At 41.4% G+C, this 72,089-nt stretch overlaps 1 protein-coding gene and 2 non-coding genes across 6 annotated transcripts; all 3 read left to right on the forward strand.

Annotated features, from left to right (window-relative positions):
- The first annotated feature begins 12,263 nt into the window (after nucleotides 1-12,263).
- On the forward strand, nucleotides 12,264-12,370 carry LOC131247446 (small nucleolar RNA R71). The gene has a single exon (XR_009171743.1). It is a non-coding gene; the product is annotated as a small nucleolar RNA R71 (small nucleolar RNA).
- Nucleotides 12,371-21,218: 8,848 nt separating this feature from the next.
- LOC131246260 (uncharacterized) lies at nucleotides 21,219-41,886 on the forward strand. 4 transcript variants are annotated; one of them, XM_058246192.1, is made up of 2 exons: nucleotides 21,219-21,561; nucleotides 40,064-41,886. In XM_058246192.1, exons 1-2 carry the CDS (start codon nucleotides 21,387-21,389, stop codon nucleotides 41,068-41,070), a joined length of 1,182 nt encoding a protein of 393 aa, XP_058102175.1. In that variant the 5' UTR covers nucleotides 21,219-21,386; the 3' UTR covers nucleotides 41,071-41,886. The 4 variants fall into 4 exon arrangements, with proteins under 4 accessions (XP_058102175.1, XP_058102178.1, XP_058102177.1 ...); XM_058246195.1 differs by having other exon boundaries at nucleotides 21,422-21,561; nucleotides 40,080-41,886; XM_058246194.1 differs by lacking the exon at nucleotides 21,219-21,561 and adding an exon at nucleotides 22,311-22,332.
- Nucleotides 41,887-57,878: 15,992 nt separating this feature from the next.
- Nucleotides 57,879-57,985, forward strand: LOC131247486 (small nucleolar RNA R71). Its single transcript, XR_009171777.1, has one exon. It is a non-coding gene; the product is annotated as a small nucleolar RNA R71 (small nucleolar RNA).
- Nucleotides 57,986-72,089: the final 14,104 nt, after the last annotated feature.

Below are 72,089 nucleotides of genomic sequence, written 5' to 3' on the forward strand. Positions count from 1 at the left end.
TATGTAATTCTCTAGAAACCTAAATTTATCGAAGTGTTTGTCCATTCTTTTCTTCTATTATATATCAACAAGCTATATTTTGAAGCTGACAATTGTTTTAACAAATGTATAGATACCTGATGAATTGACCATCTAGATTTTGTGGGCCACACAGGTATGATGCATGAGTGTTTTTTTTTTTTTTTTTATGTTTTGTTTTATCAGAGTTCCTGTTAAAATGTCATGGGTAGCTATGCTCCCCAAAATGCTTGAGTGACATTCATGTCATACATGAAAAGGATGGGGATCTCAACTCACTAAAATATGAGTTGTGGTAACGCTACTTGGAACGAATCTAGCTGTTTTTATAGTGAGAGAGGTTATGAATCACAACAACTTTGTTTTTTCCAAAGAAATTAGGAACTCTGTCATTGTACATGCAGCAACCCTCTGCCCTTGTACATGATACGAACGAATGTATGATTTGGAGCACGTAACAAACCGAAAGTAAATGTCAGTAGCATTTACAAAACACTGAATCAGTTTCAGATTTCAGATTTCAGATTTAGTGGAGAGACTCTTATAGATGTGAATCGCAGCAACTTTGTTATTTCCTGACAAATCAGAAACTCTTCCATTGTATATGCAGCAACACATATAGGATTCATACCGATAAAACAGTTTCTGTTGCTATAGATGTTTACATTCAGTTTCAGATTGGAAACAGATTTAGATATAGTTTGCACAGGTATGTATGTTTAGTTTCAGATAAGCCTAAAATTCAGATTTGAGATCCAGCTTGCACTAGTATATATGTATAGTCCTAGTTTCTATAGACTTTTTCAAGTGGTATGGCTGTTTAGTTTCATGTTTTAGTTTCATTTTCAAACATAGATTAGCTGACAATCTTGACAAACACAAATTGGCTGACAATCTTTCCTAGTTTCAAGGTCGTCCATTTAATAAGAACTTTTTCTGATCATTCTCCAATCCTGCTCAGCATTCAAGATGAATCCACCAACTTCCCCCGTCAGTTCAAATTTCAAAGAATGTGGACAGCCCACGAGGACTTCATAAGGTCATAGAAGATAGTTGGAGGTATGATATAGTTGCTACTCCTATGTACAAATTTTATATAAAGTTGAAAGTTCTGAAGACAAGACTGAAAACGTGGAACAAGGAGATTTTTGGTGACATTTTCAAAAACGTCCAAGTGGCTGAGAATGAAGTAATCAGGGCTGAGCAATCTCTCCTTAACTCACAAGTAGAAGCTGACTCATCTTCCTCAATCTAGCTCAAGCGAAGCTGAAGAGAGCCCTCCTCTAAGAGGAAATTTTCTAGAAGCAGAAATCCAGAAACACTTGGCTGGTAGAAGGAAATATAAACACTAAATTTTTTCATAACTCTGTCCTAGACAGACGCAGGAGATTATCCATAACTAAATTGGAGAAATCTACAGGCGAAACAATTGAGAAGACAGAAGATATAAGAGTAAAAGCTACTAAGTACTTTCAGGACCTCTTCTCCTCAGAGGGAAACAACTCCATTGGCCACATTCTTGACTGCATCCCGATGCTGGTGAGTAATCAGATGAACACAGGGCTGTCGAGAGCCCCGACCATGGATGAAGTGAAAGAAGCAGCAACCTCCATTCCGCCCGATAGTGCTCCAGGCCCCGATGGCTTTGGAGGTGCGTTCTTTACTTCATGTTGGGAAGTGATTGTGGAGGATCTCCTAGAGGCTGCCAAATACTTTTTTCAGGGAGGTCCGATTCCCAAAGCTTTCCAATGCACCTAGGTATGCCTCATCCCGAAGAAGAAGAACCCGGAGTACGTTACTAACTTCAGGCCGATCAGTTTATGCAACTGCATTATGAAGATCTTCTCCAAGATCATGGCATCTAGGCTGGCCCATTATCTTCCTTTCCTCATCTTCCAAGAGCAAGGAGCATTTGTTAAAGGCCGATCAATTTCTGAAAACATTTCCATAGCTAGAGAGATGGCCCATGAGATCGATAGGAAGGTTTACGGGGGCAACCTGATAATCAAACTTGATATGGAAAAAGCATACAATTGATTGGAATGGAATTTTATCACTCAAGTGCTTCTCAAATTTGGTTTCAGTCCCCATTCTGTTAATCAAATGCAGCGCTGCTGGAAGGACGTCTGGTTTTCTATTCTCATTAATGGCAGAAGTTTTAGTTTTTTTAAAGCCACTCGAGGCTTAAGACAGGGTGACCCACTTTCTCATCCATCTTCATTCTAGCAACAGAAGCTTTTAGTAGGGGAGTCACATCTCTTTTCTCGTCAGGAAGCTGCCAACCTTACAAGCTCCCCCAAAACTGTCCTACTATTACACACCTATTTTTTTGCTAATGATGCTATTCTATATCTTAATGGCAGGTTGTCCAATGTGCGAATTCTCCTCAGGTTTATTTAGGATTATGAAAGGACTTCAGGTCAAAAGGTCAATGCAGCCAAAACTTCCTTCATAGCTCCGAAGAAAACATTAAGATCCAAAGCCCAACGGTTGAGCAACCTCACAGGATTCAACCAAGCCTTCTTCCCATCATAGTACTTGGGAGTTCCCCTTACCAAAGGGAAAATCTAAACCCTGCAATTGCAGCAACTTGTCCAGAAAATCACAGGCAAAATTGATGGTTGGAAAGCTAAACTCCTCAACCCAGCTGCGAAATTGGTGCTTATCAAACACGTATTATCTAACATTCTCATCCACCACTTATCTGTGATCAATATCCCCAAAGTTGTTAGTAAATCACTAGAAAGAGCTTTCGCTAATTTTTTTTGAGGTAGCTTGGATATTGGCAACAAGAAGCACTGGGTCAGGTGGTCGAGCATTTGTACTCCCTTGCAAGAAGGAGGCCTAGGAATTAGAAGTTTGGAAGATGTGATGAGAGCTTTTAGGATCAAGATGGGATGGAACTTACTCAAGGGCACGTCCCTATGGGCCAAATTTTTCTCAGCCAAACACCTATGGAAGCTATTCACAACACATGGTAGGGTAGGCACGGTCTCTTCTCCGTGTTGGAAGGAACTCATCCGAGCATTTCCATTCACTCTCATCCACTCAAGATGGCTGCTCGGAGCAGGAGAAATCAGTTTCTGGTACCACAACTGGTCGGGGAGCGGGATTCTCGTCGGAGCCACGGTGAGACCTATCCTGAACCACTTGCAGAGAGCAACTGTCAGCAATTTCAACCCCATTTCAGGTAGATGGAGTCTTGCTAACATTCAACACATAATTCAGCTGGCTACTATGCAGACCATCCTCGCTTCTCAGGTTGCATTGTTTAACCATCCTGATAAGTTGATTTGGGATCTATCATCATCAGGAGCTTTTACTCTCAAGTCAGCATGGAACAGCATCAGACGGCATCAATTGAAGGTTCCTTGGGCTGCATGGATCTGGAATAAACATCTCCCTCCAAAAATGGGAATCTTTGCATGGAAAACTATCCATAGAGCTATCTTAGTTGATTCAGACGTTCGAAGACTCAGAATTCCTTTAGCTTCAAGATGCGAGTGCTGTAGATTTCCTACATCCCCCAATCAGTTATCGCCGAGATCGAGAGCCATCGGACAGCGTCATTCCCGGCCTATGCCCTCAGTTCAGCTCCACGCAGGGAACGCAACTGTTGACCCCCTGTTTCATGTTCACACCCCAAGTGCAGGGTTGTGATGTCGTAATAAACTCGGTAAGACCGAGGTCGAATCCATAGGGACTGATACCTGTACATTATCTGAAACCAAGTAGTACTAGAAATAGACTAAGATGTGATCTAAACCAAGTAGAATTTAAGAAATAATTATGGAACAATTATCTAAAACTTTAAGGAATTCAGAGGAAGGAAACTAGGGATTCAGAGGATCCACTTGTAGAGATCAGGGAGATCGTATGCCTGCATCAAGGATTATGGAATTCAAACTGAACTTACTTGATCTGGTTTTCAAGAGATGAGAGGTATATGAATTAGAATGGATTCCATCACCAAACCATGCCCAGGAGACAAAGTAAACAACAGAATTAAACTAATTACCAACCAACAATGTATGAAGATCAGGAAGGGTACTGTCATCCTACCATGCCCATGGAACAATGATGAACAACAGGGCTTCCTGACTTCATAAACATAAAAAAAAAGAGGAAAAGGAAATATTCAAAGCTATTGCAAACCCATTGTAATTTCAGTCACAACAGACCATTAAAGACTGAAAAGAATATTCCTTTAATAATCAACTTAAAACCAAGTTCAGTTCAGAAATTTTAACTTAAACGCATGAAACAGTATCTCCCATCTCGCTACAGGCTTCACCTCTTAGCCCTAGCTAAGAGGTTTAGCCACACATGATTGGCCTAAACCCAAAACAAATAGAAAGAAAAAGAAAATGAAAAAGAGAAGAAGAGAAGAAGACAACTTATTGGCTTTCGCTTTCTCCCTCTCTCATGGTCCAGCAGCCGTTCTTCAGCGCTCCCGTTCACGTCCCTACCAAAAGAACTCCGTCTTCACGTTTCTTCCTTTCTTCCTTCAATCCTCCAAAACGAGCACCTCCACACGTTCAAGCCGTAGCTGCCCCCTCTTCCTTTCCGTTTCATGTTGGCCAAGCTCCCTTTTAAAGACCAAAAGCCCCCCCCCCCCCGGGAATTGCTGTTGAGTCCTTAAAGTACTAGGCTGCAGAAGCTGGAGAAGATCAGTCGTGAGGTTCCGCACTTCATGCAGAAGGTTTACGCAGCAGGGAAGAAAAAACAATGCATCTGATCTGCATTGGGCCCAGTTTTTGTAAAAAGAAATCGTCCCTATGGACAGTTTTTAGGTAGCTTTCAGATGAACGATCTGGATTACTGGTCCAAAGCTTATCAGAATCACACAATCAGCCAACAGCGGCAGTTTTTTTCTCGGCCGCGCGCAGGCTACAAACAGGACTCTTGCACTGATGCTTGGTGGAGCACCTGATTGGCATCAGAGAAGAAATCCAACTCGTCCATTGGCTTAGTCACGAAAAATAGGTCGGACCTGACCATTTTTTGGATCAGCTTATTCGTGGCCATGAACGATTCCATTCCACCGTCCGTCTGCCGTTTGGACGATTGGAAATCGTTCTTCTCTGCCATCTGAAATTCTGTCACTTAGGCACTGTTTATAGGGAGCATGGGCGTCTGATGAACGATCTAGATTCGACTGATGAACCCTGATGGTGGCCCACAACGATTAACCGTCAGTCCTGCTGCGAAACAGAGTCGCCGCTGTCGCTGCTGCGAAATCACGTTCACACCTTTCTTGAAGTCAAGTGGAAAATCCACTCCGTCCATTGTTTTCAGGACGAGAAACCGTCTGAGATTGCTCGGTTTTCGATCCAAACTGTGCTGTCTCATGAGATTGTAGCCCAGCCGTCCATCCTGTGTTTAAACAGCGATCTACGCATATGTTTATGCATGGGATCAGACGGACAGCTAGGGGTTGGTCTTGGCCGTATCCTAAGACCGGTGAACGGTTCGGATCATCGACCCCTATGATGAGTGGGCCGTATTACTGAAAAATGGATGAGCAGCGTCCGTCCACTGTTATATTACGAGAAGGAGACAAGTCAGCCGGTCTTTGACCAGGCTGACCGTCCGGTGATCATCCAGCGCACCTAAGCACTGTGCACGCTCAAGTGCAGGTGCGGTCCACTATGATGTTCTCAAGAAATCCGTACCGTCCATCCTTTCCCCCATCTAATTTAAGATGTTGAGTCTGAAATTGAAACGTATCCGGAGCTCAGGTGGGCCCCAAATCAAGGGTTTATGGGCTGATCTGTCCCTTGGGACACTTGCACAGGGATTGAACGGATGAAATTCGACGTGTACGGTTAATTTATGGTCCTTAGGCGATGTATGAATTTTTGAGCTGAACGGATGGTGGGAACCCTATGTTCTTGTACTTTGGACACTTTTTAGGCCACTTGAGTCTTTAATTTCTCGATTTTCGCGGATCCCTGGCGTGTAATTCCGTTGATCTTGGTCCCCTGGAGTCCGTCGCTTGCCTTGGTGACTTCAGAGCGTTAAGTCCATGCTTTAAGCACCCTTTTCGGTCCAGGCTCGTACATACACTCTGCATTACAAACACGATTAATCAGGCCATTAAGTGGTATCATGCTTGTAAATCTATGCAACAACTGGGTCTGATATGCAATATTTGACCCTCAACACAACCCCCAACCAGCATTTTGCTAATCCCGAGCAAAGTATGCGAAAAATAAGTTGAGAATTACAAAACAATTTCTATAAAATCGAATGATTTTGAAAAACAATACAGATTCTATGATTAATGAATGTTGAGCATTACTATCTCCTGAACTCGAACACACGATAATTTCATAGTCGAGTTCAAATATTAATCCATTAATTTGAACGATTTTTAAATATTGAGTTCCATGAGTGTATAGTGTAATCTCGGCTTAACATTATTAAAATTCACTTCTCTAATTTAGGATATCATTGGTAACCACAAGAGAATTCATGATAACCAACACCTAGACCAAGACTTGATTTATTCTTCCAGCTTTTAATGATTTTCACACTATGTCGACTTGTTTAAAAGTACAACCAAGGAGGAGAATCGAATCTACACCTATAGGGAGCAAACCTATGGTAAAGACCGGTTGCCAAAAAGTTTATGAATGTTAACCTTGGGGAATCAAACTTTCACCTATAGGGAGCAAACCTATGGTGAAAACCATTCGCCCAATCTTTTCAATTTCTCAAGTTGGTTCCTTTCAAGCTTAGTGATCACCAAATTAATCCTTCAATATCGAATGAAAACCTTAATGTGTAAGCAAGATGTGACATGTAAAATTATGATTCACTCAATGTTTAAAACTTCTAATCATGGATTAATAGTTCTAACTTAACTGTGAGATCTAACAAATAGTTGAATCCAAGAGTCATCAATTCCAACATCACTTATCTTGTAATTCTAAATCCAAGATGGTCGTTAAAATTGCTTCGAATTCATACGAAACTCTAGAAAAATTTAAAAATTTTCACAATTTCTGCTCAAGACCTAAGAAGATACTGATTAGGAAACCTAATCTCCCACCCCCAACCTAAAATCTACATTGTCCTCAATGTAGAAGATTTAAGCATGTAATGTACATGGGACAAAATGAGTAAATGAGAAGTTATGGGAAGATAGTACCTGGATGATGCATAGAGAGACACTTTCCAAAGATATCTACGTAAGAGCGGGTAAGCACAAGAGAGAAACCAACAGAAGTAGAATAAAATAACAAAAATAAAATCTTACCTATACCACTTTCGTAGGTGCTCTCGATTGCATTTAGCGTATGCAACAAGCCTTTAAACCCCTAGGTTGCCCCTAGTGGACGAGTTGTAGTCTCGTGAGGGTTTACAGTAATGTTACCCACAAACATTGAACTAACTAATGATAAAAATGAAATGAAATGAAGAACCGGGTTGCCTCCCAGGAGCGCTAAGTTTACCGTCTTCAGCCAAACAAATAAAGCAACTACCCTAGTCCTAAGAAAACAGGAAACCTACCTATACCTCCATCAGACTAGGAGATCAATCTTGGTAAATAGGATCAGTCAGAGGCATGGACATGTCCTCTGAATCAAATTTCTCGACAAATGGTTTCAATCGATGTCCATTGACTTTAAACTTCTTGCCATTGTCGGGATCTCTTATCTCAACGGCCCCATGCGGAAAAACAGTGACAACAATGTAAGGGCCGGTCCAACGAGATCGAAGCTTACCCGGAAAGAGATGTAATCGAGAATTGTACAAAAGGACCTTTTGACCAGGCGTGAATGATTTTCGCAAAATGTGTTAGTCATGAAATGCTTTCATCTTGTCCTTGTAAATTCTCGAATTATCGTACGCATCATTTCGGATTTCTTCAAGTTCATTCAATTGAAGTTTAAGTAGCGAGCCAGCGTTGTCCAGATTGAAATTAAGATTTTTGATCGCCCAGTACGCTCTATGTTCCAGCTCCACAGGCAAGTAACAAGATTTCCCATAGACAAGTCTAAAGGGAGACATTCCAATAGGGGTTTTAAAGGCAGTACGGTATGCCCATAAGGCATCGGTCAATCGGATTAACCAATCCTTACGGTCAGGATTAACCGTTTTCTCCAAAATATGTTTAATTTTCCTATTAGAAATCTCAGCTTACCCACTTGTCTGTGAGTGGTACGGGGTGCTCACCTTATGAGAGATACCGTATTCCTTCATTAAGCTCTCAAATGGTTTATTACAAAAGTGTGAGCCCCCATCACTAATGATGGCTCGAGGCATTCCGAATCGAGAAAGGATGTTTTCTTTTAGGAATTTAATGACCGTGCGATGGTCATTCTTTCGACACGGAATCGCTTCGACCCATTTAGTAACATAATCCACGGCGAGCAAAATGTACAGATTTCCAAACGATTGGGTGAATGGTCCCATGAAATCGATGCCCCAGCAATCAAATGCTTCAATGATAAGGATGGGATTCAAAGGCATCATATTTCGTCGAGACAATGCTCCCAATTTCTGACAACACTCGCAAGCTTTGCAAAACTCATGAGTGTCCCTAAACATAGTGGGCCAGTAAAAGCCACACTGCAGAATTTTGGCCGTAGTCTTTTTAGCAGAAAAGTGACTACCACAGGCCTGTGAGTGACAGAAGGAGATGACACTCTGATGCTCATCGTTTGGTACACATCTCCTTAGGATTTGGTCTGGGCAATATTTAAATAAGTAAGGATCAGTTGCGCACCCCAGTGAAGAATTTCTTCTTATCTTGCGCAGTCTACTGTGTCGGTATGGCACCTGTAGCAAGATAATTAGCAATATCAGCAAACCAAGGTGAATGGAAGACTCTGAACAGTTGTTCATCAGGGAACATGTCATTGATATGAGTCGTCTCAAGGGACTCAGAGGTATTAAGGCGAGAAAGGTGATCGGCCACTACGTTCTCTACTCCCTTTTTATCTTTAATTTTCAAATCAAATTCTTGGAGTAGAAGGATCCATCGTATCAAACGGGGCTTAGAATCATTCTTCGAAAGAAGATACTTAAGTGCCGCATGATCTGTGTAGATAATGATCTTGGATCCGATCAAGTAGGACCTAAATTTGTCCAAGGCGAACACTACAGCTAAGAGTTCCTTTTCCGTAGTCGAGTAGTTCACCTGGGCAGAATTTAAAGTTCTACTTGCGTAATGAATGACATAGGGCCTCTTATCTTTTCTCTGGCCCAGGACTGCCCCAAGAGCATAATCAGAAGCGTCGCACATAAGTTCAAAAGGAAGGCTCCAGTCGGGTAGCTGCATGATAAGTGCAGTGGTTAACATGCCCTTAAGTTTGGTGAAAGCTTCCTGGCATTGCTCAGTCCACTCGTACAGAGCATCCTTTTGAAGAAGAGTGCATAAAGGACGAGAGAGGAGACTAAAGTCCTTTATGAATCGCCGGTAAAATCCTGCGTGTCCTAAGAAGGATCGCACGTCTCTGATGTTCTTGGGTGGAGGTAGGTTAGAGATAAGATCGATTTTTGCCTTATCTACCTCGATTCCCTTGGACGAGATGATATGCCCAAGGACAATTCCCTTCTGAACCATGAAATGGCACTTCTCTCAATTAAGTACCAAGTTCTTTTCTTCACATCTTTTCAGCACACATTTAAGACTTTCCAAGCATTTGCTGAAAGATGGATCATAAACAGAGAAGTCGTCTATGAAGACCTCTAGATATTGCCCCACCATGTCAGAAAAAATACTAAGCATACATCGCTGAAAAGTGGCAGGGGCATTACATAGTCCGAATGGCATCCTTCGATAGGCAAAGGTGCCGTAGGGACATGTAAATGTGGTCTTTTCTTGGTCTTCAGGGGCTATCTCTATCTGGTTGTAGCCCGAATACCCGTCAAGGAAACTGTAATAGGAATGACCAGCTAACCTTTCCAGGATCTGATCAATGAATGGTAAAGGAAAGTGGTCTTTCCTCGTGACGGTATTCAACTTCCTGTAGTCAATGCACATTCTCCAACCAGTAGTGACTCTAGTTGGCACGAGTTCATTATTAGCATTGGCTACGATGGTGATTCCGAACTTCTTAGGGACCACTTGAGTTGGACTCACCCATTGACTATCAGATATAGGGTATATAATACCCACGTCCAATAGTTTGAGAACCTCGGCTTTAACCACTTCCTTCATGTTTGGATTTAGTCTACGTTGTGGTTGCCGAGCGGTTTTTGCATTATCCTCAAGATATATGCGGTGAGTACAAATCGAGGGATCGATTCCCTTGAGGTCCGCTATCGTCCATCTCAGGGCTCCTTTATGCTCAATGAGAGTAGATATGAGCATACTCTCCTGTTCTTTCTCCAGGTGGGCAGAGATCACCACCGGGTATGTCTCATCTTGACCTAAATCGGCATATTTCAAATCAAAGGGCAAAGGTTTTAGGTCAAGCTTCGGCGGCTTGAGATTAGACGGTAGAGGCACTACATCGGTTTGTGGCAATTCTTCAAATTGTGGCCTCCACCGGTTAACTTCAAGTACCGGTGCAGTATCAAGTAAGGCACACGTCTCCCTAATCATGTCATCATCAAAATCATGGGAGTGGGCCAGGCACATCTCCAGATGGTCGGAGGATAAGGTCAGCGGTGTCGAATCTTTCACGAAAGAGTCAATCATGTTAATGTCGTGGAAATCGTCATCATCCTCTGAGTTGCTGCCGTTATTGAAAAAAATGTTTGACTCCAATGTCAAGTTTTCAAAAGACATAGTCATGACACCATTCCTGCAATTGATAATTGCATTTGAAGTGGCAAGGAATGGGCGACCAAGAATGACAGGAATCTGAGTGCTCATGTTATTGATGGGTTCGGTGTCCAGGATGATAAAATCTACAGGGTAGTAAAATCTATCAACTTGGACCAACACATCCTCAATTATCCCTCTTGGTACACGAACAGAGCGATCAGCAAGTTATAGTATGGTTAGGGTGGGTTTTAATTCACCCAAACCTAACTGTTTGTATACCGAGTAGGGAATCAGATTTACGCTCGCTCCTAAGTCAAGAAGTGCGTGATCAATTTGATGGTTCCCGATTACACATGATATGGTTGGGCTACCGGGATCCTTGAATTTCTGTAGCACGTCTTGCTTCAGGATGGCACTCACTTTCTCAGTCAAGAAGATTTTCTTTTGAATAATTTTCCGTCTTTTGGTCGTGCATAAGTCTTTCAAAAATTTGGCATATGAAGGAATCTGTTTCACGACATCAAGTAGAGGAATGTTGACTTTCACTTGTTTCAACACCTTTAGGATATCCTGAGAGTTAGAAAGAGGTTTTGGTGAAACCAACCGTTGGGGGAATGGAGCAACTGGCTTCTCTAGAAGTTCCGGTTCTAATTTTTGTGGGGCATCACTAGATCCATCATTGTTGTCCTCTTCTGGTTCTTGAGGCTTTTCGGGCCTAACCGGAAGAGTTTTATCAATGATCTTTCCACTCCTATGAGTGGTGATGGATTTAGCGTGGCCTATCTGATTTGAAGAGCTGGGATCATTAATCTCGTATTGCGGTTTAGGATTGGGGAGAGGTTGTGCAGGAAGCATCCCCTTTTCTATAACCGTCATACGAGAATCTATCTTTTGCATAAAATCTGTAATTCCCCGCATTGCCTGAGCCAGCTCTTGTATGAAATTTTGGACCGGTTCCTCTTGAGGTTTCACTTGATTTGGATTTTGATTGAAGAAACCTGGAAGAGTAGCCGTTTGTCCATTCCTCCAACTAAAGTTTGGATGATTTTTCCAACCAGGATTGTATGTATTGGAGTTAGGTCCAGTAAAAGGTCTTTGATAGTTGTTTACGGCATTAGCTTGTTCATTCAATACTCCTCGAAAGGCGGGTATTGTAAGACAATTTTCAGTTGTATGAATGTTACAATCACAGATGCCACAAACAATTTCATTAACCTTATCCTTCTTTCCTTCCATGGCCTCAACTTTCCTTATGAGCGTAGTCACTTTACACTTGAGATCATCCTCTTCTTTCAAGAGATATAATCCACCTTTCTCCTTTAATTGAGTCGGCCTAGACGTGGTGTTCGCCATTGGGTAATAGTCCCATGATTGTGTTTTTTCAGCAAGACTATCGAGGTAATCCCATACCTCATCAACATCTTTATTAATGAACTCTCCATTACACATTGTCTCGACCATTTGGCGCATGGAAGATGTCAGTCCATCATAGAAAAAATTTGTAATGCGCCACGTTTCAAATCCGTGTTGTGGGCATGAACTGACCAAATCTTTGAACCTTTCCCAACATTGGAAGAATGTTTCATCTTCCTTTTGGGCAAAGTTCATGATTGCTTTTCTGAGGGTAATCGTTTTATGATGTGGGAAGAATTTTTTTATGAATTCCCTCTGCATGTCGTTCCATGTGCCAATGGATCTAGGACGCAGTGAATGTAACCACATCTTAGCTTTCTCTTTTAAGGAAAAAGGAAAGAGTTTCAGCCTGACTGTATCCTCAGATACATTAGGAAAACATAATGTAGCCATAATCTCATCGAACTCTTTCAAATGTAAATATGGACTCTCTGATTCAAGTCCATGAAATTTGGGAAGGAGTTGGATAACTCCTGGCTTGATGTCCATTTGTCCTGTGTTTTCAGGGAAAATCATGCATGAGGGCATACTCACTCCCGCCGGTTGTAGATAATCTCGTAAAGTACGAGACGGGGGTGCCTGTTGCACCTCATTTTCATCTTGGGTATCCTCCACCCTAGGTGGAAGTAGAGGAGGTTGGTCTTCAGCCATAACTTCAGTTAACTCAGGGGATTTTGAGCGGTGTCTAGTCCTGCGATGGATAGTCAACCCCTCAACCAATCCTCCTTCAGTCAATAGACGTCGAGTGTTGTCACGGGCCCACTTGGGCATGAAAACACTCGCAGTCCTCAATTAAAAACCTAATCCTAAGAAAGGAAAAGAGAATCTAGAAAGAAAGAGAGAGTTGGAAAGAAATTACCAAATTGGAGTCCTAAGTTAAAACTTGCAAAATAAAACAAAATAAGTTAGATTTTAAAAAAGAGAAGAATGATCCTTTAAAAGAAAAATAGCAGTAAATTAATTTCTAAAAGAAGGAATTCCTAAAAGAAAGTGAAAATTTCTAAAATAAATTAGGAAAGACCTAAACTAGAAAGTAAATTATTAAAAGAGAACTGAAAAATAGAAAGTAGGAAAGGAGCTTACCGAATTAGAAATTTATATCTTAAAGGCCTACAAAATAGGAAGGTTAGTTTCAAAACAAAAATTCTAAAAATAAATTAGGAAACAAATTAGATTCTAAGAGAGTTAGAATTAGAAAGTTACTAGAGAACAAGAATAAAAGGTTAATCTCAAAAAAGAGAAATAACTAACCTAGTTTCTAAAAACAAAAGAGGAAAGTTTCTAAAAATAAACTATTTCCTACAAATAGGGAAATACTAGAGTTAGAAAATTTCTAAGATTTAAACCTTAATTCTAAAAACAGAAAAAGTAGAGAAATTAGGACGGAATTACCAATTTAAGAACTTATGTCAGGATCCTACAAAACAGGAAAACAGGTTAAGTTCTAAAAATAGAATAAAATAAAAAAACTTTTATCCTAAAGTAAGTAAAATCTTAATCCTAAACCTAATTCTAAAACTAATTAATTTCAGAAAAACGTAGCCGTCAATCCCCGGCAATGGTGCCAAAAACTTGTTCACACCCCAAGTGCAGGGTTGTGATGTAGTAATAAACTCGGTAAGACCGAGGTCGAATCCACAGGGACTGATACCTGTATGCTATCTGAAACCAAGTAGTACTAGAAATAGACTAAGATGTGATCTAAACCAAGTAGAATTTAAGAAATAATTATGGAACAATTATCTAAAACTTTAAGGAATTCAGAAGAAGGAAACTAGGGATTCAGAGGATCCACTTGTAGAGATCAGGGAGATCGTATGCCTGCATCAAGGATTATGGAATTCAAACTGAACTTACTTGATCTAGTTTTCAAGAGATGAGAGGTATATGAATTAGAATGGATTCCATCACCAAACCATGCCCAGGAGACAAAGTAAACAACAGAATTAAATTAATTACCAACCAACAATATATGAAGATCAGGAAGGGTACTGTCATCTTACCATGCCCATGGAATAATGATGAACAACAGGGCTTCCTGACTTCATAAACATAAAAAAAGAGGAAAAGAAAATATTCAAAGCCATTGCAAACCCATTGTAATTTCAGTCACAACAGACCATTAAAGACTGAAAAGAATATTCCTTTAACAATCAACTTAAAACCAAGTTCAGTTCAGAAATTTTAACTTAAACGCATGAAACAATATCTCCCATCTCGCTACAGGCTTCACCTCTTAGCCCTAGCTAAGAGGTTTAGCCACACATGATTGGCCTAAACCCAAAACAAAAAGAAAGAAAAAGAAAATGAAAAAGAGAAGAAGAGAAGAAGACAACTTATTGGCTTTCGCTTTCTCCCTCTCTCATGGTCCAGCAGCCGTTCTTCAGCGCTCCCGTTCACGTCCTTGCCAAAAGAACTCCGTCTTCACGTTTCTTCCTTCAATCCTCCAAAACGAGCACCTCCACACGTTCAAGCCGTAGCTGCCTCCTCTTCCTTTCCGTTTCACGTTGGCCAAGCTCCCTTTTAAAGACCAAAAGCCCCCCCCCCTCCCCCGGAACTGCTGTTGAGTCCTTAAAGTACTAGGCTGCGGAAGTTGGAGAAGATCGGTCATGAGGTTCCGCACTCCATGCAGAAGGTTTACGCAGCAGGGAAGAAAAAACAATGCATCTGATCTGCATTGGGCCCAGTTTTTGTAAAAAGAAATCGTCCCTATGGACAGTTTTTAGGTAGCTTTCAGATGAACGGTCTGGATTACTGGTCCGAAGCTTATCAGAATCACACAATCAGCTAACAGCAACCGTTTTTTTCTTGGCCGCGCGCAGGCTACAAACAGGATTCTTGCGCTGATGCTTGGTGGAGCACCTGATCAGCATCAGAGAAGAAATCCAACTCGTCCATTGGCTTAGTCACAAAAAATAGGTCGGACCTGACCATTTTTTGGATCAGCTTATTCGTGGCCATGAACGATTCCATTCCATCGTCCGTCTGCCGTTTGCATGATTGGAAATCGTTCTCCTCTGCCATCTAAAATTCTGTCACCTAGGCACTGTTTATAGGGAGCATGGGCGTCTGATGAACGGTCTAGATCCGACTGATGAACCCTGATGGTGGCCCACAACGATCAACCGTCAGTCCTGCTGCGAAACAGAGTCGCCACTGTCGTTGCTGCGAAATCACGTTCGCACCTTTCTTGAAGTCAAGTGGAAAATCCACTCCGTCCATTGTTTTCAGGACGAGAAACCGTCTGAGATTGCTCGGTTTCCGATCCAAACTGTGTTGTCTCATGAGATTGTAGCCCAGCCATCCATCCTGCGTTTAAACAGCGATCTACGCATATGTTTATGCATGGGATCAGACGAACAGCTAGGGGTTGGTCTTGGCCGTATCCTAAGATCGGTGAACGGTTCGGATCATCGACCCCTATGATGAGTGGGCCGTATTAATGAAAAACGGATGAGCAGCATCCGTCCGCTGTTATATTACGAGAAGGAGACGGATCAGTCGGTCTTTGACCGGGCTGACCGTCCGATGATCATCCAGCGCACCTAAGCACTGTGCATGCTCAAGTGCAGGTGCGGTCCACTATGATGTTCTCAAGAAATCCGTACCGTCCATCCTTTCCCCCATCTAATTTAAGATGTTGAGTCCGAAATTGAAACGTATCCGGAGCTCAGGTGGGCCCCAAATCAAGGGTTTATGGGCTGATCTGTCCGTTGGGACACTTGCACAGGGATTGAACGGATGAAATTCGATGTGTACGGTTAATTTATGGTCCTCAGGTGATGTATGAATTTTTGAGCTGAACGGATGGTGGGAACCCTGTGTTCTTGCACTCTGGACACTTTTCAGGCCACTTGAGTCTTTAATTTCTCGATTTTCGCGGATCCCTGGCGTGTAATTCCGTTGATCTTGGTCCCCTGGAGTCCGTCGCTTGCCTTGGTGACTTCAGAGCGTTAAGTCCATGCTTTAAGCACCCTTTTCGGTCCAGGCTCGTACATACACTCTGCATTACAAACACGATTAATCAGGCCATTAAGCGGTATCATGCTTGTAAATCTATGCAACAACTGGGTCTGATATGCAATATTTGACCCTCAACATTTCACACACATCAGCCGCATCTTCCAGATCTAGATCCCCCGTAGGGCGCGGTGGAGAGTATTAATCACCCGTTTTGCCATGGTAAGATTGCCAGGTTGGTCTAGGGCCTTTTTAGTAGGATGTTCGACATTCCCTACATCCCTAACCAGTCCATCCTCCAGCGAATCAGTCTTTGGACTTCTTCAGCCAGCAACAAATCCTGTTTTCCTATCCTGATTGGCTTCCTTCCCTGCATCATCATGTGGGAATTGTGGAATAGTAGAAAAGCTGCCAGATTTGGGGGCCATAACATGTCTGCTAGCCTCATTATTTCCAAAGTCTCTTGATGGTTGAGAGAGATCGGCTCCACCATTACAAGCTTGGACAGGTATTCTATGACCGAAATCTCAACCCTCCAGGCCCTGAAGATCAACAACCCCAAGTCTACTCAGGCATCCAAACCTCTCATTGTTAGATGGACTAAGCCCCCAAACGATTGATTGAAACTTAATGTCGATGGTTCGTCGAGAGGCAATCTGGGAGAAAGTGGTGGGGGTGGAGTATGTCGAGATCATGCAGACAAGTTTATTTTCACTTTCCACAGATACTACGGGGTTGCCTCCAACACGTTTGCGGAAGCTCAGGCCATGCTCGATGGTCTAAATATTTGTTCTTCCCTAGGGCTTTCTAACATTGTTGTTGAATCAGACTCTAAAGTTGTTGTGGAAGCAGCGAAAGGCCCTGATAGCTTCCAACCCTTGAAAAATGTGGTACATTCTGGGAGACATTCAGCATAAAAAGTGGAGCCTTAACCTTTCATTCAGTCACATATTCCGTAAAGTGAACTCGGTAGTAGACACTCTAGCTAGATTGGCTAGTGAAGGATGCCCAGACACATTGTTCAGAAGTTGATCCCTCCTCCCGAGGCTAGTTAGAGGAGCTCTTGTATTGGACAATGCAGGCCTGGTGTCACGCCCCAAGCGCGGGGACGGACAACTTTCGTGATGCCTTGAATCTGGCACTCAACTTCCATACACTAAGTCCTGAGTTCGATGCACCACAAAGAAGATTTTTGACTAATTTTTTTATTTTTTTATTGTATATACATATAATAATATCTAAGCATGAAGATCCATGATCAAAATTCCAAGCAACACTCTCCATTATAAATCCTGATGGTTATAAGTATAATGCTTTCCAAGGATACACGACGTCAACATTGCCAAATCGAAAAATAGATACAATGCATCGAGAAAACTAAGTCTTCCAAGCTACTCCTGCCCTGAAAAAAATGAGAAATAGGAAGCTTAGGTAAAAACCCTAGTGAGTACACACATGTGTGCCGTGTGTCGTACATGCAAGTAAGATAGATATGCCACGAAGAAATCATGTATGGTGAAAGGCATATAGTACGTAAGGTATGATGTCAAAGTCAATGCCAATGCAATACATATGCATCATAGTAAATCTCCGAGTCAATGCTACCAGTATCACCAAGTCATATTTTCATTTCTCCTATACCACAACCATGACCGTATTACATGCATTCATAATCACATCATCTTCATCGTATTGTCATGCCATAATCATACAATATTAGAAATACTGGTAAGATCATGAATCATACAATATCATAGTAAGCGGAAATACTGACAAGTCCATGAGTCATACAATATCAGAGTACGCAATACAGATCAGTTATTTAAACGAGGAGTCATAAAGAGCCTAATATCAGATATCGATGATGAATGTAATATAAAATTCCTGATGAGTTCACGAATACCGTCAGCCGTATCTAAATACAGAAACACAGTAACCCAAAATATCATATGCCATGGATGTAATGCAATATGCGGTGTGAATGGAATGACCATGCTGGAGTGAATTCGGGATGATAGTACGTAGTATCGCAGGCTATGAGGTCCATCACAAGAGACTTCTATCCAAACCAGTCCCATACCTAAATTTGGATAGTCAGACTCAATGTGGTAAACTCCTGATCTCAGGTTAATCGTGCGCCCGAACCGAAATACTGGCTGTTGCGAAAGTACACGTAACAAATAATTACGCATCACCAGTCCGAGTGGATAGTGAGTGAATGAATGATTGAGTATGCAACTCCTGCTCAATAAGTCCACATATCAGTACGGTTCATCTCTGAGATCATCACCGGGGTTTAGTACACTTCAAATGGCACTGCCCCTCTCCCAGCAGCACAGTCCAAGTGAGCGTAAGAAACTTCACTATCCGCCTGGCCAATAGTATACCAATACCTATCCGGCACGTCGATAGCGGACCTATTCACGAGCTGGTCAAACTCAGCCTAGCTATGCCCCCTACCCTCGGGCGGGTAAGGTCACACCCCCTACCAACCGACCATGATATAGTGGGAGATGCAGCCTCCTGGTATTCAGCACTCGGGCGCTTATGTATCTACTCGGTCTTGACATTGGGGCGTCTTCTGGTCTAAGAGGGTTTAGAAATTTTCACCTAGGGCTATCTATGGCAGCCCGATGCTAGAACAAATTTTCGGTGTCCCGTCTGGCCATCCACGATATGCCTGTGGAGGCTATGGCCCTAATGTCACTAGGGCACACAATGCAAGATATATAAGTCATACAATCCAGTCATGCATCAATCCTGCGCATACTGTGCGCTCATGTGTGATAACCACTGCCTATCAGGAAGTCTCATAACAACCTGCCCAATGACATATGCAGTAGTCAACCACATCTCAAAACATGCAGATGATGCGTATGAGCATGTATCATGATGTTATGCAGTCACATACTCATAATCGGTGTCAATAACTGTCATCGACAATCGACCTCGACAATGTGAACATTTAACCAACATTACCCCCAAGGAATGACCCATATAGAGCCTAACATATAATGGACTTATGGCCTCACATAATGCCAATTATACAACACCAGGGGCCTCACTCAAGAGCTTAATACACATTACGATGGGTCTTTCACATGAGCTTAATATATATCACAATGAGCCTCATCATATGGGCCGGAAATATATCACAATGGGCCACTTATACGGGCATAATATACATCACCATGGGCCATGACCCATGAGCCCCAAATACATTACAATGGGTTACGACATATGGGCCGGAATTACATTACAATGGGCCTCGCTAATGGGCCATAAATACATAATAGGTGGGCCCTGCACATAGGCCTAATATACATTAAGTGGGCCGCATCAATGGGCCGCACACAAATGGGCCTCATACTCATCAAGTGGGCTACATTAATGGGTTACACTAATGGGCCTCATACTCATCAAGTGGGTTACATCAATGGGCCACACTAATGGGCCAACCGCTTTCCTAAACTTTCACATAGTTAGGCGACCAGTACCACATTTCACATAGTTTAACAGTCACCTAAGCACCACATAATCATATGGTTGAGTGGTCACACAATGTCACTCTATTTGTGTGAGCACCAATGCGTAACTCTGCACACATGCTGTGGGTACAAAATCTGAACGATCCACATGATATGGCACTCCTTGAAACTTTATGATCCCAATTTTCAACATGATACAAAACTTTAGTGTGCCATAGAAAAGAGAAATGCAAATTAAAGGAGGAAACTATTTCCTTGTTCCATAGCCCACCAGAGTATCGGGCTGAAAGTTGGGCTTGTGAGGTTTCAAGGGGTGCCACATCATGTGGACCATTCACTTTCAGTCCCTAAGAATGTGTAAATGTGTGCACGGTACTCACACGAGAAGGTGCGCAGGTGACTCCAAACTCTGAACAGTCCACGTGAAGCATAACCTCATAAACCCTCACAGGCCAAATTTTTTACTTTGATCCAAAACTTTGGTGGGCCATGAAAAATGAAAACAGTTTCCTCCCTTAATTTGCATTTCTCTTTGCTATAGCTCACTAGAATTTTAGATCAAGATGGAAATTTTTACACGAGGGTTTCGATGGAATTCCGTATCACATGGACCGTTCGGATTTGACACCCATGACATGTGTGCAAAGGTGCAAACGTGCGTAAATGCACGGGTGAGCATGACTCTCTCTCTCTCTCTATATATAGACACACACGCAACACAATTATAGATGTTTATGTGAATTTTGGTTTGATATCACTGCATTACTGCCGTAGAAATGTAAATGCGCGAGTGAGCATGACTCTCTCGCTCTCTCTCTATATATATAGACACACACGCAACACATTTATAGATGTTTATGTGAATTTTGGTTTGATATCACTGTATTACTGCCGTAGAAATGTAACATGGGTCACATCGCTTGTTTTATGTCCAGCCGTGATGAGGCGATATATTCAAAATATCGCAGATATTTGTCACACCTAGATAGATGAATGAAGGGAAAATATATTGGTAGTTTGGTTAGGTACCACTGAGGGGTTTCACTAACGAGGGAGAAACGAAATAACTAGCATAAAATTCAAGCCGTCCATCATGTATACCACACCTTTTGATTACTTATATCCCTAAATTCAAAATATTCAAAATTCAAGTGGGCCATTCAAAAATTCATTCTAAAATCTTTAAATTCATGTGGTATGGGCTCACCTCCATTTTGGAATAGTGTTTTTTTGGGTAATTCTTTCATGCTGATCGGGTACATTGGATGGCATATGAACACCACGCTCTACACATAAACTAAGGATTCTCATTCCATCTCAACTATTTTCTGTGCCGTTGCCTCCCAGAAATTTGCATGATCGTGATTTTTAGGTTTAACAGTTAAAATGGGACATCGTACCTGATGGACGGGGTAGATCTCATGAAAGATCTATTCATGTAGCTCAAGATTGAATATACCCCATAGCCCGGATCTTGACAGACGGGAGCGGACTAGTGCGGTCCCGGTCTCTCCCGAGACGGTGCGGCCCTCATCGTGAGGCCCACCGTGATGTATTTATTTAATATCCACACCGTCCATCCGTTTTACAGATTATTTTCTGGACTCATGCCTAAAATGATATAGAAAAATGGATGTACGGCGTGGATATAGCATACATCAATGTGGCTCCCACTTTCAGGGCCGCACCATCTTGGGTGAGGTATCCGCTTCCGTGACCAAACACTCTTCCCCATTTCAGCATCTGAGGGGAAAGAAATCCAAATCAGACAGAAAAATAAAATGAGAATCATTTTATCTTCTTCATCTTCCCATTGTTTTTGTCCAACTTCCAAAACTGCCCATGCTTTTCTTCTTATTCCTCTTAAGACCCATTCGCATTTCTCTGGATTTCATGCACCCAAACGCACCCGAAGGGTTAAAGCGCAATTCAGTCACCGTACAGAGCTTCCTCCAGGTAAAAAAAGAAAAAAAGAAAAAAAGGAAATTCAATTTCTATTTTCATGGGTTTGAAATGGGTTTTCTCTCTTTTTGTTAGTTTTTGTCATTTTTCATAGATTTGAAATTGGTATTCAGGAATATATAAAGAGAAGTAGAATACATATATGGATGCATGTGTATGTGTATATTGGCATATGTTTATGTATGTATGTATGGGTTTTGAAAGATAGTAGCTCACACAGTCTTTCAAAAACAAAATGTGTGCTTCTGTATACATTACATACATGCACACATTTCCTTTATGCTTATGTAGCTGTTTGGTTGAATTCAGAATGTCTTATTTTATTTTTATAGAGGTTTTTTTTTTTTTTTTTAAATTTTTTAAATTTTTATTTTTAAGATGCAATTTCTAGCTGCTTTAGACAACTTGGTTGGATTAAGACAGTGTTTTCTTTTAATTGTTTAGCTCTTGGTTTGGTTGCGCTGGTGCATGTTTTGTTGGCACTCGACCGTACACATGGCTGTATGGTTGGTAAATTCGGACCACCCAATTGTTTGGCCCCACTATGGATGGCCCATGGTATATAAACCACTCTGATTGAATAATATAAGCTCTGATTAATAGACTTTTACCTTTTGAATCTGGACCGTTAACAGTTTTTTTTTTTCTACATGGTCCATTTGATGACCAGAAACTGAGAGGTAGAATGGCCATCTTGGATGGTCTAAAACCATCTCTTGTACAAACACATGTACTGTGGAGTGGCAAAGTACTAGTCAATTGATGGTGGAGTGACATGTACTATGATTTCAAATGCTTATTATGTTTATTGCAAAGTTGCAATCTGCTTTGAACTGAGTCTTGCAACTCCTTTAGTCCACTTTTGGTTTGCCTTGAATTCTTAACTGTGAAAAGCTTACCTCTGTTGTGGTTTGTGATTAATCCTTGTGTTGGTTTTTGATCCAAGTGTTTTTCACTTGCTTGGGCCTTTTCAGAAGACTTTTCCATGACTAGTACAGTTCAAGTTTTGTAAATTATCTTGCTAGAGGTGATGTTTAATTAAAAACATTCAAGACTGATTGGATGGTTGAAGCTTTAATGTAACGCATTTCACATTTAGATATCAGGATATGCATAGGCAAATGTATAATGGGAGCATAAAGGGTCCTTTTTGTAAGTCCTTGTAAGTAAAGATGTCTTTTTAGAAAACTTCAAGGATCAAAGAATGACAAGAAATGGAAATGATGATATTTTGAAATCATATATACCAAGAATTAGTGGGTCATTGGTCAACTTTTGACAAGGATATCTGGAGCTAGGAACAGCTGATGCTTTCTTTTAAAATCTATGCCTAGGTTGAGAATTTGTATTTTGAGTCCTGCAGCTTTAGCTCTAGCCCCATGATATACTAATCTTTTTAAAGAATCTTCCAAGGTCTTTTTTGATCTAGTGTTGAAGATATGGGTGATCTAGTGTTGAAGATATGGGTGCCAAAATTGCTTCTTTGTTTCCAACTCCAAGGACTTGCCATCCTAATTCCCAATCATAATGTTCTCTCTATCAATCGTTGGAGACCTTTTGTATATAACTTTCTTCATGGAGCATGTTGCCGGGTCCATCCAATTTGTGGCAGCATGCAACTGCAGCATGTAACAGCCTTTACAACACACCATGACTATATCATGCAACTCCAATATCATTTGAGTGAGTTTTGCCAATTTGCAGTAAGCTCATATGGTTGTGAGGGTATTCAAGGTCATTTTGGTTATTTTCTGTTGCGTTAGGGTTCCAACCTATGGCTTAGTGGTAGATAGAGTGTGTTTCAACATTGAGGTCATAGGTTCGAGCCCATGATACCCTTCAAAAAAAATTAGGTCTTTCTCTAGTTGTGAAAAGTCTATATTAAGGCCTTCTTGCTCGGAATAGTCCACCATGATATTTTGGAATAACAAAAAGGCTTTTGGAGTTTTTTCCTAAGTTATAACATGTTTTGCTTACCATTGGGCATGTGTTGCCTACGTTAGAACTTAGAAGAAAGCGGGGTTGATTGATAAGTAGTTTCAATTACTGGACTATTGGGAATCCTTCCCACATTTCTAGTTTCTTTGTTTTTGTTTGTTCTACAACATTTTGTATCTAGATTTGAAGGAAAGTGTGACCTAGATTGGTATAAAAGCAAGTTAGGCTCTTGGGGTATGATTTCTCTTCTCCTCTTTTGTTCTCCTTTCTTGTTGTCTTTTTTTTTTTCCTTGGCCGCTATGTAAACTTGTAAAATCCTAGCTGCCACCCTTCCCTATAAATCTCAACCATCCATTTATAAAACCTTTAGATCCAAGCTCTTACTTTGAATCTATCCAATATTTCTCAACTGCAGATTGCCTCAATCCTAGAGCTACACCAATAGACCCCAAAACAGCCCCTACATCCTAGCTGACCAAACTCAACTTTTAGACCTAGAGCCCTAAATCAGATTTAGCGGTCCATCCTCTCAAACCTCAACTGCATGATCATTAGGCCTTTGATCTTCAAGCCCAAAATCTAACCCTAACTCTAAACTTTAGATCTTGCCATAATTTTGGCCGTTTAAACCCGGAACTCTTAGTTGCTGTTTGGATTCAAGCTCAAGTTTTGTCGCGACAGGCCATCCATGGACATGTTGTTGGGACTAGTTGTTTGTGGACATACCCATTCCTTGTTTGTCAACACCCCTGGAGGGATGGACTGTAGCGTGTGGGGAGCTTAGCATGGATGGTGTCAATTAACACATGCATGTGCATATTTTACATGTGCACATTGACCCATGCCACATTTTTGAGTGCTTGAAGATTTATGGCGGCAAACAATGTTTTGGATAGCGCTCGTATCATAACATAGTGTATGATACATAGTGTAACGTAACTGCAGCACTATGTAGCACGTCTTCTGTTATGTATGCTATTCGTAGTGTAGCATACGCTATGTGGCGTGTAACATATAGTGGATGTAGCGTTTGCAACAGTTAAATGATGCAGGACAATTAACCACTTGCTATAAAAGCTCGAACTGTTAGAGCATGGCGAATTGATCCCTTTATCTCACAGCCCAGGCCTTACATCTCATGGGTTAGGACCTCGGCCGAACCCCCCTCGTGGGCCCCAAATCACATGGGTACCGCCTCACACGAGCCACTCACCCCAAGTGTATCTCCTCATCCCACAGGCAACCTCACTCGAGCCCGGTGTGAAATGCTCTTACATTAATCATCCCCGGTGAGGAGTCTCGAACACGAGACCTCCCTCGTGGGCCCCGCCTACCCCAAGTGTGCCCATGCATCGCACAGGCAACCCCACTCGAGCCCAGTGTGAAAATGCCCTTGAATTAATCACCCTTGGTGAGGAGTCTTGAACACGAGATCTCCTGCTCTGATACCAATTTGATGCAGGACAATTAACCACTTGTTCTAAAAGCTCGAACTGCTAGGGCATGGCGAATTAATCCTTTTATCTCATAGCCCAAGCCCCACATCTCATGGGTTAGGACCTCGGCTGAACCCCCCTGGTGGGCCCCAAATCACATGGGTACCATCTCACACGAGCCACTCACCCCGAGTGTCCCTGCATCCCACAGGCAACCCCACTCAAGCTCGGTGTGAAATGCCCCTGCATTAATCACTCTCGGTGAGGAGTCTCGAACACGAGACCTCCCTCGTGGGCCCCTGCATCCCACATGCAACCCCACTCGTACCCGGTGTGAAAATGACCCTGCATTAATCACCCCTGGTGATGAGTCTTGAACATGAGATCTCCCGTTCTGATACCAATTTGATGTAGGACAATTAACCACTTGCTTTAAAAGCTTGAATTGTTAGAGTATGACAAATTTATCCTTTTATCTCATAGCCCAGGCCTCACATCTCATGGGTTAGGATCTCGGCCGAACCCCCCTCATGGGCCTCAAATCACATGGGTACCGCCTCACATGAGCCACCTACCACGAGTGTGTCCTCGCATCCCACAGGCAACCCCACTTGAACCCGGTGTGAAATGCCCCTGCATTAATTACCACCGGTGAGGAATCTCGAACACGAGACCTCCCTCGTGGGCCCCGCCCACCCCGAGTGTGCCCCTGCATCCCACAGGCAACCCCACTCGAGCCTGGTGTGAAAATGCCCTTGCATTATTAAAGCTCCAAAATTTTATGATTTTGTTGTATACATTTGTGTTTGTTGAGCACTAATTGGAAGATGGTGGTGACTCATCATCCTCACATGTAGCACTAAAATACAACCATCTAGACCATTCAAACTGTGTGAGTCCTATTGTGGATAGAGTATATTTCTAGAACTATACCTATCGAGCAACTTTAACTATCTCTACAAGTGTGACAAGTACATAAGTGAAGAGTCACAAGCATATTTAATTAGTGTAAAACAAACACAAAAGCATAACTTTTATAAAAGAAAAGACTTCATATTGTAAGCCCTACCCCTTCAAGTTCAAGCCCTAAGCTCTCTATCGCACTTCACCCATGACCCTCAAAACGACATTTCGAATCTATAAATTCACAAAATCTGTTGAAGAGGAGATCCTGGTTGATCAATTTCCTTGCAAGAAGGTCAATCTGTTGTATTTTCAAGAGCAATGGGGCCCAAATGAAAGGGGGGGGAATCAAATTTCTTCTTAAGTTCGTACAGCTATGAAGCTAAAAAATTATGTTTTTTGATTAATTGAATCTCTTCTTGAGCTTGATAGTGGTATGTTCATTCTCCTCAATATCTCTTATGAGTTCCTTTTCATTTCGGATGAATATTTATGATTTCTTTTGAGATTTTTTCATTTTTTTTCTTTTTTTCTTTTTAGGAGGCCGGTTCCTATGTAGTGTTATAGGGTAGGATTGTTTTGCAACAATTTTCTATGTGGGGCCTGCTATGGTGTGTGTATGGCATGGCATGCAACCCATCTAACCATCACATGGGCCACCATGCTTCAATGGCTCACAATTGGCCATTGTTTTTTGCGAGTGTTGCCCACCGCCTAGTCTAGCAAGGTGGATCCAACCATCATGTGTGCCAACCATGCTATGGTGAAGGCTTTTTGGGTGGTTGTACATTGGTTTCTATGGTGTGGCCCACCTAATGATTGGATATGCTTTATTTTTGGGGCATCCACATCATCATAGTGGTCTTTTTATTATTTTTTAAAAACTTATTTATAGTATTTATTATATTATTTCCTATTATTTTAATTAAAAAATATAAGTATCGTGTTATGCTACACGCTAGAGGGTTGAACGCCACATGCTATTTAAAACACTAGTGACAAATGTGCACGCGGTTGGTGCTTAGACGGTTGCAGACTTGGCACATTGGAAGATGTCATACATGTGTTAGCACTAGAAAAATCACATTTCTAAGATTGCACTAGGGTTGAGATTAATACAATGGTTTCCGTATGCTCAATCAAGAGTTGAAGCAGGAATGATGCTACATAAGACAGACTTCGAGTGAAATGATGACATATCATTGGAAAGGTGCTTTATAGCTCATTGGAAAGCTGGCAAGCCCAAGATCGCTCCAATTCGAGGAGTAATGAGGAAGATCCAGTCCGTTTACCAAAACTGTGCTTGGCTGACTTCGCGGGTAGAGTGGGTCACGCCACCAAAGACTTTGGCCCCACTTTTGATGGGTCGGTTTCCAAAGAAGGAGATTTCACTTCCATCTGAAAGCTTATCGAATTATCTTTCAAATGAGCCCAAGATTGTCTCAATCCAACTTGTAACAAAGAAGTTATGGGTGTTTTAGTAAGACCGCGTAGTGTTGCTAGACTCTGGGTGTGGATGATGGGAATATGCCAAAGTAACCAATGAGATCATGCCACGTGTCTTCCTTGCTAATTGTGGTACAACTGTCACCTTAACCCCTCTAGTGGGCTATGTTTGTCACTTGAAGGGCCGCTAGAGTGCCTATAAATACCCCCTTTGGGGTTCATTTAAGAAGGATTCGAACACGGAGTTCCGAAGGGACTTCTTTTAGAAAATCCTACAGGATGACACTGTGCCTTCAAGGAGATGGTGCATCCTCTTTTGCGTCTACTGTCCACTTTTGAGACACCACGGATACGTCCATCCTTCTACACCCCTTTGATCTGGGAGAACGTGGGTCCACCTTTCCACACTCCTTTGATCATGGAGACAACGTGGGGCCTGTCTCATATCCCCTTTGATTGTGAAGATGGTGTGGTTCATCACCGATCACCATGAAGCAAGGGTTTGGCCCACCTTTACCAACAACAAGGAGCATGGTCAACCTTCGCTACTTATCAAAGAGGTGTGGTTGTTTTGCACTGTCTAGCAAAGTAAACAACCTGGCTCAATCTAAATCATCCGTTCAGTAGCACACAACTAATTTTAGTCATTCATCATCACATTCTAGTCGTTCATTAGAAGATGGCGCTACTCTCAGCCATTCATCAGTAAATGGCACCACCTCTCTTTCGTTCATCAACACATGATGTCATTCTCCTTCATGCATCAATGTGGTGCCATTCTCCTCATACAACATCAACGTGGCGCCATTTTCCTCGTACAACAACACGTTGTGCCATCCTTCTTCATGAACCTCAACACTTTGAAGTTCCATTCATGTGACCTCATGACATCTTCATGCCTCAGCCGTGTTGCATGATCATGATATAATTTTCATTTATGGTGACGATCAAATCCTCATTTGGTTCATCTCTTCTTAACCATCAAAAGGTGTGGCCATTTGATCTTGATCATCCAACAACATAGCGCGGCAAACTCAAAACCACCCATCAAATCCAAGTGGCCTATGCCACTTGTCTATTAGAAGAAGCAACTCTCACCCAAAGATCAACAATTGCTGGGCTGTCCATGTGATGCAACAACTGCACACCCAAGGTAATGCGAGGCATTTTCACATAGGGCTCGAGTGGGGTTGCCTGTGGGTTGCAGAGGCACACTCTGGGTGGGCGGCCCGTGTGAGGCGGGCCCCACCTGTATGAGGCGGTACCCATGTGATTTGGGGCCCACGAGGGGGGTTCGGCTAAGGTCCTAACCCATGCGATGTGGGGCCCGAGCTATGAGATAAAGGGATTGATTTGCCATGCTCTAACAGTTCGAGCTCTTAGAGCAAGTGGTTAATTGTCCTGCATCAAATTGGTATCAGAGCGGGAGGTCTCGTGTTCGAGACTCCTCACCGTGGGTGATTAATGCAGGAGCATTTTCACACTGGGCTCGAGTGGGGTTGCTTGTGGGATGCAGGGGCATACTCGGGGTGGGCGGCCTGTGTGAGGCAGTACCCATGTGATTTGGGGCCCACGAGGGGGGTTCGGCCGAGGTCCTAACCCATGCGATGTGGGGCCTGAGCTATGAGCTAAAGGAATTGATTCGCCATGCTCTAACGGTTCGAGCTTTTAGAGCAAGTGATTAATTGTCCTGCATCACAAGGCCAATCTCCTTTTGCATGATACAACAAGTGGCCAGTCCCCTTCACATCGAGCAACATGTGTCTAGCGCCATTCACCTTGTGATCAGTGCCATCCATCATATGGGCCCTCATTAACACCTTCTATCATGTTAGCCCTACATCTCAGCATATCTATCATGTAGGTCATCATCAACGGCCTTTGTCAGCACTCTTCAACGATGCCCTCATCATGTTCCACTTAGCTTTGACATCGTGGCCATCATCCAACGCCCCCTCATCAGATGGCCTATTCATCCGGTCCCTTAACAATGGTATTGTTGACTAGCATCCCTTGTACAATGGTCCGGATAGTTGGAGCCACTGGGGTGTCATATACACCCCATTGTCTTCGCATCTCAGACATAACAAATGATGTGTTATCATGCATTTACCATCACATTTCATGCATGCTCCTCCAAGTGTCCCACCTTCAAACCTTCTATATAAATGGCTTATCATTCGGCACTTTAACTGGAGGCCCACTATTCGATGCCCTTATCTAATGTACAACAAGGGAGCCATGCTCCTACATGACGTGAAGTGGGCGAAAGCCTTCTCAAACCATCATAATACTCATTAGCAGGGCGTGATCCATAGTGTCGTCTTGTGGTCTATCTCGCTAGTGCCCAGCTCCTTCCTACTGCCTGTGTGCTGTTGTACGCTGATGCCATTGAGATGCCTCCGACATTGTCATATGCTAATTCATATGTCAACGTCCTTGCCTTATATGGAGTTGATTCGATAGCTTGACATGTTACAACTCTCCTAGCAGAGCACTTTTACATATTATTATAATTGTTTTAATAAGGCTCCATGTTCACGAGCAATGCTTATCGTTTGATCCGAGCCCATTCCCACTGACATGGTGATTGAACCGTAACAATTCTTATGGGTGCCTAGATTACTGCGTGGTGCTCTCTCTTTCTTATGTGATGCCTCGAGTACATAATCAGTGCTGTGCACCACCCATATTACCCTTTTGATATGTAGAAACTCGGGTTGCTTGCCTTTATCTATGTCGTGACTCGTGCTCCATCATAAACACAACTTAATGCTCCATGTCCTAGAGATACATACACAAAATCACACATAGTTTATTTGTCTGTCCTGTACTGATGACATCACGAGCTCTGCATTTGAGAGGGAGCATTATCAATACAATGCACTTACACTATTTATCTCACTGTGTGAGAGGGCGTGGAGCCCAAATACACTGGTTACAGCTGTCTTGTGAACCATTAGAGCTATGCTCTGGGCACGAGAGCTAGGCTCACTCTTGCATTGCATGCATCATGCATTTACATCACATTCCTTGCATGGCATTCTTTCTTTTCTTCTATTTTCCATTGTATTATCTTTATTATTATCGTCTTAGATCAAGGGCTATGCTATGTAATATAATTAAAAGCTTGTGTTATGCCATAGCCTGGAATGTAATAATAACCCAAACTAATAGAAGACTTGATAAAAGCCTTTAAACTGTATGCGCTCTCTTCTCTCTTCTATGAATGTGGCAATGTCTATGAATGGCTATGGATGCAAATGTGAATGTCCATGCAATATCAATACCAATTGAAATTGATGTCAACAATGTGTATAAATAAGAGTGCTCCTCATGTGCACTGAAATTATGAAGTGTCATTGACAAGGAGTTTCACCTTTTTAGTAGAGACAATCAATTAATGTTTTAATGGCCATATGTCTTGAATTACTTGTTCAAAAGTGACTAGGTTCTCACACACAAGAGAATTGACAAACCATGGACATTTACTTTTGTGTTGACTGCTTGTCAAAGACACAACTTTGTGCAAATCTAAACAGCCTTCTACCTTTCCACAAAAAAATTCATCCCCTCCATCCCTAACAAATCATACATGTGCACCGTAAAGCCATTAGATCTATTTATGTTTCTGAATATTGGTATCAAAGGGCATGTTGGCCAAGTCGAAAACTGATACAATACTGGTGTGTTGTATCTGTATTAGATGTATCACCTTGTATCGGTCGATTTTTTTTATAGAGCCAAATAATTAGCATAAAAATATTAGGAAAAGGGAAAAAAAAGAGATCCAAGAATGTATCCTCTTTTTTTTTTTTTTTTTTTTTTTTTTCCGTGTCTTGGATTTAAAATTCAATCTAGTGGCCCTGATTGAACACAAATCAAGCTGGAGTTGTGGATTAAGGCTCATTACATGGGAATACAACAAGAAGATGATGAAAATGCGAACAAAAAGTGATGGTTAACCTTTTTTTACCGGAATTCAATAGGCTGGTATTTTTATGATTTGTATCGTTATTCCCACTTGAACTCCCTTCCCTATTGTGACAATCCCCATCATATGGTTCCTATCTGGGTTATCATGACCATAGTTAGTAAAACGCTATTTTAAACTCCATATTTTTGGAAAAAAACTCATATAATTGATTAAATGTTTAAAATTTTATATTTCAAAAGATAGGCATTTTTTTTTTTTTTTTGTTTGGCAGACTGAATTAAACACATTTATTTTCAATAAAACACGTTTCATTAAAAAAAACTGTGGGCAATTAAAAAAAAATAGAGATTGGAGTTTGCCAACCATGAATTGATTTGCATGAGGATTACTTGAAATAGAGTCTGATATCACTGATACTGTAAACACTGCTTATGCGCTACTCTTCCCCTTTTTCTGATGGTTTATTTACAGTCACAAGACTCGGTTCCACATAACTTGCCATAACTGAGGTTCCTACCAATTCGGCTACAGACTGGTTTGGCATCGTTATATCTTTTTAGCCTTTTCCTCGAGTATTTATATCGAGCAAATTCAGAAGGGTCCACTTAGGGACGTGGAGAAGAGAGCCCCTTGTGTTGTTGGTAGAAGGAAAGAAGGGGATGGTGATACCATAACAACAACAATGCAATTGGAGCAATATGAGATTGTTGGATATGTTGTCCTGGCAAATTTTAGTGGGCTTGAAAATGGTGGTGGGTGAGCACTTACCAGAGACATTACTACTTGAAGACCAAACATTGTGGCAAAAATGAGTTCTTGCTTGTGGATTAAGATTGTGGTGCTTACTGTTTATGAACAACTGTCTCTGGTGCATTCTATTATCAGTAAGTCCATCAAGTGTTGTATCAACCAAAGTTGTCAACAGGAAAAAAGAAATAAAAATCAAGTGTTGTATTGTTTCTTAATCTGATTAGTTTTCTGTAATTCTGTGGATTCTTATACAAGACTGCTGTTGTTTATTCTTGCTACAACTCTTGCGACCTTTCACTTGTGACTTGCGATTATTTGTGATTTTTTATTTATGTTACATGGTATATTATTTTGAGTTGGTTATGTGACCTTTTGGCAGAGTTAAGGGGGATGATATATGAAAAGTATCTCTTAAGAGAATGTAACACTCAATTTGGCATAATAATTTGACCTAATTAGTGTTGTGTGATTTTTTATTTTTTATTTTTTAAATTGTTTATTGAAAGGTAACACTACCAGGGATTGAACCTTGGATCAGTCTCACACACTACGCTGTCTCCACCATCTCATCTAACGAGCGGGAGACTTGTGTAAGTTTCATAATTCATTTTAAGAATATTTTAACTATTTTAAAGAAAAACATAATTGGCTTTCTTGATGTGTTGGCTTTGGTGATTTTCTATTTTTTGGGTAGAAAACTAGATTTGAACTAAACTTCAAAAAATGATTTTTATGACCTAATAATAGTTAGCACCTCCCAGCCAGGTCATCATCAATTTCGTCGTAGTTATCACCAGTGTTCTAAATAGCTACGCTATGTAGAGTGTAGCTTAGCCTTAATGCTATGTAGCTCATGAAAATAGATTAAGTCGTGTTTAGCCTATGCAACATGGTAATTTGCATATGCTACACGCTACATAGATTATGCCAAGCGCTGTGTAGCTCACATTGCAAGTTATTTTTCACTACAACATTAAAATCAATTAATGTTTTTAATTATTTGTTACATTTTAATATTTTATTTTTCTAATTGCAATAAAAAATAGATAACCTTTTCAATGCTTTTAGTACAATAACATAAGTACTAGTATTAGATTAGTTTCGTCGCTCTATCTTTACCTGTATACTTAATCATTGCCTATTACTTTTGGTTGCGCCATATGTGATTAAATTTGGTTAAATTTCATTATTAATGTCTAATTTGGTGCAGAATATCATGAAATTGGTGCAACCAAGCACAACCTTGATTAAAAAAACTAGAGTAGCTTGTAGCTTATGCTACACACTATATAGCTTACGCCTCATGCTTTAGAGAGGTGCATGCTATGCAACATGCTACACGCTATTTAAAACACTGGTTATCACCTCCTAACCAGGTCATCATCAATATCGTAACTATATCATGATCATCATCTAAGCCTTATCCCAACTAATTGGGGTGGATATATCAATATCAATATTGTCTCCATGATCACTATCGATATTGTCACTTCATCAACATCTGTAGTGTCAAGAGTATCACAAGAATGATAGAACAACAATTAAACATAAAAGGTGGTTTTTTATATGAGCCATGTGGATAGGAGTGTCAGACATGTGGACCCGGACGTGTCAACACAGGTGGACTTTCAAAGAAATGGAGTGCCATCACTGCATAGAAGTCGTTTTCATCAAAAAGAGTTGGTGCAACTTTTTCTAGGAACTTTTTTATTTAAAGATTTACGGGTTCTTGAAATATTGATGCCAACTTAAGTTAAATTGTCGATGATCTGCATTTCATTATTAAGTCTAGTATCAATGTGTGTCTCTGACTGTGAATAAACACCATCCTTTGGGAGAGATGACCAAACGAAGAATTAGCAGCGTTCTCATGGAAGTGACATTTATCTCTTTTAGAAAGATGCCACCTTCCATAAAATTGTCAACAAATTCTGTTATAGGGTTTTCTCAACTCTTAAGTCTTCAACAAAATCTTTTAACATCTTAAAGTCAAAGCTGAAATATGGACAAACATGCCCCTCATTTTTTTTTTAATGGGAAAGACAAGGTTAGAAAGAATCAATATTAAAAAAAGAAGATAAGAATAATTTTTTTTTCCCGAACTTCGAGGGGTGCTTTTATGGTGAAAACAGTGCAAGTCATGTCTCTAACAGATTATAGATATGCCACCGATGTTTTTTCCCCCATAAATGCCCTTTGAATGTGAAACTGACCATTCCAAATACATTTTTGAATCTTTTCTTTCTATAATATGAGGGGAATTTATCCACATTGAACTGTAGAAAAACAAGGCTGTTAACAACATCCTACGAAATTAAGACAACCCCACCTCAATTATATCCCAAATAGTTGTAGAAAACAACTGTTTGAGAAAGCAATTGGATCCAGAAATACTACCATTCGGTAGGTTTTCTCTTTGCTACTTTATCATTCCTCATCAAATTCCATTGACATCCTTGACTAATGGAGGAATGGAATTCAGAAGATCCTTATTCTGTCATGTGGGAAAAATCACATTAAATCATTATCATCGTCAGGCCATATAGGTATGTATAACTTCAGCAATAGTGAGATTCTTGATTATTTTTGGATCATATAATGATGTAGGATGAGGCAGAGATACAAACCTAGCATGGTTGGGCTAAAAGAAGGCCAAACGGAAGTGGAAGTAATCTGTCAGATTTGGGCCTGGACCTACATAGGGCATGGCGTAATTGGGCCCAGGCGCGTCCGGTTCGAAGAAATTCAATCCGAATAGGGAGATATTGCCAGAAGTGTGAACTGTAAATTAGCTATAACTTTTGATTCGAGTATCGTTACGGAATGCACAACCTATCAATCTTTACTGTAATTGGCCATCTGGATTCAATCGACCCACATAGTGGGTCGCGTTAGTTCGTTTCGCAAGAAAACACGCGGTTCCACTTCAACAACAGGATTTTAAGTTTAAAAAACACTATTTTTAGTAATTCCAATTTTTGTGGTATTTTCTTATTTTTAGAATTTAGATTTCCATCTTTTTTAGAAATAACTTATAATCATGCTAGGACTCTTCTAGTAAAGTTTATTTGGACTTTTTATTTTTGGAAATTAGGCTTTAGAAGAGTTTTGTTAGAATTTGGGCTTTTATTAGTATTATAATTTTGCTATTTTTGATAATTATAAATTAGGGTTTTACTTTTTCTCATTTAGTGGTGTAATGGAGAAAAGCATATTAGACATTATTGACTAATAAAAATTCAAAAATTCCTTTTTTTTTTCTTGTGGATTTAAGAATAACCTTGTGGATTCAAGGTTTTGCACACATGAGGTAGACGGTGATCTTCCTTATCACACCCTTCCCTGCGTTAGTTGGTATCGAAGCGAGGCTTTTCCTTAGTTCGATGACTTCTAACAATGGTTTGAGCTGTAACCCCAAGGACGGTGCTTCGAGAGACAATCCCAAGACATTAGCAACATTTGTAGCTTTCAAGTGGGGGAATCCGCGAACCATGCAAGGAATGGAGGTAGCGATCGACCGTTCGACGAAAGCCTTGGGACAGACCCGTGTTCGTAATAATGAGCAACATGAGATAGGCAATGGAGCTCGCGATTATCATGTTTGTGGTATGACACTAGTGACGAAGCGAAGGTCACTAGTGTCATACCAATATGATTGTAAGGAAGTTGTTGTACACGTCAAAGGAGGAGATAGATCTACAATGACACAACATCTTTCGAACGAAGTACACCGTGAACCAAAATGATTTGTGATCTTATCATAGATGGCCGGAGCAGTGAGAGTCTTATGTTGAAGACTATAGTGGAAAAGCTGCAATTGAAGATAGAAAAACACCCATCTCCATACACAGTCGGATGGATCAAGAAGGTCAACAAGAAGGTCAACAAGACAAAGGTGACTGAACAAGGTGATATTCCCTTCTTTATTGGTAACTATTATAAGGACAAAGTAACATGTGACGTAGTCGACATGGAAGCTTGTCATATGTTCCTTGGTTGACCATGGCAGTATCATGTTGATGCTACACAAAGATTAGGATAACATATTTATATTTGTTAAAGATGGTAGAAATATTATCCTCACCCTTATGAGAACAGAGAACTAACCCAAGACTTCTAAAGTGGAGGAGCGGTCCCTCGTAACCATACTAGATTTCGTAAAAAATCCAAGGAGATGGTGGAGATCAATGCATTAGTTGTAAACGAAAAAAAAGTAGAACCCATAGACATCCCAGAGAAGTTGAAAACTGTATTGTAGGAGTTCGATGGAATTATGCCCGATGAACTTCCCGATGAATTGCCCCTCATGCAGGATATTGGTCTTTCTCAAGTGAAATTTGCCTTCAACAAGATGCAAAATCGATCCACTAGTAAGTCTTCATTTGAGGTTGTGTATGGTCATGTTCCTGAACATGCACTCGACATGGTCCCTTTGCCTAAATTATTGGTTAAGAGTGTTGCAGCAGAAAACATGGTGGATCAAATCACAACAGCGCATGCCAATGTCTAGAAAAAGTTACAGAAGTCTAATGTCAAATATGAGAAAGAGGTTGATAAACATCGGTGCGATAAGGTGTTTGAAGTGGGTGATAATGTGCTATTTCACCTGCACAAGGAGAGATTTTCGACCGAGATGTATAATAAATTGAGGACTAAGAAGATCGACCTTGTTCTAATCCTCAGGAAAATCAATGATAACGCTTATATTGTTGATTTTTTTCGAGGGTGTGGAGATGTCACGCACTTTCAATGTGGCAGACCTGTATGAGCATCATGGGCCAAGTCCATTGAATAACTTGAGGACGAGTTCTTTGCATGTGGAGGGAATTGATGTAGGACGAGGCAGAGATACATTCCTAGCATGGTTGGGAAAAAATAAGGCCAAATGGAAGCAGAAGTAATCCGTCAGATCTGGGCCCAATCCTATATAGGGCATGACGTAATAGGTTCTAGGTGCATCTAGTTCAAAGAAATTCAATCCGGATAGGGAGAAATTCTCGTTTGAAGTGTGAACCGTAAATTGGCCATAACTTTTGATCTGGGTATTGTTACGGGATGCACAACCTATCAATCTTTACCGTAACGGGCCATTTGGGTTCAATTGACCCATATAATGGATTGCGTTAGTCTGTTTCGCAAGAAAACGCGCGGTTCCAGTTCAAAAATGGAATTTTAGGAAAAATTTACTATTTTTAGTAATTTCGATTTTTGTGGTGTTTTCTTATTTTTAGAGTTTTAGATTTCCATCTTTTTTAGAAATAACTTGTAACCATACTAGGACTCTTCCAGTAAGGTTTATTTTGACTTTTTATTTTTGGAAATTAGGTTTTAGAAGAGTTTTGTTAGAATTAGGACTTCTATTGGTATTAGAATTTTGCTTTTTTTGGTAATTAAGAATTAGGGTCTTATTTTTTCTTATTTAGTGGTGTAATGGAGAAAAGCACATTAGACATTATTGATTAATAAAAATTCCATTTAAAAAAAAAAAAAATTCCCTATGGATTTAAGAATAACCTTGTGGATTCAAGGCTTTGCGCACTTGAGATAGACAGTGATCTTCCGTATCACATCCTTCCATGCGTCATCCAAGTAAGAGAATTTAGGGTCTCCTCCTCTTTCTTTTTGTGAGGTTGTCGTTGAAGGTGATTGAAAATATGTTATTGCTTGGGCTGCCAAAGAGTTTTCATCCCTTAGGATCTCTCTCTCTCTCTCACTCTCTCTCTCTCTTTTGTGGGGTAGTCATTAGAGGTCATTCAAAAAATGTTATTGGTGGGCTTCCAAAGAGTTTCCGGATCCACGAAAGCTCTCTTATCATCTTTTTTAAACATTTCATTTAAACATGTGCCTAATGAGGAAACTTATCTTGTAGGTTTGCTCTAAAGTAGGGTGTTGTTAGAGTGGACCTTTGGTTGGAGAGTTTTTGATGCAGGACAATTAACCACTTACTCTAAAAGCTCGAACTGTTAGAGTATGACGAAATAATCTCTTTATTTCATAGCTCGGGCCCCACATCTTATGGGTTAGGACCTCGGCCGAACCCCCCTCGTGGGCCCCAAATCACATGGGTACCGCCTCACACGGGCCGCCCACCACGAGTGTGTCCCCGCATCCCACAGGATACCCCACTTGAGCCCGGTTTGAAATGTGCATTAATCACCCCCGGTAGGAGTGTTGAACACGAGACCTCCCCCGTGGGCCCCGCCTACCCCGAGTGTGCCCTTACATCCCACAGGCGACTCCAATCGAGTCAGGTGTGGAAATTTTCTGCATTAATCACCCCCGGTGAGGAGTCTCGAATACGAGACCCCCCGCTCTGATACCAATTTGATGCAGGACAATTAACCACTTGCTCTAAAAGCTCGACCTATTAGACTATAGCGAATTAATCCTTTATCTCATAGCCCAGGCCCTACATCTCATGGGTTAGGACCTTGGCCGAACCCCCCTCGTCGGCCCCAAATCACAAGGGTACCGCCTCAGACGGGCTGCTCACCCCGAGTGTGTCCCGACATCCCATAGGCTACCCCACTCAAGCCCGGTGTGAAATGCGCATTAATCACCCCCGGTGAGGAGTTTCGAACACGAGACCTCCCCCGTGGGCCCCGCGCACCCCGAGTGTGCCCCTGCATCCCACAGGCAACCCCACTCGAGCTCGGTGTGAAAATGCCCCTGCATTAGTTTTGTCCCTTGCTAATTCTTTCTTGGCCTGATCTTTTGTGGTTCCTTCTTTTTTATTTAGATCATTATCCACAACTAGGGGTATGGCATGCGCGACCATGTGGAGCAAGGAGAGGATAGAGAAAGAAAAGGGTGAGAGATTTGGAGGGAGGTAGAAAGCAAGAGAGAGGAGGGAAGGTGGGGGGCCTACACAGGTGTGTTCTACAAAGAAAGGAGCACAGTGGGCAACCCATCCTCATCGTTTCTATTTTTGTAGCTTGCTCTATTCTCCGATCCACCTAATTGTTGGCTTTACATCCTAACATGAGTTGACGCAACACATGTGTTGAATGAATGTTACACAATTGTCATGGTGGGCCCACAGAGCCTTTGTTGCATGTTCTCTCTAATTAAACTTGTTGTGCGGGCTACATATAGAGAAGAGTAGAGATTTGTGTGTGCTACATGCATTAAAAGAAGTGGAAGGAAGCTAGTGCAATCTATATTGTCCTTTGTGCTGTAAAATTTCAACCGTTCCTTACCAAGCGGCTACATTTTATTGACAAATTACCCTTTACCCTTTCTTAACCAATGTTGTGAAGACTAATTGGGAGCACAAAAAGTCCAACGCTAATGGCATTATATATAATATAGGTAAAGCGATTGGCTTTATATATAGTATAGATAAAGCGAGAGCTTTTGAACCATCTCTTATTAGTTACATTGCTCTTGGCTAACAAAAGGTGGATGAAAATATTTGGTGTATTAAACTTGCTGCCTTATATGATATTGATTTAATCTTCAACTATTGGCCTTCATCGCGGGCAGGTTGCTTCCAGATGGGCCATTTTCATCTCAATCTTTTCATACTGCCTTGTCTTGACTGACAAGTTTTGTTCTCGAGTCTTGATGTGGAATCTGTTCTTGGGTTTCTTTTTTCTGATTGGTATCTTCCAAGCATTGAGTGTTGTTGAATGCTTTGCTTTGACATGAAGAAGATGCCTCAACAGACATTCCTTTACATTGCTTTACCAAAAGAAAACTTCCTCCGATTGTGATTTATCTTTAACAAGAATAGAATCTGATGTTGCCCCTGGTGATCTTCCAAATTTATTGTTTGTTGTACTCTAGAAAGTAGCATATATTTCCTCCATGTCCAAGTTATATTTGTCACTGAAATATAGGAAAGATCCTTAGATGTATTAACTTTTATTTGCAAAGATTTGCAATATTCATTTTGTTTCAAAGGGATTTTGTTTCTTTTCAAAATTTGGTTGTATACCATTCAAAAAAAAATAAAGATAAAAATAAATAAATAAGGTACTTGTGGAGGTTCAAAAATGCAAGGGAAATTTCTCAATCTTTTTCCTTCATGGAATTTCTATTTTTTTTTAATTACACTTTCCAACTCCATCTAACCACCAAGCAGTTTGCGACCTTGATAGGAGGATCCTCCAACTGAACTCAAGTGCCAGGACCGGCCAGAGCCTGCCCACCATGACCCATGCACACTTCACCCATTTCCGAATCCTGCACCACAAAACAGCAGTGGTGCCATTTCTACCGAGAAGAAAATATGTGGGCAGCATTGGCCGGACCTGCACAAAAGCCACCTCACCATTTACATCCTCATCGGCACAGCTCGTCTTCCATGCCCCGTCGGCGCTGGTAGTGGTGGCCCACATCAAGCCCTCTAATGTGCCGCAAAAGTCAGAAGAGTGGTTCGCTCTTCGCAAGGACAAGCTGACCACAAGCACCTTCAGCACTGCCTTAGGCTTCTGGAAGGGCAACCGTCGAGCTGAGCTCTGGCATGAGAAAGTATTCGAACAGGATGCCAATGCCATCGTGGCTGTGGCTAGAGCCGCTATGGACTGGGGTGTGCTCCAAGAGTCTGCGGCGGTAGAGCGGTACAAAAGCATCACGGGCCGGGATGTGGGAACAATGGGATTCGCGACTCATGCACAGGAGAGGTTTGGTTGGCTTGGTGCATCACCTGATGGGCTACTAGGGTGCTTTCCGGAAGCTGGTATCTTAGAAGTGAAGTGCCCATATAATAAGGGGAAGCCCGAGCTTGGGCTGCCTTGGGCAGCTGTACCTTTCTACTACATGCCTCAGGTGCAAGGCCAGATGGAGATCTTGGATAGAGAATGGGTGGACTTGTATTGTTGGACACCAAATGGGAGCACGCTCTTTCGGGTGCGCAGGGACCGTGGATATTGGGAGCTGATGCATGGGATATTGAGGGAGTTTTGGTGGGAGAGGGTGGTCCCAGCAAAAGAGGCTATTCTGATGGGGAGAGAGGCAGACGTGAAGGCGTACATTCCCACGCCTCGGCACCCACAAACAGGGTTGGTGATTGCTAGGAGCATTAAGTTGGCTGCTGAGGCAAAGTTGTTGTGTAGGGAGATTGGGGGCCATCTTGAATTCTACAGATGACAGTGTAGGAAGATCCATTGGTTCTAAATGCACGTGTTGCTCTGGAATATGGTATCACTGTAATCTTATTTCATCATCATCACCATGGACATGACTTGTGCGTAGCCCCTGTTACATGAAACTTGTGTAATCCAAAGCTCTGTGGGTCCCACCACGAAGTACATGTCACATCATCCATCAGTTTCGCTACATCATATTAGGATGTGATCCAAAAATGGGGCAGATTCAAAACTCTGAAGTGAATCCCACCTAAGGAAACAGTGGGGATGGGAACACTGACCATTGAGACCTTCCTTAAGCTCACCATGATCTTTATATGCCATCCAACCGGTTCACAAGGTAATTCCCTACCGTTTCTAGGGAAAATACAAATATCATCCTGATTCAATTACTTCTGTAGCCCTAAGGTTTCAATGGTGGGGTGTTAGATCTCCAGTGTTTTTGTGTGGTGTGGCCCGCTTGAGTTTTGGATCTGCCTCATTTTGGACTCACATCCTAGAATGATTTGGTGAAACTGATGGACAGAATGTATGTCACATGAACATTGCAGTGGACCCCACAGAGCTTTGGGTTACATGGGTGTCATGTAACAGGGGATACACACAACTTGGGTCCCATCATCATCGCCTTCTCCCTGCTTTTTTGGGCTGTCAAAAGTTTGAAGTTCAACGATGGGCTGCTTAACATCAACCCTCCATCCAAGTCTGGGTCCCACCCAGCCAGCACATCATGACCAGGTGGAACCTAGAATACTTGTTGTTTTATTTGATTTACAATGTATTTATTTATCATCAAAGAAAATTGATTTACATTTTATGAGCTCATAGACAATGATATCTTAAGAGCTTTGTGCAAATTCTTCATGTGTGAATTCCTGTGGGACCCGTTGAGAAAACATATGATCATGGTGGACACTGGATAAGATGTAGTTGCACATGGTCCTAATATCTCCCTGGTTTTGAAATTGCAGCCATTGAAATCAGGATCTGCAAGATGGATGGCAAGACCATTTTTCACCATTACTGTCCATTTTGCATGCCCATGATTGTATGGCTGTGGTTATCCGATGATGGTTATTTTTGGGTCATTTTCACACTATGGTGGGCCCCACCTCTGCAGCAGTATTTCTGAGCATAGATGGGGCCCAATTGGATCCCACAGAATTTGCACCATCAAAATAAGATTTTAGAGCCCATTGGAATTTTCATTTCCTCTCTTCTACCAACTTGGTGATGATTGGAGAGTGAGGAGAATATGGATATTGAAAGCTTCATACGTTTTATTTTACTGGTAAAATGCATGTGCATTTCTCGTGGGAGGTACTTAAAACTGTTAAGTAGGCCCTACCTGATGAGCCAACCTGCCTGATTCCTTGGACAGAGGTCTGGTAGAATACATCCAAGCCTATTGCAATAGTATATATTGGGACTTGGATCTTTGGCTTTGTGGTCATCTTTCAATAGATTCGGGGTTATCTATCACCGTTCATGCTATAGGCCTCCTCTAAGTAGAGCTGTACACCTGTTGAACCAAGTCGAGCTCGGCACAACTCGTCTTGGCTTGGCCAACGGCTAACCCCAGTTTGAACTTGGCTCAGCTTGGTACTCGAGCCTGACTGGCCAGCTCGACTTGGTTCGGTGAGCAGCTCGGGCCAGTTCAAGCCAAGTTTGAGCCTGTGCATCATTCTCTCAAACATATAGAATGCATTTTCAATCTCTCATATAATGCAAAATAGTAACAAAGTAGTGTATAGTGTATTTTTTTCATATCCATTCCTTGCCGCCAGCCGATTCTGCTAAGAATGTATGCACCTGAAACAACACTCCGTTGAATCATTTCATCAAACACTTGGCGAGAAGCATTAAGATGAAATAACTGAGTCACATAACTGATTCGATCTGAGTCGATTCGAATTGAGTCAAGTTGAGCATGGGCAAGCTCGAACTCGGCCCAAAATTTTTTCGAACTAAAAAAACCAACTCGACTCGGTCCAAATCCAATTTCAAGTTGAGTCGAGTCGAGATGACCGAGCTAACTCGACTCGTGTACAGCTCTACTCCTCTTGAATGGGAGGATAGCTTAAAAGTAATTGCTCTTATATTAGAATACTTCAACCCTTTAATCTTTTGGCTATTTGTCCTTAGAACCGTTGGAAATAAAATCAACCTGATCCATTTGTTTGGTGGGCCATGATGGCCCATCTACTCATCAGGTGAGATTGACCATTGATTCTGATGGTGTGGCCAACCTGATGAATTGATCAGCCAGGTTCTGTGCTAGGCAATCTTCGTGATGGGATGCACCTTTTTACATGAGCCAGTTGTCCGAAACAAATGGATGGGCTAGGAACTTTTGGCATAGCCTTTTTAACCATTGGTTTGTTTTATAAATCGTGTCCCGCCTGATCGATGGACTGTCTTTTAGCCATGTGTGTATATGAAGGACATACGACTAGAGCTGGGCATCGAGTTGAGTCAAACCGAGTTAGGGCTGACTCAACTTGATCCGGTTTTGAAATAAGCCTGACCCGAACTTGAGCCGACTCGATACCGAGTCCAGCATGCTTGACTCGATCTGAGTCCGGTTTGGCCCAGATTGATTTGGACCGAGTCCAATCCGGTTAGAAGTATCGAGTCGGGTCGAGTTGGCATTGAGTCGGATTGAGAGATGAGGGAGGGAGAGACCGAGAGAGTGGAGAGGAGAGAGAGGAGGAGGGTGATGGTGGTGGGTGGTTGTTGGGCTTGGAAGATGAGGAGGATGAGGGAGGGAAAGAGATTTTGGGATTGGGTTGGGGTAGGGTGCGGCGGGTAGGGTTAGAGCGTCGGGTTTTTGATTGAGTTGGGTCTAACCGGATCGAGTTTTGGGTCGAGTTATTAGGTAACTCTAACTCGACTCGGTTTGAGTTCGGATTGGGCGAAACCTGCTCAATTCGGATCGACTCACCCATTCGGTTCGGGTCGAGTCAGATTGGAATGAGTCGGACGAGTCAAGTTAGGCGGAGCGAGTCATCCAGTGCCCACCTCTACTAACAATGCATGCTACTAACTCATGTGCCAATCTGGCATGCGTGTGTGATCTAAGCCACACATATGGTGTTGATCACTATGTAATACCCTTGCCTGAAAAATCAAGCCATTTTGCATAATAATGGGCCACAATGTTAGCCTCTCTCTCTCTCTTAAAAAATAAATAAATTAAAATCCATTTCTTTTCTTAAAAAGCATCTAAACGGTGGGCCCAATCTAATGAATGGGTCGAATCTCAAACATGTTTTCCACAACTGGACATGAACTTGCATAGGGTAAACAGTTCTTTCATGGACTGGTGAATTATGGCGCCTGTCAATGGCAATTAGCAGGGTATTATTCTGTTTACAGACCCGTTCCTCTTAGAATATAAGCTTATTCTACGTGGGTTGCACTGGGGCCATTGGTGTATGGGATCCAACCCGGCCACCCAGGTTACCCCGCCACAGAAGTTGGATGCCCCAAAAAGTAAGCTGATCGAACCATCTTGACTCACCCCGTGAAATTAAGGTTCTTGGGTGGTTGTTTATTGTTTTCGGCTAACATAATTATTAGATAGATTTGATTTTTGGGCCGTCTCATTATCATAGCAGTTTGGATGGCATACACACATTAATAAATAAAATTTACATATAGGTAAATAACTATTTACAAACAGGTTATTAACTTCAACAATAAGCCTTATTATCAAGGTTTTGGTTAAAACATATTATATAATGGTTGCACATGGGTCATGGTTGCACATGGGTCCACTGTGGTTTGTATATGGCATCTAACAAATATTAGGTCAATCCAACCATCATGTGGGCCACCACGTAAAATTGGAGGTTTCTGGCTAGCCCACATGATTATTAGATAGGCCAGACTTTTGGGGCACTCCATTGTCATGGTGGGGCCTACTTAATGGTATACACACAATAAAGTGGGCCCACAAAAGAATTACTGTGGAAGGAGGTGAGTACATAAATGAATAAAGTTTACATGTAGGTAAATAACTCGATATCAGGCATATTTGGGTTTGAGTCCTTACCTCAGTGGTAGACTCTGAGGAGTTTCAAAATGAGGTCTTGGGTTTGATACCCATAGGTGGTGAAATCCCACTACGGAAAAAGAGAGAGAGCGTGTTTTAGCAAGCAAGCCTACGGCTCTACATGCACGTTGAAAAATACATAGGACAATATTCACTTGAGTGAGCCTCCTTGGGTCTAATTCAGGCCCATGGGCTGAAGTGTGGTCTAAAACATAAATGGGCCGGACAGCCGTTGAGATTTCGGTTATGGGAGTCAACAGTCAAAGTAAAAAACCGTTGAAGAAGAAGGGGAGAAAGAAAAAGGGCCAATCAAGACTCCCTCTTTTGTGGGCCTAGTTTATTCTAATTGTAGGTGAAAAAACAGTTAGCTTGTTTTCTAAAATTGTGTATTCCAAAACCAAAACAAAATCCCATAGAGGAGAGAGATAACTGTTTTCTAAAATTGTGTATTCCAAAAGCAAAACAAAATCCCATAGAGGAGAGAGAGAGAGAGGGAGGGAGAGGGAGAGAGATGGATCGTAATAATTCAGGTGGGCTGTCATGGGCTGATCAATGGGACTACAGCATGGACCCACCGCCGCAGCCAGCCCACCAAGACGAGGATGGCAAGAAGCAAAAGGAGAGTGGCAAGAGCAAGAAAGGGTCCTTCAAACGGTGGATAAAGGAGCTTTGCCACAAGAAATCTCATAAATAGTCTTCATTTTTTCATTGTTTGTTTTTCTTTTTTTTTTTTTTTTTTTTAATTTTTAAATTTTTAAATTTTTTTATACTCCTTTCTTTGTACCCAACTTGGATGATAAAAAGGTCTATATCTCTCGTTTCTTTTCTTTATATTTATATTCTCTTAAATGGCCCACATTATTTAAATGGCCCAGATCAGATATTCCTAACCGCTGAATCAGCAGCCTGCTCTTGGATGGTCGGAAGCCCATTGATTAGATGGTCAAAGATCATTTAGTCTATGTATGTTAGTTCGTTGTAAAAAAGAAATTTAGTTTGGAGTGTGTTGGGGTCAACCGACCTATGTAGCAGGTCACATACGTCCATTTTACGAGAAAATACATGCTTCCATTAAAAATTGCGACTTAAAAAATTTATTATTTTTAGGAACTCCAAATTTTGTCGTAGTTTCTTATTTTTTGAAATTTAGGATTTTTAAAATTTTTTTTTTTTTAGAAATTACTTGTAATCTTGCTAAATCCTTTAGTAAGGTTTATCTAAACAATTTATTTTTGAAAAATTAAGTTTTAGAATATTTTTACTATTATGGGTAAATTTCAATTAGGGTTAGAATTATACTATTTTAGATAATTTTAAATTAGGATTTAAGTTTTCTTTATTAACAGCCTAATTATGAAATCATATACATTATTACTCAATGCAATTCCAAATATTATTATTATTATTATTTTGAATGTTTTTTTTTATAAAAAAATCTTATAAATTCAAAATTTTACGTACTTAAGGAAGACAGCGATCTTTCTCTTTGCATTAGGGGTCCCTAATTTCAATGACCAGAATTACACCCAGACAACTAGGGCCGTCCAATCACAACAGGAAGACCCATACAACCTTATGGGTCGAAGCATGTTCAGACCCTGCCAGGCTGAACTTTTGGGCCTTTCTGACATATTCAAGCACAGTCAAGCCCATGAGTTATTAACCCTAAAATCAATCTAGGACCATCTCCCCTTTTTGCTATTTTTCTGCCCCAAGCTATGAAATTTATTAGTTCGGACTGAAAAGAGATTAAAGAGATGAATTATGGCACACGTGTTAATGTGGTCCACTTGTTTGAGATTCAGGCCAACCATTAGGTGCGTCTGATTGAGCATGCCCTGGTCCATAAATCAGGCCAATCAAGTCATGAGGTGGGCTTACGGTTATATATGGAAAACAGTCATTAAAAAGGAAATCATTAAGAGTCGTCTATATTCAGCGTATGTATGTGACCCTCACGAATCACTTAAGAATTTCACTGTCGATTTTAGGAAGAATGGGACCCCAACTGGCTTCATGAGAAAAAAGTCTGATACTCTGGGGGAGTGTGTGATGACGGCTCACAGGCACACTTGGAATGCGCACACGTGGGGTACTTGTAATGAACTGTTGAAATCATGGGCCCCATGAAAAAGTCTAATACTTGCTTTATGAAGTCCATATTTTATTCAAGCAACACAAAAGAAATAAGTATTAAATAATTACTATAGTTTCTTTTTGTTTCCTTGCAATCCAAACACACCCTGAGATGAAAAGTAGTCAATGAATTCGACTTCATTAATAAGCTCTGAGATTCATCCGAGCAATCTTACAATGTGGGATAGGGGGAATTTATTTGATATTTTGACAGAGTATGACCGTGTGGACGCTGGATATTGGGGTGTGAAATTGACTCGTATTTTTACGGATGTCTTTTTTAAAGCGTTTCATGCTGCTATTGAAAGAGTATTATATTTGACGAGAGTCGCCACTAGCTAATTTTTTCGTCTTTACAATCGGCTGAACCCTATAGAAACACTGGGAATGAGAATCCACACTCCCGAGCCAGAAGGCAAATCAGATGTTCAAAGGGGAGATGTGTGAGCTGACTCCCCCTAAAGATGCGGGCAATCTGATACAGTATGATAATAGGGAGACAGATGTATTCCCATCCACACATTGTAAATAATATCTACCATAAATGAGGTAAGGTCTACTCTATTTGTTCCTCTCGAATGGACATTTGTTGAGAAGATGGAAGGAAGAATTCATATTGCCCACTACATAAAAACTTGGTCATTATGACCCATATTTCTGGGGAGGTAAGGTCATAATCGGGCTATGGATCTCTAGATAGAGGAATATTTATCAAGGTAGCAATACGTGCCGGGGTAATATTAACTAGGCGGCCACTGACCTCTACTTCGAAAGATGGGGGTTGGAGAGAGGGATTTTTATATTTGGACAAAAACCTATAAATTTGTTTCTTTTGATTCATTCCCTCAAATTTTAGGACATTCTCCCATATTATGGACTATAGGACGCCGTCTATGCTATAAGGTTGGATACATGAGACATTAACACTTATTTCAAAGATAATCTTATGGCCTTTGTACTTGGCTAATGGAGTGTCTGTCAATGGTGTCTTCGGCACTAGCATGGGATACTTCGTCCTTTGGTGTAGCCAAGTTTAAATTTCTAAAGTCAATACATATCCTTAACTTACCATTTTCTTTGATTGTCAGGACTACATTTGACATCCACTCGGCATACTTGATCGATCGGATAAAACCGACCTTCAAGAGTCACTCGATCTCTTCCTTGATTGTGAGGATAACTTCGGTTGTCATCTGCCTAGATGGCTGTTTGTACGACCGATATCCTTCTTTTGTGTGTAATCTATGCTCGACCAAGGATCGATCAAGCCCTGACATTTCATGATAATCCCATGCAAAGCAGTTAATGAACTCGGAGAGTAATCTCACTAATTTCTCATTCTTTGGGGGTTATAACAAGTTGCTTATGAATGCAGGTTTTGGATCCTATTCCATTCCTAGATTGATCTCGACCAACAGATCTTGAACTTGGTGTCAAGAATCCTCATTTTCTTCCGAGACCTTTTCAAATTTAATACCGTCTTCCTTGTCCGATTCTTTCAGTTATGCTAGATTCACGAAATAGCCTTCATCGGCTTCCTCCAGGCTTTCTTTGAGCTTTTTTATTCTAACCATAAAGTCGGCCCAGTTTGCTTCGTTCATTGGCATTCTGATCATGGGATCTCTTAATAGTGTGATGAGAGACTGACCGATATAGGACAATGGCCTTTGGCTGGTTATCATTAGTTTGTGTGATCTCTGGAATAGCCTGCACAATGCTATCTGGATTCTTCTTTACTGTGATCCCAGTAGGGTGACTGAACTTATTTCTCCCAGTGAATTTGATAGGTCCCACTTCTTTACCATAGTAGTAAGCCTCATTGGCATTCAACGTAGCAAAGGAGGGTTTGTTGTCGGCCAGGACTAGCTTGACCTTGTTTTGGTTCTAGAAAATTACAAACTGGTGAAGAAAGGATGAGATGAATGCAAATGAGTGAATCCAATCTCTCTCCAAGAGTGCATTATAGCTTGATGAAGTGTCCACTACAAAAAATGGGGCCAAGACTATTTTGGTGTCTACGGTTAGATTGACCAGCAAGGCACTATGCATGTTCGTGACATGACTGACAAAATTAGTAACATTCACTTCTGACGGGATTAGATCGTGGCAACAAGTTCATAGTAACCCCATTATCAACCAGAATTCTGGCAACAGGGCATCCGTCCAGATGAGCTGATATATACAATGGCTTAAGGTGCTATGCTATGTCGCCGGTGGGCTTATCAATAATTATCCTTTCGGCTACACCCCCAGCTGCGATGGTAACTATGTCGACATGTGGTGTTTTGTCAACCTTGGGTTCACTTGCTTCACTCTCTTCAAATGGATGTTCACACCCCAAGTGCAGGGTTGTGATGTAGTAATAAACTTGGTAAGACCGAGGTCGAATCCACAGGGACTGAAACTTGTACGTTTCCTGAAACTAGGTAGAAATAGAACTAGACTAAGATGTGATCTAAACCAAATAGAATTTAGAAAATAATTATGGAATAATTATCTAAAACTTTGAGGAATTCAGAGAAAGGAAACTAGGGTTTCAGAGGATCCACTTGTAGAGATCAGGGAGATCTTATGCCTGCATCAAGGATTATGGAATTCAAATTGAACTTACTTGATCTGGTTTTCAAGAGATGAAAGGTATATGAATTAGAATGGATTCCATCATCTAACCATGCCCAGGAGACAAAGCAAATAACAGGATTAAACTAATTACCAACCAATCAAAAGTACATGAAAGTTAGGAAGAGTACTATCATCCAACCATGCCCAGGAGACGATGGTGAACAACAGGGCCTCCTGACGTCATAAACATCAAAAGAGAAAAAGAGATATTCAAAGCCATTGCAAACCCATTGTAATTTCAGTCACAACAGACCATTAAAGACTGAGAAAATATTCTTTTAATAATCAACTCAAAACCAAGTTCAGTTCATAAATTTAAATGAAAAGCAGGAAATAGTGTCTCCCATCTCGCTACAGGCTTCACCTCTTAGCCCTAGCTAAGAGGATTAGCCCGTCATGATGCGGCTAACCTCAAGAAATAAAAGAGATATAAAGGAGAACGAAGAAAACCAGGCTCAAGTCCTCGCTGCCTCCTCAGCTCCCCTCCGTTTCTCTTTCACTCTCCCTGATGTGCAGCAGCACCCAACTCCACACGCTGATCTCTCCTTTTTTTTTAAAGCCAAGACCGACACCTGTATGCACTGCCAATCCCACTGTTTCTCTCCAGCAGCCGTGGCTGCTCCTCTACACCTCCAGCTCACGTGCAGCGTCACTCCTCTTCAGCCTTTCCTTCTCTTCCTCCGTTTTTCTTTTCTCCCTTGGATTCACATCTGTTTCTTTCTTTAATAGCAGGAAGGCCGGTGGAAGGGAGTCCCGGCTGGAGTCGGTGCGCGCAGAAGAGCCCTTTCACAGCAAGGAATCGGCAGAAGAGGCGCGGGTCATCTTACGCAGCCAGTAATCAGAGACTTCGTGCGGCCCGCTGTTCATTTTCTGATCAATTCTGCCAGCGTGGAAGTGGATGAATCTTCCCTCTCTATCATTTAGACGGTTCAGATCATCGAAAAGATTGATGATCGTGGCCCACAACTCCCCCGAATCTCCGGATTTCCCGGACGTGCGTAAGGTTTACGTAGACCTGCTGACGTTATCGGTAGGCTCCATAGTGATGTTTTATGAGAAATCGACACCGTCCATTGAAATCCTCGTGAAAATCCAGTCAGGGACGAGTGGTTTTTTGCAGGTTCTTGTGTGGCCCACTACATATTGTATTTCGCCGTCCATCTTGAGTTTCGACGGTCAAAATCCGCTACACGCTGCTTCCTAGAAAAATTCCACCTAGGTGAGGTTAATAACCCTCCTCTGTACACAATGGACGGTCCAGATTGATAATTTTGATGAGGAATGGGCCCCACTGCACGGAACCGACGGACGGCGCAAGGACGCTGTGTCCGTTCTTGAATTGGAGAAGAGAGTCGGTCAGCGTGCGCTGACCGACTTGGAGAAGTTCAGTGCATGGCTAGTGCACTTGTGTACCGTGCACATGCGATGCACATGAGGTCCTATGAAGACTTCGTGAGAAATCCGCTCCGTCCATCCGTTTTGTCAACTCAATTAATGCGTAGATACCAATTTTTAAGCATATCCAGAAAGCAGGTGGGACCCAAATCAAGGGTTTATGGGCTGATCTGTCTGTTGGGACACTTACACAGGGATTGAACGGATGAAATTTGACATGTACGGTTAATTTGTGGTCCTCGGTCGATGTATGAATTTTCGAGCTGAACGGATGATGGGAACCCTGTGATCTTGCATTCTGGATGTCCTTTGGGCCATTGAGCTTCAGTTTCTCGATTTTCTTGAATCACTGACGTGCACATTCGTCGATCTTGGTCTCCTGGGGTCCGTCGCTTGCCTTAGTGACTTTAGACTGTTAAATCCATGCTTTTAGTACCCTTTTCCAGTCCAAGCTCGTGAATATGCCCTGCATCACAAATATAATTAAATCAGGCCGTTAAACAATACTATGTTTGTAAATCCTGGCAATGACTGGGGTCTGATATGCAATATTTGACCCTCAACACAACCCCCAACCAGCATTTTGCTAGTCCCGAGCAAAATATGCGAAAAGTAAGTTGAGAATTACAGAACAATTTCTACAAACTCGAGAGATTTATGAAAAACAATTCAGACATTCGAATTTTAAGATTTATGAATGTTGGCATTACTTTCTCCTAGAATCAAACTCACGGTACTTCATAATCAAGTTCAAAATATTAGTCCATCAATTAGAATAATTCTAAATATTGAATTTCATGGATGTATAGTCCAATCTTGACTTGTCAACTTTAAGATTCATCTTGATATTTAAGGATATCATTGGTAACAACTAAGAGAATTCACGATAACTCAACTTGGCTTACACATTATCTTTTTATTCTTTTAATATTTGATTTTTTCATTATAAGTAACACCAAGAAGAGGGATCAGATCCTCACCTATAGGGAGCAAACCTAAGGTAAAGACTGCGCACCCAACTTTTTCACATATCATTCATGGGGAATCGAATCCTCATCTATAGGGAGCAAACCTATGGTAAAGACTGTTCGCCCAATCCATTCAATTTCTTAGGTTGGTTCCTTTCATGTTTAGTGATTACCAAGTTAATCCTTTAATATCAAACTGAAACCTTCATATGCAAGCGAGATGTGTCCTGCGAATTCATGACTCAACCAATGTTCACAATTCTAATAATGGATTAACAATTCAAACTTAGCTGGAAATTTAATAGATAACTGAATCCAAGAGTCATGAAGTACCAACATCACGCATCAAAATCACTTCGACTTCATTAGAAATCCTGAAAAATTAAAAATTTTCACAACTTTTGCTTAAGACCAAGAAAACACCGATTAGGAAACCTAATCTCCCACCCCCAACCTAAAATCTACATTGTCCTCAATGTAAAAGAAATAAGCATGCAATGCACATGAGACAACGGAAAAATAGGAGTGATGGAAAGATAGTACCTGGACGAAAAGAATCAAGAGGCTTTCCAAAGATAGCTACGTAAGAGCGAGTCAGCACAAGAGAGAAACTAACAAAAATAAAATAAAAATAACAAAAATGAAATCCTACCTACACCACTTTCGCAGGTACTCTCGATTGCATTTAGCATATGCAACAAGCCTTTAAACCCCTAGGTTACCCCTAGTGGACGAGTTGTAGTCTCGTGAGGGTTTGCAGTAATGTTACCCACAAACATTGAACTAACTAATGAGAAAAGTGAAATGGAATGAAAATTTGGGTTGCGTCCTAGGAGCGCTAAGTTTAACGTCTTCAACTAGACAAGAATGGACCTAAGAAAACAGGAAACCTACCTATACCTCCATCAGACTAGGAGATCAATCCTGGTAAACAGGATCAGTCAGAGGCATGGACATGTCCTCTGAATCAAATTTCTTGACAAATGGTTTCAATCGATGTCCATTGACTTTAAACTCCTTGCCATTGTCGGGATCTCTTATCTCAACGGCCCCATATGGAAAAACAGTGACAATAATGTAAGGGCCGGTCCAACGAGATCGAAGCTTACCCGGAAAGAGATGTAATCGAGAATTGTACAAAAGGACCTTCTGACCAGGCATGAATGATTTTCGCAAAATGTGTTGGTCATGAAATGCTTTCATCTTGTCCTTGTAAATTCTCGAATTATCGTATGCATCATTCCGGATTTCCTCAAGTTCATTCAATTGAAGTTTGCGTAGCGAGCTAGCGTTGTCCAGATTGAAATTAAAATTTTTGATCGCCTAGTACGCTTTATGTTCCAGCTCCACAGGCAAGTGACAAGCCTTCCCATAGACAAGTCTAAAGGGAGACATTCCAATAGGGGTTTTAAATGCAGTACGGTATGCCCATAAGGCATCGGTCAATCGAATTGACCAATCCTTACGATCAGGGTTGACCGTCTTCTCCAAGATGTGTTTAATTTCCCTATTAGAAATCTCAGCTTGCCTACTTGTCTGTGGATGGTATGGGGTGCTCACCTTATGAGAGATACCGTATTTAGTCATTAAGCTCTCGAATGGTCTATTACAAAAGTGTGAGCCTCCATCACTAATGATGGCTCGAGGCGTTCCGAATCGAGAAAGGATGTTTTCTTTTAGGAATTTAATGACCGTGCGATGGTCATTCTTTCGACACGGAATCGCTTCGACCCATTTAGTGACATAATCCACGGCGAGCAAAATATACAGATTCTCAAACGATTGGGGGAATGGTCCCATGAAATCGATGCCCCAGTAATCAAATGCTTCAATGATAAGGATGGGATTCAAAGACATCATATTTCGACGAGACAATGCTCCCAATTTCTGACAACACTCACAAGCTTTGCAAAACTCATGAGTGTCCCTAAACATAGTGGGCCAGTAAAAGCTACACTGCAGAATCTTGGCCGTGGTCTTTTTAGCAGAAAAGTGACCACCACAGGCCTGTGAGTGACAGAAGGAGATGACGCTTTGATGCTCATCGTCTGGTACACATCTCCTTAGGATTTGGTCTGGGTAGTATTTAAATAAGTAAGGATCATCCCAAAAAAAGTTGCGCACCTCGGTGAAGAATTTCTTCTTATCTTGCGCAGTCCACTGTGTCGGTATGGCACCTGTAGCAAGATAATTAGCAATATTAGCGAACCAAGGTGAATGGGAGACTCGGAACAGTTGTTCATCAGGGAACATATCATTGATATGAGTCGCCTCAAGGGAATCAGATGTATTAAGGCGAGAAAGGTGATCGGCCACTACGTTCTCTACTCCCTTTTTATCTTTAATTTCCAAATCAAATTCTTGGAGTAGAAGGATCCATCGTATCAAACGGGGCTTAGAATCATTCTTAGAAAGAAGATACTTAAGTGCCGCATGATCTGTGTAGATAATGATCTTGGATCCGATCAAGTAGGACCTAAATTTATCCAAGGCGAACACTACAGCTAAGAGTTCCTTTTCCGTAGTCGAGTAGTTCACCTGGGCAGAATTTAAAGTTCTACTTGCGTAATGAATGACATAGGGCCGCTTATCTTTTCTCTGGCCTAGGACCGCTCCAAGAGCATAATCAGAAGCGTCGCACATAAGCTCGAAAGGAAGGCTCCAGTTGGGTGGCTGCATGATAGGTGCAGTGGTTAACGTGCCCTTAAGCTTGGTGAAAGCTTCCTGGCATTGCTCAGTCCACTCGTACGGAGCATCCTTTTGAAGAAGAGTGTATAAAGGACGAGAGAGGAGACTAAAGTCCTTTATGAATCGCCTGTAAAATCCTGCGTGTCCTAAGAAGGATCGCACGTCTCTGATGCTCTTGGGTGGGGGCAGGTTAGAGATAAGATCGATTTTTGCCTTATCTACCTCGATTCCCTTGGACGAGATGATATGCCCAAGGACTATTCCCTTCTGAACCATGAAATAATACTTCTCCCAATTAAGTACCAAGTTCTTTTCTTCACATCTTTTCAGCACACATTTAAGACTTTCCAAGCACTTGCTGAAAGATGGACCGTAAACAGAGAAGTCGTCCATGAAGACCTCTAGGTATTGCCCCACCATATCAGAAAAGATACTAAGCATACATCGCTGAAAGGTGGCAGGGGCATTACATAGTCCAAATGGCATCCTTCGGTAAGCAAAGGTGCCGTAGGGACATGTAAATGTGGTCTTTTCCTGGTCTTCAGGGGCTATCTCTATTTGGTTGTAGCCCGAATACCCGTCAAGAAAACTGTAATAGGAATAACCAGCTAACCTTTCCAGGATCTGATCAATGAATGGTAAAGAAAAGTGGTCTTTTCTCGTGACGGTATTCAACTTCTTATAGTCAATGCACATTCTCCAACCAGTAGTGACTCTAGTTGGCACGAGTTCATTATTAGCATTGGCTACGATGGTGATTCCGGACTTCTTAGGAACCACTTGAGTTGGACTCACCCATTGACTATCAGATATAGGGTATATAATACCCACATCTAATAGTTTAAGAACCTCAGCCTTAACCACTTCCTTCATATTTGGATTTAGTCTACGTTGTGGTTGCCGAGCGATTTTTGCATTATCCTCAAGATATATGCGGTGAGTACAAATCGAGGGATCGATTCCCTTGAGGTCCGCTATCGTCCATCCCAGGGCTCCTTTATGCTCAATGAGAGTAGATATAAGCATACTCTCCTGTTCTTTCTCCAGGTGGGCAGAGATCACCACCGGGTATGTCTCATCTTGACCTAAATATACATATTTCAAATCAGAGGGCAAAGGTTTTAGGTCAAGCTTCGGCGGCTTGAGGTTAGACGGTAGAGGCACTATATCAGTTTGTGGTAATTCTTCAAATTGTGGCCTCCACCGGTTAACTTCAAGTACCGGTGCAGTATCAAGTAAGGCACACGTCTCCCTAATCATGTCATCATCAAAATCATGGGAGTGGGCCAGGCATGTCTCTAGATAGTCAGAGGATAAGGTTAGAGGTATCGTATCTTCCACGAAAGAGTCAATCATGTTAATGTCGTGGAAATCGTCATCATCCTCTGCGTTGCTGTCGTTATTGAAAAAAATATTTGACTCCAATGTCAAATTTCCAAAAGACATAGTCATGATACCATTCCTGCAATTTATAATTGCATTTGACGTGGCAAGGAATGGGCGACCAAGAATGACGGGAATCTGAGTGCTCATGTTATTGATGGGTTCGGTGTCTAGGATGATAAAATCTACAGGGTAGTAAAATCTATCGACCTGGACTAACACATCCTCAATTATCCCTTTTGGTACACGAACAGAGCGATCAGCAAGTTGTAGTGTGGTTAGGGTGGGTTTTAATTCACCCAAACCTAACTGTTTGTATACCGAGTAGGGAATCAAATTGACGCTCGCTCCTAAGTCAAGAAGTGCGTGATCAATTCGATGGTTCCCGATTACACATGATATGGTTGGGCTACCGGGATCCTTGAATTTCTGCGGCACGTCTTGCTTCAGGATAGCACTCACTTTCTCAGTCAAGAAGATTTTCTTTTGAATAATTTTTCGTCTTTTGGTCGTGTATAAGTCTTTCAGGAATTTGGCATATGAAGGTATCTGTTTAACGACATCAAGTAGAGGAATGTTGACTTTCACTTGTTTCAACACCTCTAGGATATCCTGAGAGTTAGAAAGAGGTTTTGGTGAAACCAACCGTTAGGGGAATGGAGCAACTGGCTTCTCTAGAAGTTCCGGTTCTACTTTTTGTGGGGCATCACTAGATCCATCATTGTTGTCCTCTTCTGGTTCTTGAGGCTTTTCGGGCCTAACCGGAAGAGTTTTATCAATGATTTTCCCACTCCTAAGAGTGGTGATGGATTTAGCATGCCCCATCTGATTTGAAGAGCTGGGATCACTATTCTCGTACTGCAGTTTAGGATTGGGGAGAGGTTGTGCAGGAAGCATCCCATTTTCTATAACCGTCATACGAGAATCTATCTTTTGCATAAAATCTGTAATTCCCCGCATTGCCTGAGCCAGCTCTTATATAGGATTTTGAACCGGTTCCTCTTGAGGTTTCACTTGATTTGGATTTTGATTGAAGAAACCTGGAGGGGTAGCCGTTTGTCCATTCCTCCAACTAAAGTTTGGATGATTTTTCCAGCCAGGATTGTATGTATTGGAATTAGGTCCAGTAAAAGGTCTTTGATAGTTATTTACGGCATTGGCTTGTTCATTCAACACTCCTCGAAAGGCAGGTATTGTAGGACAGTTTTCAGTTGTGTGAATGTTGCAATCACAATGCCGCAAACAATTTCATTGACCTTATCCTTCTTTCCTTCCATGGCCTCAACTTTCCTTATGAGCGTGGTCACTTTACACTTGAGATCATCCTCTTCTTTCAAGAGATATAATCCACCTCTCTCCTTTAATTGAGTCGGCCTAGACATGGTGTTCGCCATTGGGTAATAGTCCCATGATTGTGTTTTTTCAGCGAGACTATCGAGGTAATCCCATACCTCGTCAACATCTTTGTTGATGAACTCTCCATTACACATTGTCTCGACCATTTGGCGCATGGAAGATGTCAATCCATCATAGTAAAAATTTGTAATGCGCCACGTTTCAAATCCGTGTTGTGGGCATGAACTGACCAAATCTTTGAACCTTTTCCAACATTGGAAGAATGTTTCATCTTCTTTTTGGGCAAAGTTCATGATCGCTTTTCTGAGGGTAATCGTTTTATGATGTGCGAAGAATTTTTTTTATGAATTCTCTCTGCATATCGTTCCATGTGCCAATGGATCTAGGACGCAGTGAATGTAACCACGTCTTAGCTTTCTCTTTTAAGGAAAAAGGAAAGAGTTTCAGCCTAATTGTATCCTCAGATACATTAGGAAAACATAATGTAGCTATAATCTCATCGAACTCTTTCAAATGTAAATATGGACTTTCTGATTCAAGTCTATGGAATTTGGGAAGGAGTTGGATAACTCCTGGCTTGATGTCCATTTGTCCTGTGTTTTCAGAAAAAATCATGCATGAGGGCATACTCACTTCCGCCGGTTGTAGATAATCTCGTAAAGTACGAGGCGGGGGTGCCTGTTGCACCTCATTTTCATCTTGGGTATCCTCCACCCTGGGTGGAAGTAGAGGAGGTTGGTCTTCAGCCATAACTTCACTTAACTCAGGGGATTTCGAGTGGTGTCTAGTCCTGCGATGAATAGTCAACCCCTCAACCAATCCTCCTTTAGTCAAGAGACGTCGAGTGTTGTCACGGGCCCACTTAGGCATGAAAACACTCGCAACCCTCAATTAAAAACCTAATCCTAAAAAAAGAAAAGAAAATCTAGAAAGAAAGAGAGAGTTGGAAAGAAATTACCAAATTGGAGTCCTAAGTTAAGGACCTGCAAAATAAAAACAAAATAAGTTAGATTCTAAAAGAAGAGGAACAATCCTTTAAAATAAAGGTAGTAGTAAACTAATTTCTAAAAGAAAGTGGAAACTTCTAAAATAAACTAGGAAAGTCCTAAACTAGAAAGTAAATTACTAAGAGAGAATTGAAAAATAGAAAGTAGGGAAGGAGCTTACCGAATTAGAGATTTTTATCTTAAAGGCCTACAAAATAGGAAGGTTAGTTTCTAATTCTAAAAATAAATTAGGAAACAAATTAGACTTTAAAAGAGTTAAAATAAGAATAGAAAGTTCATTTCTAAAAAGGGAAAGAAATAACCTAATTTCTAAAAATAAACTATTTCCTACAGAAGGGAGGATACTAGAATTAGAAAATTTCTAAAATTTAAACCCTAATTCTAAAAATAGGAAAAATAGAGAGATTAGGAAGGAATTACCAACTGAGAAACTTATGTCAAGATCCTATAAAACAGGAAACAAGTTAGTTTTGAACTTAGATAAAAATAAATAAATAAAAAAACTAAGGTTAGTAAAATCCTAATCTTAAACTAATCCTAAAATCAATTAATTTCAGAGAATCGTAACCGTCAGTCCCCGGCAACGGCGCCAAAAACTTGTTCACACCCTAAGTGCAGGGTTGTGATGTAGTAATAAACTCGGTAAGACCGAGGTCGAATCCACAGGGACTGAAACTTGTACGTTTCCTGAAACTAGGTAGAAATAGAACTAGACTAAGATGTGATCTAAACCAAATAGAATTTAGGAAATAATTATGGAATAATTATCTAAAACTTTAAGGAATTCAGAGAAAGGAAACTAGGGTTTCAGAGGATTCACTTGTAGAGATCAGGGAGATCTTATGCCTGCATCAAGGATTATGGAATTCAAACTGAACTTACTTGATCTGGTTTTCAAGAGATGAAAGGTATATGAATTAGAATGGATTCCATCATCTAACCATGCCCAGGAGACAAAGCAAATAACAGGATTAAACTAATTACCAACCAATCAAAAGTACATGAAAGTTAGGAAGAGTACTATCATCCAACCATGCCCAGGAGACGATGGTGAACAACAGGGCCTCCTGACGTCATAAACATCAAAAGAGAAAAAGAGATATTCAAAGCCATTGCAAACCCATTGTAATTTCAGTCACAACAGACCATTAAAGACTGAGAAAATATTCTTTTAATAATCAACTCAAAACCAAGTTCAGTTCATAAATTTAAATGAAAAGCAGGAAATAGTGTCTCCCATCTCGCTACAGGCTTCACCTCTTAGCCCTAGCTAAGAGGATTAGCCCGTCATGATGCGGCTAACCTCAAGAAATAAAAGAGATATAAAGGAGAATGAAGAAAACCAGGCTCAAGTCCTCGCTGCCTCCTCAGCTCCCCTCCGTTTCTCTTTCACTCTCCCTGATGTGCAGCAACACCCAACTCCACATGCTGATCTCTCCTTTTTTTTTAAAGCCAAGACCGACACCTGTATGCACTGCCAATCCCACTGTTTCTCTCCAGCAGCCGTGGCTGCTCCTCTACACCTCCAGCTCACGTGCAGCGTCACTCCTCTTCAGCCTTTCCTTCTCTTCCTCCGTTTTTCTTTTCTCCCTTGGATTCACATCTGTTTCTTTCTTTAATCGCAGGAAGGCCGGTGGAAGGGAGTCCCGGCTGGAGTCGGTGCGCGCAGAAGAGCCCTTTCACAGCAAGGAATCGGCAGAAGAGGCGTGGGTCAGCTTACGCAGCCAGTAATCAGAGACTTCGTGCGGCCCGCTGTTCATTTTCTGATCAATTCTGCCAGCGTGGAAGTGGATGAATCTTCCCTCTCTATCATTTAGACGGTTCAGATCATCGAAAAGATTGATGATCGTGGCCCACAACTCCCCCGAATCTCCAGATTTCCCGGACGCGCGTAAGGTTCACGCAGACCTGCTGACGTGATCGGTAGGCCCCATAGTGATGTTTTATGAGAAATCGACACCGTCCATTGAAATCCTCGTGAAAATCCAGTCAGGGACGAGTGGTTTTTTGCAGGTTCTTGTGTGGCCCACTGGATATTGTATTCCTCCGTCCATCCTGAGTTTCGACGGTCAAAATCCGCTACACGCTGCTTCCTAGAAAAATTCCACCTAGGTGAGGTTAATAACCCTCCTCTGTACACAATGGACGGTCCAGATTGATAATTTTGATGAGGAATGAGCCCCACCGCACGGAACCGACGGACGGCGCAAGGACGCTGTGTCCGTTCTTGAATTGGAGAAGAGAGTCGGTCAGCGTGCGCTGACCGACTTGGAGAAGTTCAGTGCACAGCTAGTGCACTTGTGTACCGTGCACATGCGATGCACATGAGGTCCTATGAAGACTTCGTGAGAAATCCGCTCCGTCCATCCGTTTTGTCAACTCAATTAATGTGTAGATACCAATTTTTAAGCATATCCAGATAGCAGGTGGGACCCAAATCAAGGGTTTATGGGCTGATCTATCTGTTGGGACACTTACACAGGGATTGAACGGATGAAATTTGACATGTACAGTTAATTTGTGGTCCTCGGTCGATGTATGAATTTTCGAGCTGAACGGATGATGGGAACCCTGTGATCTTGCATTCTGGATGTCCTTTGGGCCATTGAGCTTCAGTTTCTCGATTTTCTTGAATCACTGACGTGCACATTCGTCGATCTTGGTCTCCTGGGGTCCGTCGCTTGCCTTGGTGACTTTAGACTATTAAAATCCATGCTTTTAGTACCCTTTTCCAGTCCAAGCTCGTGAATACGCCCTGCATCACAAATATAATTAAATCAGGCCGTTAAACAATACTATGTTTGTAAATCCTGGCAATGACTGGGGTCTGATATGCAATATTTGACTCTCAACAATGGAAAAGAAGCATGTTGCATGATCACTGGAGGAGCATACTCTTCTACATAACTAGCCATTCTGTTTGGTTGAGTGAGCCTCACTTGAAAGCTGAATGGCAATGTGAAGACCATTTTGCAATGAAACGTTATTGGTGACAACGATCCAAACACAATTTCACTACTTGAACTTTGCCCCCCAAGTGTTTCAGAACCTATTTTCTCAATATGATTAGAGTATTCACCAGTCGCGAGTTCGGCCGACAGATCAACTGGCGAGGAGATCTTCAGCGTGTCATCAGTTGATAAGAGGTCATCGGCTAGCCATTGCTCTATCGGGAAGTAGTTTTCGCTAAGGTAATCTGACAAATTACCGCAACTATTTTCCTCTTTAAGGTCTATCGACTGACCCGTATCATTATGGGCATTTGAACCTTTTTATACTGCGGTTGGTAGTATTGCTTCGACCGTGTTTACTACCAACTATTCATTAGGAATATGGATCCTCCGAAAAGGTCGAGGCATTTTGCTTATGGTCGAGGAAGTGTCATTTCCTCTTCCATTCCACTTCTTGTGGCGGCCCACTATCTCTGCCATAAACTCTTTTGGGTTCTTGTCAAAGCTTCCGGTATTCCTATAAACTTTGGGTGAGTGACTCGTTTCCATACCCCTTCACCTGTAATAGGGGTTTGACCATCCTTGGCAAAGGTGGATCCCATTTTGAATGACACTTAGAGGCTGATTGCGGCGGGTGGTGATGGTTGGGACCATGATTGTGATGCTCTCCTTCTCCCCTGAGAGAGTCTTCTTATTGGGACGCAATCTCTCGAGCGCATCGAAAAATATATTTGAGGACCTTGGTGTCTTCTTCCTTCAATAGTCGATTGAGCATCTCGAGGATGATGAACCCATCGGCGCCCTTGCGCAGGCTGACAAGGCATTCTTTGTTGAAAATCCGAGCCACGATCAATCTTTGGTTGTGACTGCTTCCTTAAATTGGCAGTGACCATGTTCACCCCAATATTGGATAGGAAGGGGTTAGTGTCGATCAACATCGCCTCTTTGCCATTTTCTTAGAATTTTAATAGCCTGCGATCGATGTGGTCGTAAATGAGGTCTTGAACATAACACACTTATTAATTGAGTGGGACTGAGATCCATGCTACTTACAGTACTCGGTCTTTTGTAATTTATCAGCCGAAGGTATTTTATGATTCATAGGAATTTTAATGAATTTTCCGGCCAACAAAATATCAAATATTTCTTTAGCTTGGGTGATATCGAAGGTGTACACCTTCTATGCCTTTTGTGTGGTTGGAGCGATCGACTTCACTTTAACTAATACTGAACAAACCAATGGCTTCTTAGCCACTACTTCAACAATTACGATCTCATAATTGGGGTCGTTGTAATACGTCCGTAATGACGAGTTCTTCTGCCTAGCTCCTTCTTACAAGAGCTCCTCGGAATGAGAGACCTTTTTAGTCAGGTCATATAAATCAACGAATTACGTACCTATGAACTTCTTACAGAGCTTATATTCTAGTTTGTCTTGTGTGAGTTACACAAACTCAACCTCGGTCATGATAACTTTACAGCGGCTCTTCGCTCGCTTGAACTGCATAATATAAGTCTTGCATGATTCCTCAGGCAACTGTCAGAATCGTATGAGATCAACCATGTTAATATTTCTGTTCTAAGAAAAGAACTAGGCTTGGAATTTCTCTTCCAACTCTCACCAAGTATGTACCAAGTGAAGGCCGTTGCAGTCAGTGAATGATTGAATAACTGTAACTTATAATAATCATTATTGCACAACTCACCACACTGCATTGTGAACCAGCTAACGTGCTCAATGGTTAACTGACTAGGCTCGTTAGAGAACAAAGCAAAATTCGGTCGATAATTTCTTAGCAATGAATGTTGCCGATCCACCCATTCAGGGTATAGCTTATGATACACGGGGATAATGTTGCGGCCAAGCACTTGGCGAGCAACTTCTTAGACGATTTGTATTATCTGGTCACGGTCCACTCGCTGAGGCTCTAAGGTTGGTGGGTGATTCGGACCAAACTGGTTAAGATTATCTTGGAATCTAAGGCCCTGTTGTAGATGGAATCCACCTGGTTGTTTATGATTCCTATTTTTAGGTAGAAAATTCTTGACCTCTCACTTAGGTCGCCTAACTTCCATAAGAGGTGGTGCATTCCTTACCTTTAGGGCAGGAATCGGGGGCGTGTTACATTATAGAGACGGCATAGGTGGTAATGGAACCACACTGTTGACCGAACTTCCATTGGGATTGTGTTGTGTTGCCGGTGGTGTTTGTTCTGTTATCAAAGTCACCAGTTGTTGCATTACTTCAGTCTAGCTAGCCATATAGCGATTGGTTCTCTCGGCTTGAATATAAAATTATTCCCCTTGGGCTCTTCCGTATTCTTGCACCATCTAAATACAGAACTGAACATCCTAAAGTACGGTGGCTACCTCATTTAGGAGCACGATTTGTGATGTAGACGGCCATTCTAGGTCTCTAGTCGGGTTATTACTCAGATTTAACTCCCAGGAGGATACAGGAACCGGCATGTCCTCGCCTGTAGGTGGTGCGGTCGGTATTGAGGGCTCAACCTCGGCAATACGTGCACTCCTTATATGCATTATTGGCAATATCACACCAGTAACTTAGAGATAGGGTCCCACAGGGCGTATCCCACCAGGTGTGCTATAAAATTGTTCGTTGTTGTTTCTAAAATGGTGCGCGGGCATGTTAGAACTGGAATTGCGGCTCCAATTTGAACCGAACAACAATGACCCCAAGAACTAAGATAGGCAGACACGTGGTGTATGAACGAGATCCGAAGAAATCGGTCGCCTATTCAGCCACTCGCTCAATGTGTAAATTAGATCAGACGATATTCAAATGGTGGGATTTGTCCTCTGATGATGGATTACACATTTGCCTTTCATACGAAAGGACTTTTCAATACAAATCAAATGAAAATGAAAAAGAAATCCTTACAGTCGGTCATGAAGAGCAACTGAAGAACACTTTTCTGATGGATGAGCTGAGTCCAACGGGTGAGCGTAGACTCGAATTACAGGTAAAATTACATACTATGAATTCCACTACGAAATGTAAAACAACATGCTTGAAAAGTAAAGATTAACATAGAAATGTAAACTTGCTTGATAAGGAAAGTAACAGATTATACTAAGAAATGTAAATTGACATGATAATTTAAATAATAGATTTGGTTTGTTTGGGTTGGTGTGAGACAATTTCCTTTGTTTCATTCTTTTTCTATTTATAGCCTTAATCTAGCTATTTTGAATCCTTCCCACGTTTTGATAGTTACTATAACTACTCTTCACTGCTACTCTTTAGATGCTTCTTCTCTTACCACCTGTCATATAACTGTTTAGGCATGATCACTTCTGGGGACTTCCTTGCCACCTGTCCCAGTAACCACTCTAGGCATACTTGCTGACTCGATCGCATTTTGCTCGGTCACTTTAGTGGTACACGACATCACCTGATATGTCATGGCTTCACTTATTGAGAAATCTCCTCCACATATATTTACAAATCTCTGAGTGTACCATACGTATCTGTATAGATTAGACGTAACCCCCTCTAATTGGCTGTAACAGGGACTGATGCTAGTGAGGATGAACACACATGACAACCAAATGAAGTATTTCGATCAGATCATCCTGTATCCCCACATCCCACAATGTTACTATGAAGAACTCATGCGCTTGCCCCCTCTTTGAGCAGCATGTTGGCCCAAGCGGCGATGTTGAAGCCATTTCCATGACAAGAAAATGAGAGATCCAAGGTCTTCTTATATGAAATCAGCTCTAAAAGAACAACTCCATAGCTATACACATCATGCTTATAAGAAATGTGGCATCTTAAATCCAGTACACGAGAACAAATACTATAATAGAGGTTGACAAGACCGCATCAATCTCTATAGGGGTGAACTTGTTTCCCTTTTAAGGTATGCTTCTGAAGAGAGAAAATGCTTCGGGCGGAGGAACATTAGTGTTCTATTCTAATAAGGGAGATGATGAAGGTGACAAACGAAAATATTGAAGATTTGGATTTCCTTGCACACTTTTGCATTTTATCCAGTTCAAATAGCTCGTAGAGATCTAGATAGATTATTGAAAGAGGCATTGAAAACTGAGAGATCAATTAATGCTTAACAATGGTTACTCATCTCCAAAGGAAGTTCACCAGAGCTACTATTGTTACTAATATCAATGATCATGCTATCCAAATTGCACATAGGTTAAAGGGGTATGCTGACAAATTCCCACAAGATTATTATTGTTTAAAAGAAAACCATATAGTGGCCATGTTGCCAATAGGTTAGAGGCAATCAACATTGCTAGGACAGGATCTGTAAACCGATTCTCATTAAAATCATACAGAATGGCTAAACTATCAGAGGAAGAAGATGACAAAAGCTGGATATGCTCATAACGAGTAGTAGAATATAAGAAAAACCTATAAAATCTCCAATCTCACCCAAACTTTCACAACAAAAACGTATGAAATAAGAAAAAAAAGACTTGGTCAATAGGGGCAGAGATCTTTGACTGTTTATTCAGCGGGCCATGCTCTTCATCCAATGGATCATTGATCTCCAACTTCACTTGCAGCTTACTTGGGCATGATGATTTGGAATTCAACCTGAGCTTGCCAAAATCAACTAGCTGAACCATCAAAATCCTATACATGAAAGAGAAAGATTAGATTGCCCGAAACCTTAATCCTAAAAAGATGTAGCCATGGAGAGATTTTAAGGGTTTTTTTAAACGATATTTACAAAGTTGAGAAGGGTTTTCTAAGGAGGATGAGAAGAGAGAAATGGGAGCTTTGATGGCTTGAATTAGGGCTTTTGATTGTAAGATTTTTTTTAAACATTTGAAACGATTTAAAACCATTTAAAATTTGGAACGACCTAAAGTCATTCCTAAACCAAAGACGTACCCGTTCCAAATTTACGATTTTGGTATAGTGTTTGAGCATGTTCGAGCGAACGAACATGTAGTTGTCAATTGTTTGAAGGTTGCTTGATCGAGCTCGATCAATACTTAGATCAATGGCATGCATAGTTCTGTGTAATTGAGTGTATTGTTTTCTATTTCGGTTGTTATACTATAAATATGGGTGGAATACAAGATTATGATATGATTAAGGGAACTTAAATATTTATAAGAGAGTTTTGAAGGGAGGCTACGGTTTTTTGGAAGGTTTTACATTTGTAAGTGATTTTATTTCTTGTAATTCGTCATTCACAATGAATTTTGTTATCGTTTTGTGTTGTTGTTTTTTTATATGTAAAATTATGTATTTTCATGCTTGATTTGTTGTGTTTATCTTTTGATTGTTTGATTGGAAGTTAGGGTTTACTTCCGCAGCCAGTGTGCAATTGTTTTTTTTTTATTTTTTTTCCTTTTGATTGTTTGATTGGAAGTTAGGGTTTACTTCCGCAGCCAGTGTGCAATTGTTTTTTTTTTTTTTTCCTTTCACTTTTGACCGTCTAATAAACGTCCACTAATCATATTCTCAGATAATGAAATAAGTGTAATTTTTTGGACTCATGATACATTTGGGAGCCAGCATGACACCTGTAATGCACCCAAGACGTGCACGTGGACCTTTTCATGGCGAATGTTCCTTGGCCCAAAAAAAGGTGGTCCAATCATCAGGTGGGCCTCAGGTACATGGAAGATAACAGGTCGTCTCGCATGTGTTCCTCTCTTGATAGGTGGGCCGGCCTGATGTTGAAGGTACTGGCACACATGCACCGTAGGGGTCCATTCCATGAACAAAGTAGCAAGCATAAGATAAAAAGGCGCACTATATACCTGCGGACTGAGGGCACGTGATCAAGGGTATGGTAGCAGTATCCCACTTTAGGCCTACGTTGGACCATTGACAGTGCCCCACAACATATAAAATACCTCATGGAAAACGGGAGTGGGTTGGGGCCGGCCCTCACCATGGGGCCCACCTTCATGCATATATTGTATATCCATGCCGTCTATCCATTTTACCCGATCATTTTAAAGATTAACCTAAAAATAAAGCAGATCCAATTCTTAGGTGACTATACTAATAGAAAATAGTGGTGATTGACCATTAATGAGCCATATAAGTTTTGAATCAAGCTGATACTTGCTTTTTCCCTTCATTCAAGCTTATTTGACCTTGTCAACATGTTGGATGGTAAATAAACATTACTGTAACATTACAGTGGGCCTAAGAAGTTTTTAATAATAAGACTTCAATCACCACTGTATCTTATGGTATGATCTCATTTTTTTAGCTCATGTTCTAAAATGATCTCGCATAATGGAAGGACAGCATGCATATAGAATATATGCATTAAGGTGGGCCGCACTAATCCGCTCTCTTGGATCAAGCTAGTATTTGTGTTATCCTTTTGCATCCATGCCTATATGATCTTATGAACCGGGCCCAGGACACCCAGATCCATAGCTCAAGTGGTAGACTGAGTGAAAGATACCTAGTTTCAACAATGAGGTCTTGGTATCGATCCCTAGTGGGGGTGGTTAACAGTGAAGTGTGATCTGACCGTGGGTGTACTAACAAGCTAACAAAAGAAATAAAAAAAAACTGGGCCCTAGGAAAGTTTCAATGGTGGGTGTCATTATCACTACTACTTCTTGTGGTGTGGTCCACTTGAGCCTTAGATCTACTTCATTTTTTGGGCTCATATTCTAAAATGAAATGATAAAATGAATGGATGGTGTGGATAAAACCCATAAAACACGGTTGCCACTAATAGCCCCTTAATTTTTTTCTTTAAAAAAAGAAGTTTTTTAGCTTTCATTTTCCTTTCCTCGAATCCTAGTAAGAAGTAAGTGTATATATATATATATATATATATGGAAAAGGTACTATGTGCTCGACCTCACGATAAGCTCCTGTGAGGTCGAGCTGTGTGGGCCCCACCGTGATGCGTGTTGACCATCAACACCGTGCATTTGATGGGTACCCTTTAAATTATGGAATATCCCAAAAATCAGCCGTATGCGGAACTCAGGTGGGCCATACTATCTAAAATCATGTGAAGACACCGTTAAAACATATAAAAGCACTTGGTGGGGCCCACCTGAAATTTGCATGCGTATGAAACTTGGTCTGAACCCTCATCCAAGTGGGACACACATAATGGATGGGCTGGATTTGCAAACCACATCTCGGTGGGCCCAAAAAATGGTTACGAATGTTTTAATGGTGCACGGCCCCTCTCCACTTCTGTATGTGGTGTGGCCCACACAAGTCACGGATTGACTTGATTTTTGAAACCTAGGCCCATGATGGAATGGTGCATCTGACTGATGGGGTAGATGTTCGAAACGCATCATAGTGGGGCCCACACAGCTTGACCCCATGGGACGAACTTGTGAGGTCGAGCGCATAGTACCTTTTCCCATATTATATAATATATATATATATATATATATATATATATATATATATATATATATATATATATATATATATATATATATATGGAAAAGGTTCTATGCCCTCGGTTGAAGGTTCGAGTACCCATACGTGGTGAAATCCCACCATGGCGTGAGTGTGTGGTGGTGTGTGTGCGTGTGTAAATAATTTTTTTTAAAAAAAAAAAAACAAAAGAGGTTCTATGCCCTCCATAAGTTCCCATGAGGTCAAGTTGTGCGGGCTCCACCATGATGCGTGTCGAACATCAACACTGTGAGTCAGATGCACCATTCCATGATGGGCCTAGGGCTTAAAAATCAAGTCAATCCGTGACTTTTGTGGGCTACAAAACATACAAAAGTTGAGAGGGGTTACCTCCATTAAAACATTCATAATCATTTGTTGGGGCCACTGATATGTGGTTCACACATCCAGCTCATCCATTATGTGTGTCCCACTTGGATGAGGGGTCAGAAAAAGTTTCAGATGCATCCAAATTTCAGGTGGGCCCCACCAAATGCTTTTAAATATTTTAAGGATGTCTTTACATGATTTTAGATGGTATGGCCTACCTGAGTTCCATATACAGCTGATTTTTGGGATATCTCATAATTTAAAGAGGACCCATCAAATGCATGGTGTTGATGTTCGACACGCATCATGGTGGAGGCCCACACAGCTCGACCTCATGGGAGGTTCCCATGAGCTCGACCGCACAGAATCTTTTCCCATATATGTAGGCATCAACCAGGCTCGATGCACCAAAAGGTACGAGCTGCAGTATCTATAGATAAGCTGTACATAGGATAAGGTGGCGCATTAACATGCCATTCTTGGTATTGATCATTTGCCGACAAAAGCCAAAATGTTCACAACTGACTTCTGCTTCTGTACAAATTGTCTTACTTTCCGTTCAGTCATCTACCTGAACAAGATCAGGCATCTTTATATCAATGGTGCATTCATTGCATTCTTCCACGAGGAGGGGCTCAAGTCAGAGAGGAGAGCGGACCGTGATCAGCAAATCATCTTCAATTTCAAGATGGGTCGGGCTAAATACGGATTGCAAAGCTGTGTGGGCTCCACAGTGTTGCCCATAAAAAAATCCGCTCCGTTCATTAGTTTTACAAGAACAAAATAGGACAATCATATAAAATCAGGTAGATCCAAAACTCATGTAGGCCACACCACACAAAACAGTGGGAATGGAAACATCCTTCATTGAAACCTTCCTCAAGCCGACCATGATGCTTATATGCTATCCAAACCGTTCATAGGATAATTACCAATCAGATAAACTATAGGCACAAATATCATCCTAATACAAAACTTCCGTGGCCCTTAGAAACTTCCCACTACAAGAACTTGTGCCCGGGGCACAGGCACACCTAGATGCAAGGTCTAGACCCAGATAATGGCCAAAGCATTCAGCCACATTGACCCACGATTGCCTTGGGAAGAAAAGCCTACACCATATTGACGCAGGGATGAACGTGATGAGGATAACTACTTCGAATCCATGGAGCTTCTCTGGACTCCTCATAGAGACTTCTCGAATCCACGAGGAAAAAAGCAGAAAATAGAAATAAATTCTAAGAAATTCAAAATTGATTAATTGATCAATAAAAACGAGTTCACAACCCTTTAAATAGGGGTACCAAGCAATGGGAAAGAAATCAGAATCAAACTATAACTCAAACTCCTAGAATCCGCGACTTACTATAAATAGTAAACTTACTATTTATAGACGGTTGTGATGTCTACTAGTGCGCAAGGTTTTCGGCCAAAAATAGTAAGTGTCCTATTTTGCTTCACCAAACCGTTCTCCTAATTATTCTAAGCTCTTTTCATGTTGGGCGCAACTCCTAAAGCTCGACGGATGAAGAGTTATAATCAAACTAAAACTTACTATTTATAGTAAAAACAAAATTAAAACAAGGAAACGACAGTCGATCAAGGGATTTTTCATAATTCCGGGCTGCGTAACCCAGCATAGCTGGGTTGGTTGGCTTCAGTAGCTCGTTCTACCCCAAAATCATATATTTTACGTCAGATAACTTATTCCGGATTGCAAGATACGTCCGATTTAAGGTTCGATGGTCTGGATCACTTCTGTTGTCGACCGGGCCTTTTCTGATCCATCTTGGCCATGTAACTGTCCGCGACCCGCTCTACATCAGTCTCCTCCACTTCAAAAGAACTCGTCTTCGAGTTCTCGTTATGCTCTGGTTTATGATACTTGGTCAGGTCCGCGACATTGAAAGTCTGTGAGATTGCCATGTCATCTGGAAGATCAACAACATAAGCGTTGTCATTGATATTTCGGATGATTGGTACCAGTCCAATCTTCTTATTTTTCAACTTATTGTACGTCCCGGTCGAAAATCTCTCTTTGCGCAGATGGACCATAACGCGGTCGCCCACCTCGAACACTTTTTGTCGCCATGCTTGTCCGCTTGTTCCTTGTACTTCTCGTTCGAGGCATGTAGCTTGGTCTGCACTTCTACATGGATGCCCATGATCTTGTCTGCCATATGTTCTGCTGCAATGCTCGTGCCTTGGTGCTTGGGCAGAGGGACCAAGTTAAGTGTGTGGCGAAGCACTCGTCCGTAGATAATCTAGAATGGTGATTTCCCTATTGAGCGGTTCACCATGTTGTTGAATGCAAACTCTGCTTGAGATAAGGCCAAATCCCACTGCTTCAGTTTTTCTCCTGAAATACAGCGAAGGAGGTTTCCCAACGTGCAATTCACAACTTCAGTCTGCTCATCAGTCTGTGGGTGGTAAGCACTGCTGAATTGAAGTCGTGTATCGAATCGATTCTATAAAGTCCGCCAAAAGTGGCTAATAAATTTTGTGTCACGATTGGAAGTAATGGTTTTGGGGACCTCGTGTAGCCGTACTACCTCCCTAAAAAATAAATTCGCCACGTTTGTTGCATCGAGGGTCTTCTTGCATGGGATAAAGTGCGCAATCTTGGAGAAACGATCTACCACCACGAACACCGAATCCATGCCGCATTGTGGTCGTGAGAGACCAAGCATGAAGTCCATTAATAAATCCTCCCAAGGACCGTTAGGCA

This window comes from Magnolia sinica, chromosome 5 (genome assembly GCF_029962835.1).
Source record: "Magnolia sinica isolate HGM2019 chromosome 5, MsV1, whole genome shotgun sequence".
In the NCBI taxonomy this organism is placed as follows: domain Eukaryota; kingdom Viridiplantae; phylum Streptophyta; class Magnoliopsida; order Magnoliales; family Magnoliaceae; genus Magnolia; species Magnolia sinica.

Excerpts from the sequence above, each read along its gene's own strand:
- LOC131246260 (XM_058246192.1), top strand. The coding sequence starts at position 21,387 with ATGAGAATCATTTTATCTTCTTCATCTTCCCATTGTTTTTGTCCAACT. Across the intron at positions 21,562-40,063 it reads CCGTACAGAGCTTCCTCCAG|TTTGCGACCTTGATAGGAGG; the intron begins GTAAAAAAAGAA and ends ACCACCAAGCAG.